Source organism: Pezoporus occidentalis, unplaced genomic scaffold (genome assembly GCF_034315485.1).
Source record: "Pezoporus occidentalis ecotype Australia unplaced genomic scaffold, CSIRO_AGI_Poc_V1 ctg126, whole genome shotgun sequence".
NCBI classification, from domain to species: Eukaryota; Metazoa; Chordata; class Aves; order Psittaciformes; family Psittacidae; genus Pezoporus; species Pezoporus occidentalis.
Genome location: NW_026913060.1, coordinates 1,719,204 through 1,791,292, shown reverse-complemented (window position 1 = coordinate 1,791,292; position 72,089 = coordinate 1,719,204). Strand labels below are relative to the sequence as shown.

The 72,089-nt window shown below is 39.7% G+C and overlaps 1 protein-coding gene across 2 annotated transcripts; it reads left to right on the top strand.

Annotated features, from left to right (window-relative positions):
- The first annotated feature begins 33,132 nt into the window (after window positions 1-33,132).
- GYPC (glycophorin C (Gerbich blood group)) lies at window positions 33,133-63,946 on the top strand. Of its 2 annotated transcripts, none has more exons than XM_062607819.1 (3): window positions 33,133-33,342; window positions 60,349-60,399; window positions 62,793-63,946. In XM_062607819.1, exons 1-3 carry the CDS (start codon window positions 33,309-33,311, stop codon window positions 62,987-62,989), a joined length of 282 nt encoding a protein of 93 aa, XP_062463803.1. In that variant the 5' UTR covers window positions 33,133-33,308; the 3' UTR covers window positions 62,990-63,946. The 2 variants fall into 2 exon arrangements, with proteins under 2 accessions (XP_062463803.1, XP_062463804.1); XM_062607820.1 differs by lacking the exon at window positions 33,133-33,342 and adding an exon at window positions 57,349-57,971.
- Window positions 63,947-72,089: the final 8,143 nt, after the last annotated feature.

Below are 72,089 nucleotides of genomic sequence, written 5' to 3'. Positions count from 1 at the left end.
GAAGGGCTTAAGGAGCTATTCAAATTAAGTGGTAATTTGGGATCATTAATACATTGACATAAGCTTGCCTTGAATAAATTAAAATTGTAAATTAGCATACATTTCCTACCCACTAGGTTAGTAAGATCATAGAGCTGGCTTCCAAGAGTATCAGTAGGTAAACAGTTTTAAGACAGATGCTAATAGATTTCTTAAGGGAATTATATGGCATTGCTGTCTATAATAACATAAACTGAGTTCAATGGCAGAAGATGTCTTTACCAATCACAGGTCTTGTGTTCCAGTGAAAGCAATAACTAGTAGAATTTCTCTACTACTCAGTCACTACAGCATTATTGCTACCAAACATTGCTTGCTGATTGGCACTGCAGAGGTGAATCAAGTAATTCAATGCAGGTGCTTGGCAAACATCTATTAAAAACTGTATGTCACTTTTTGAGCATGGTATCAGTCACAATCAGGAGAGGGACAGGGACTTTCTGGGATGAATTCTTTCCCATTTTTTCCTTTGAGATGTGGTAGCTACTTGCTGTCTTTTTTTCAGAGCATATTCTCAGGCTACATTAGTTCATCTTTTTCAGATGAAGGAAGAAACAAAACAAGCTCCAAAACCAGAAACATTCAAGAAATAAATCTTGCATAATGTGTTTTCCTTCAGAAATACTAATTCATCCAGATAGATTGAAATATTAGGTGGGAATGTATCCATGTTGATAGGAATTTCTTCAAAAAAAACAGCCACCAAAGCAAACAAACCGAACTAAAGTGAAACCCCTCCCAAAACCTGACATACTTAAAATGTTGTGTCAAGCTAAAAATGGGTTTGCAAATATTTAGTTGACCTTGAACTAGTATTTTCATCCCTGATAAACTTCAACATCTGAATCTTGTTTGGAGGAAAATTTAATTTCTAAATCACATAATTTATTGCCACAGTAAAGTTCCAGCTCCCTCATGGCACCAATTAAAATATAAAACACAGTGTACATGAAGTTCAGGTCTTCATGGAAAACTCCTGATCTTCTACAAAGATGTGCAGTCCTGGTTCTCCCATTCCTATTTAGAAAAAAAAATACTTTTTCTTATCAAGAATTGCACATTATAAAGAAGTGATTTACTTCTGATGACTCATAAAGTTTACTTTCCTTCATCGAATGTATAATACAGCTAATTTTTAGTGACTGGATTTTGCAGACCAAAGTTCTGGCAAGATGTGAAGGAGGAAGTCAGGAACACACAGTAAGGACAGAACGTATGTAATACTGCGTGAAGTTTTTCTTAGCTGCTAGAGCTGACAAAGGAAACCCCTGTCATCTTGAAAATAACAAGGACATGTCAGTGTTACAAGGCCATGATTTTCAGTTCTAGCCTATTTTCTCAGGCAAACAATGCTATTAAAGATCATGCAAACATCTGCTTATAAGTACTGGTCTTTGGCAAACAGCCTTTTGAGTAAGAAATATAGTTTGAAGAGCTGTGATGTGTAATAAACACTGGTATTAAACAGTGAAGAGTTTAGTATTGGCCAAAATTTCTAGTCTAAGTACTTCTGTAGTTAATCAACAGGTTCAATCATTACTGCAGGTTGATCAGCCTGGAAGTGGCCACGTTTCTACAGAGGCAAATCTTGGCAATTTTTTGTGACAGAGCTTGAGCCATAAGCCCATGTTTCCAGCAAAGGAGTCATTATTGAGACCTTACAACTGCAGGGAAAAATGGTTTTCAAAGAAAAGATAGAAAAATTTAGCTCAGACATACAGTGGCATAGGACAGCTGTTGCTAGAAGACATTTCAACTGAGATAACCCAGGGTTACTCACATGCTATGCTCTGAAAATTATAAATTCAATCCTGACCTTGTTTGCATGATCAAGATCTTCATGAAGTGGGGGGATGACAAAGAAAGAAGATCTTAGCAGTTTGAATTTCCTTCCTGACTTTGCCAAGTTTTCTTCTGTTACCCAGTAAATTACATAGTTGCTTTGTGCTACTGTTCCTACCTCTGTAAAAATGGGATAACAGCAATTCATATTTTCCATTTCTGCAGCCATTTATGGCATAAATATCTTAAGCCTAGGGCCACCTTTCACCATCTTCTTGAGAAGGCACACAGTACAAAAAGGTTCCCATTGGCTTAGAGTTTCTTGGCACTGGAATCATACAGATTCTATGCTCATCATTTCCTTTTCTTCATTTGGTTCTGAAACAGGTGCTTTGCAAAAAAAAAAAAAAAACAAAAAATTCAAAAAGTGCTTTAAAATATGTTTAGTCATTTACCACAGCAAATGGATTCAGAGCTGTCACTGCCAGTCTACTTTTCCTTGGAACAGGAATGCAAGGAAATCATTATTTCTGCACTTTTTTACTTTTGATCTGATGACGCCACGAAATATATTTGTAATGCAGTACATTTAAACATTTCTGTATTTGCTTGTATTTCATGTGTTTATTAAAAAGAAAAAGGAAAAAAATAGCATAAAGTCAAGCTTCCAGTTAAGCCTGCAATCCTCCCAGCGTTCTGTATTTGTACTTGGCTGTGTCTCCAAAGTAATAGGACTAGCAGTGCTCTTTGTTTTCTCAACTCACATCCAAGTTCTTCATTTCCTATCAGAGACTCCAGCTTCACATGACCTATTCTCAGTGCTTTTTTGTTTGTGATAATCATCTTTGCTGTATACTGATAAAGATATGTGGCCTACCAACACCCTGCACATAATCACATACATTTTTATTTGTGCACCAGCTACCCAAAGAGCTAGGCAGCCTTTTTCTATCGGTTCTTGCATCTATGCATCTTTTAACTACCCATCTCTCATTGCACCATCTTTCTAGTAACTTTGTTTGCCGAGGCAGCACTGAAGGTAATGGTGACAAATTATACAAGAATGCAAGCTGAACAGCCAGCTTGTGTTACAGTCCTGTTGGATATGAAAGTGAAATAATCTGCATGAATGACATTTTAATAGCTGTTTAGTATAATAATCACAGCGAATGAAACCTTTATCAGAGGGACACAATCTTTTAAGGGTCTAACATGATTCTGGTGAAATAAAAGCATTCAACTGTCAAGTGACTTTTACTGAAGTCATCATATAAGGAACTAGAATTGTCTTGGGACAGAGCCATTGTACTGAAAATAGGTAAAATTCTGAATTCTGTTGTAATTGTGTCTTGTCTTTTGGCAACTGATTTCAGCCAGGTAATTCAGTGAATGTAGTTGTATCACTGTCTTCCCACTCCCATTTGCTTGACTATTTTCATATAAGTTTACTAAAAAGTCATATTCAGCAGTTGCTGAAACCACAGATGAATGCAGAGAGTTTAACATATTAGACCAAACAGTCTAGACCCTAACACCTCTTGCCAACTCTTATTCATTGTTAGTACAAGGTGTATAAAGGGATAGAGCCATCATTTTCTTCATTGGAAAGTGATAACTAGCACAACCAAGTGTTTTAACACAACCAAAAACATATACCAAAGGTCTGAGTAGCAAATAAGAGCACAAATCCGATCTAAAGATGTAATGATATGAAACCTTGTAGACTTCTTCTGGTATTGGAATACTAATTTTTCTGGTATTGGATAGAGCAATAGAGACCAGAAGAAAACAGGCACCCTAATGAATCAACAAAGTAGCACATCCTTCAGGAAACAAACACCACAAAACCCCCACCAACAAACAAAAAACCTATTGAGATTCTTCACCCCTAGGATGAACATTCACTGTAAGAAAAGAAATAAGAGAAGTCTTACTGATTCAGTAAAATTCAATGCCAGCAAGTCTAGCCAGAATGCAGCACTGAACCCAAGTGAGTTCCAAAGAGAAAATAACAGCAAGGCAAGAATATATGATACTTGCTCCCTAATACTTCCCTAAACCTCCAATTATTTTAGCTCAGGGTTTTCTGAGTCTATATTGTATGTCCACTTCCCCACAGGTTATGTTTTCCAAACTCTTATTCAGTCTTGTATTCACACAAACTTTTTGCATCTGCAGCACTCTTTAGCAAGAGTATTGGAGGAAATGAATAGCCATTAAGCATAAGACTAGAAAGAAGGGTTAAAAAAAAGAACAAAATGGCATCAATTATGAGATCTGTTCAAGACTTTGAAGAGCTACCTCAAAATATGACCATTTCCAGGACTGTTCCAACAGACATCTGTTGCAATGCTCCAGCCCTTCAGAAGCCAGCCAGTCCAAAGATCGAATTAAAAAAATAACAGTCACATAGACACTTATACCAGTCCAGGACACTGTGATATGCATTTTAGTAATAGTAAAGGCAATAGACTCAAAGAAACACAATATGCTTTACTTTGTAAAGTGGAGGTCTTCCTGAGAGTGACTGATGCTTGCAACATCTCACCAATGACTAGGGCAGATTTGCAATAACTTGCCTTTCGTCAAGGGATGTTATTCATCTAAACAGAACTTAATTCCAAGCATTTCAACAATCTGTGTTGTAGCAGAGGTCACACTACACAATGGGCCTTTCTACAGGCCTGTGACTTTTTCAGATGCAGCCCTTGCATATTTACTGAGAACACAGGCACTCTTTTTTAATTTTAAACAGAACAGGGTGTTGTTCAGTGGGACTGACCTGGCTTAGCAGATTTTAAAGATCCACTATTATAAAAGAAACAATACTTCAAACCAGCTTCTTTTCAGCCAAGCTTTTTTCTGCTTCTGGACAAAATAAATGGGATGAGGAAAGAGCATCTCTCCCTGTGTGTATCGGTCTGTGCCTGAGAAAGGGTTTCCTTTCAGAATGTTAAAGATATTAGTATTTGTCTTTGGGAGTGGGCAGATTTATATTTACTTTTATAACTTCAGTAAAATCTAGCAACAAGCTTGCTATTGTGTAGCACATGCATAAGGTCCTGAAACTTTCAAGAACTTTGCAAATAGAATCATGTAGCATGCATGGCAGTGTCTTTTTTGTTGCCAAGACAGACCAAATGATCACCTACAGGACTAGGTGTTTAGGCAGTAGTGACAACAGTGCTCACCTTCCTTCAAATGCAGAAGGAGCTTTCAGTATACTTCAGTTAAATGACAGAAGGACCTGAACCCTACCTCCTGAGCTGAACACCCTGAGAGCATCGGAGAGGGAAACTGTACTGGAAAGAGTTCACAATTTGCAAATTGATTTATTCCTGCCATCCAGCAACATCACACATTAATCACCCACAATATCAGTGCCCAGGCACACATCATGCTTTGGGTGACAGGCCAAAAAGCCAGACTTATGTAATACTTGATCCAGCTCTACGAACAAGGTACAAGGCAGTGCATCATACCTGTATGCAAAAATGAAACAAAGAGGTTTTACTTTTGTGTTCACATTCTTAGGTCAGTGCTGGCTGGCCCTAAGACATGTTTAAGCCTGTGTCTGAACAGAAATTTGCACCCACACAGTGTAGGTATGTGATAAGTTTGGGGAGACTGGAAGCAGCCAAATAATGTCTACCACCCTGCACAAGAAATGGAGTCAGGAAAAATATAATGAAGGATTCACAAGCAAAGCCACTGTGTGAAGTTCTCCAGGAGCCTGAGTTGTTAAGAGCCTGGAAGATGGAATGAAGAATATATGTATTACATCTCCAGACATTGTCATGCTGGAAGGATCTGGTAGTTCTTCCGAAGTTAAACCTTGGATGTAGGTTGAAGAGAACCTTTTTTTCCTTTTAATCATCGTGTTGTAACACATCTCAGAGAGACATCACTATGATAACTGAACTGCATTGTTGTGTGTGTATACGCGAGGGTCTTTGTCCTCAGCACATAAGGAACACACACAATGAGGACCATGGCGTCTAACATGAAGGAAAGGAGAGGAAAGATTTCAAAAGCCACATTGTTAGACTACCTGTTTGTAAGTTTGACCTTCTAGTCATTAGGTTTAGGCCTGATGAGTGAAGAGGAAACATTTACTTGCCTGCATACACTTTGCAGGAACTTTTGGTTCTGTTTGTTCCTTTTCCTCAACACAGAAAGGCTTTTAACAGTTTTTTAACTGAACCACACTACACTCTGCTGTGACAGTTGTGTAGTCTTGGCTGCTGATGCACAGCCTGGCCATCTCCCAGCTGCACACAATTACAAATCTGATGTGCTTCATTCTCCAGATTCTTCTTGGAGGGCATCTGAACCTAGGCACGAGGGCACCTGTGTAGGCTAGTCTGGATGATCAGAAGACTAGAACTACCCAAGCTGCGGTGTAGATATAGTCGTGGTGCCCCCATAACTGCCCTTTCACATTATCTTGAGTCCTAGCACCACTGAAGCATTACCACATGGCTCTGGGCAAGAAGGCGGTGTGCATCCTTGGCATCCTGAGGCAGCATCTAGTAACATCCATCAGTATGAACATGACCAAAATACCCATGACCTCAGGAGGAAGCTTCTGTGGGCACCATCTTCTCCCTGTGACTTCATACCTCATAGAGGCCACATTATCAAGTCTGAAAACTTTGTTTATGTTGCTTAATGTGGAGTCCAAAAGTTCAGTACTTACCAGGAATGGTCTCAGCAAACAGCTCTCAAGCCTTCACACTGTGTGGACTTTCTGAACTTTCTTCTATATTTCTTTTCATTTTTCTTTGAAGCATAATTTACATCATAGGCAGCAGTGGGAAGCTGAGATTTCACAGATCCCACAGATTTAATGTTAGTTTCCTTGGGAAAAGGGTAGAGCAAAAATTGCCTAAAAACTAAATACGCACTTTCAGATTAATAAATATTAATAGCAGAGCTTTGCACTTACAGAGCAGCTTGCATCTGGAGGTCTTGCCTCGCTTCATAAATATTAACAATCCAGTTCCATCAAAATCTATCAGAATATTTCCACTGGGAGTCTATGAAAATGGGTCTTGGAGTTGGGGTTTTTAGGTGATTATTATTTTTCACTCCTTCTTCTGACTTATAGCAATCTTGTTCCTCCTTGGATCTTGCCAGGCATTGGAACAGTGCTCTGAACAGGCCTCTCTCTGAATATCTTTCCTTAATTTGTGAGCTTAATTAGCCCTGAAGCGATTCTTTTTTCAAGAGATGGTGGCTCCCTATGTGTTTGCTTTTCCTCTCATCTACAAGCACAAGGGAGAGCTAGTCAGAAAAATGTTATCAGCAGGAACAAGCATATGTATCTGCCTACATATCTGGATGTGCAGGCTATTCCTGAAAGCCGGATTCAAAGCCCTTCTTCTCTTATTTCCTGAAACCCCTTATCTCTTAACTATTTCTCTGCTGCCAGCAGTTTTCTGTATTGCAGGAGGACTCTGATCAGTAGCAGCAGTAACATGAACCTGAACAAAATGAGAAGGTAGAAGGTGATGTAACACCTTGAAAGGAATCCTATGTGTCAAAATTGTAGATTATTTGTTGTTGTTTTGCTTGATTTTGCCTGACAGCAGCACTAAAGAGTCAAAACCCTTCACTGCCAATTGGCTGGGTGTGTGCCTTCAGGATAGTTCTTAGGTACCACCAGAGAGGTATTGCTGCTGTGTCCCATGACACAAGGTGACATTTGAGTTGTGAAGTCAGCAGGAGCCCAGAGCTGCCACCTCACATAGAAACCAAACTTGGTCAGTTGAATAACATTTGTTTTCCCATTAGGATACTTTTTTGTTTGCTCATGCAGATTATTTGCTTGTTTTACTCTCTCTTGCCCTTTTTCTTGCTTCCTCAAATCTAAACTAATTGAATAATTTCTCTCAGGGTATCCACACTGCCAAAAGAAAGACTAACATAACTGTGTGGATAGGGATTTTTCTGCAGTCTGTTTTGCTGTTGATGAAGGGATTGCTTTGGTTTCGTTCATGGATATAAACACTGCTCTGGACTGTGGCACACTGCAGGACATTTTCTGGTTTTGCAATTTCCAACAAAAATTAACAGGTTTTAAAATATATTTTTAAAGACTTTTGACATTTTTTATATTAATTTTAAACAACCTGTTCTTTTCATTATAGAAAAATAAATTAAGACCGGATGTTAGCAAGAAAATTGTTTTCTCTTTCTCCACTTCTCTCACCTCTAAGTGAACAAACAAATGGTGAAGTAATGAGTTCATAGGATGACTTGGCATTGATTTTGGAAAAGCAGAAAATAATGAAGAAATGAGTATATTCGTTAACAGAGTCAAACAAATCACGACTCGTGCATTTAGACAGGAATCTAAGATTCAACCTTGGTTTAAAAAATACACACAAAAGATCATTGTGGAGTAGTCTGATTCATCATGCTTTTAAAACAGAAAAAAATTTAATAAAACTCTCTTTAAAAAATAAATTCTTCACCACAAAAGCCAGAGTGCTAATACTTTCCACAAGGTATCCAAACTTGTTTTGTGGATCAGAAACCAATATACTTACTAATAGGGAAAGAGTGGGAGGATCATTTCAGTTGCCTTGCCCTCAGTGCTTTGTATTATGGCTTTGTTCTGAATAAATGTTTTCACAAGTGAGTTGTTGAAGTAAATTGCCTTTAAATAACATAAAAAATGAATTGTAAAGAACAGGACCTTCACAGTTTAAAGGAGAAACATTAGGTTCTCCTTCTTACATCTGAAAGCCCTGAATATGTTGTAGAAAAAACACATACAATATAAACGCTGCAGCATCTTTGTTTGCCTAGAGAATTTGCAGAATGGCTCAGTGTAAAGTCAATCCATCCTCAGTTAATACTCCAGCTGATCCCAAAGGGTGAAATTATCTGTTATTTTTCTACAGTGCCTTCCATGTCTAAGGTTTACCTTAAAAATCTAAGCATTTTACCATCAATCACCTATCAAAAGTGATTCTCATATTTTATGAAGTGGTAGCTAAACCCAGGCCACTCATGGTTACCAGAAGAGTGGCCTACAGCTCTCAATATAAAAAGAGAGGCTAAAGGATCTGTGCTTGTTTAGTCTAGCAAAAAAGGAGGCTAAGATGCTTGCTGACAGTCTGCATTTATTGTGACCTGTGTTGTCTTTTTTGAACTAGAGGAACAGCAGCACAAATATACTGGGACCAGGGGCCTGTCCCTCAGATAAGTGTCAGACATGCAACAAAACTCAGCCTACTTGACCTTATTTGTTCCTTCTGCTGGCTGAAACTGACAACATTAATTCATACCAGAAAGCAGTCACAGCAAACAAGTCATTGCACATAGACAGGCCATCAGCTGCCAGGCACTAACAATGCTTGATTCCTACCTGACCCAACTCATCTCCTAGATATGAAAGACTGCGCTTCACTGACTCTTCAGTAGGCTAGGCAGTCCCGCCTTACAATCCTGCCTAGAAATAGAAATAGCTTCAAAATAACACTTTTTTTTTTTTTTTTAACTGCTGAGGATTTGACCTCTGACAGTGGTAACATGGGAGGAGATGCAGCCTTACATGAAAGTAAAGAGCCTGTGCCTTCTGAAAAGGGAATTCAGTGCTGAAACTTCACTGTTAAATTCATACCAAAACCCCAGTATTATGTACTTCTCTCTGCTCTCAGAAAAACATTCTCCTCACCCTTCCCAGATGCCCTAGGGATTTTCTGGGAATTCCTTCACAGGGGTCACTTTTATTCCTTTTCTTTTTTTTTTTTTTTTCCCCAGAAGAAAGAAAAGAAAACAGCAGCTGAATGGTATTTGGACTCCAGGATCTTGCCTCTAGTCCCCCACTAGGACATTTGTGCTCACGTTCTTCCCTGGACTTCCTTTTTCTGCACCTCTGCAGGTTCATTTTAGCCACAACCACAACCTTCCATCACAAAGTATGGATTTTAGGCCTTCTGGATGAAGCAGAACTAGCATCAGCCACTGGGATTGGTGATATCCCTTCTTCCCAATCAGGGATAGTAAGAGCACAGTACTATGGCCTTGCTTAGTTGTGACAGAAAATGCTGTTAAGCAAGGGAAGAGTGAAAGAGAGGGTGCTAGGATCAGGCCTCTGCTGGAATTCATTTTCCTTCCTGTAACACAATTCCTTGAGACCAGGGATCGTGGATGTGCAATGTATGCTCTCCTCCATTCTAGATGTTGGGGTAGAATATAAATATTATTTCAGTCCCAAATTAAGCCAAGGTAATAAAATGTTTAGAACACAATCTAGGTATTGAATTAGTTGTGGACTAAGGGGCCCTTTCTTCTCCATTAATATTGGGTGGTCTAACACGGGCTCTCACATCACATAGTATTGTTATTATCAAGTGACTATATAGCCCTTTAGACTGGAACTGTGTCTTGGTCCTGTTATTTCTTCTCTTGGCTCTGCAACCACGGAAAACAGGAGCTTTATACATATTTATTTGTATATTTGGGATCATTTCTCCACTCAGGCATCATTTCTTTAGTTCAAGTGCCTTAACCACCATTTTTTCTTCTTCCAATATTTATTTTATCACAGGATATATTTACAGGAGCAGTGATCATTCACACAGTCTCCCCTGAACTCTGTTCAATTGTTTCACATCTTTTCTTAGGTGTAGTGTAGAAAGCTATACATAGTATTTCATCTAAAGCCTTGTCAATAATCAGCTAATTTTCTGTATCTTAGTTGATACACCTGAGTATATGTTTGCTTGTCCCATGACATCATGAACATGTCATGACTTCTTCAACTGTTGCAACTCTTCAGCTGTCTGAAGAATTGCTGCCTATTCCCCATCTTCTGTTTATGCACTTGATTTTTCCTCACTCTGGCGTCTCATGCTTTCTGTCTCTATATTATGTCATCCCAGATTTTTCCCAGCCATGTTGCCAAGATATCAGAATTTGAATTCTTACCTTCTTTTCCAGTGTCTTTGCAAGTCCCTTCCTGGTTACACTCCACAGTTTTAATAAACATGATTTCTATTGCATCAGGAAGGTCATTAATGAAAAAGTTTAAAGATTTGGGCTATAGACCTACAGAATTATATGCAAGATATTATTTTGTTTGAAGATGGAATCACTACTTTTTCTCTCAGCTGAAACCCACTTGATACCAGTTTCATCGTATCAGCCCCTCGACCTCAATTTTCTTTTGCTGTCTCACAAAATCACTGTGTCTCAATGCCTGCCTGCAAGTCTGCCAGACCCAACTTCTCCTGCTTCTTCACTTTGTTGCTAGACTGATACAAAGTGCACAAAGCGTCATCTCATTTTTCATGGGGCATGGGAAAATACATCCTCATATTAAAGAACACAAATAGGTTCCTAGTATTGTCCCATCAATGATGAATCCAGTCATTTCCTTCTTCCTGGATATACAAAAATGTTTGTTCAGCCATGCCAGAATCCCCCTGTCTTGCCATTCAGGGATTATGGGAACATGCTACTTGGGGGAAGAAATAAAACAAAAATCTAGTCCAGATATATTAACAAAATTGAGCAGAATAAAGAACTGAAGTCTAGAAAAAGACACCTAATCTACTAAAATCCTTTTTTTATTGTAATGTGCCCATCACTGTGGTTTTATTGTGCTTTATATATTTGCATATATATGTACTTGCAAATCCTAGCTAATATTTCCAAACCACATTCAGACCACCTACTGCAGCATCTAATGTAGGCTTTGTCTGTATTATTTTATCTACTGCCAAAAAGCAATGAGCAATATAGACACAGATGGTGAGAGTCATGTCACAGATGAGATGCATGTCACCTAACCTGTAAAGTCATCAGGGTCAGCATCCGTATCTAAAGCACGAGGTCTAAACTCCCTTTATGGAAAGTGGACAGAAATAGGAATTTCCCAGTTGCAATTTGTCACAGTTTAATTACATATTTAAAAAAAGATTAGATTAATCGTGGTCTGGAAACACCTAGTGCTTTCCCTTAGCCATAAAAGGAATCAACATGATCAATATATCCATCAATGTTGCACGAATTCAAACTTGGAAAAAAAGAATCTCAGTGGAAAGCTTGGAGCTGACATATTGCAGATAATTCACAAACAGAAACAAAGGTATGTCCAGGTTATTGTCATAGAATCATAGAACTGTTTACATTGTAAAAGACCTTTAAGATCAAGCCTAATGATTAACCTAACACTGCCAAGTCTACCACCGAGCCATGCCTTACAGTACCTCCAGGGGTGGTGACTCAACTACTTCCCCGGGCAGCCTGTTCCAGGGCTTGACAACCCTTTTGGTGAAGAAAGTTTTTCTAATACCCAGTCTAAACCTCCCCTGGCACAACAGGAGGCCATTTCCTCTTGTCCTACCACTTGTTACCTGGGAGAAGAGACCGACCCCCACCTCTCTCCATCATTCTTTCAGGTAGCTGTAGAGAGCGATAAGGTGCCCCTGAGTCTCCTTTTCTCCAGGCTAAACAACCCCAGTTCCCTCAGCTGCTCCTCATAAGACTTGTTCTCTTGACCCTTCACCAATTTCACTGACCTTCTTTGAACACACTCCAGCACCTCAATGAATTTCTTGGGGCCCAAAACACAACACGGGACTTGAGTTATGTGTTTTCCTGATGGGAATTAACATGGCCCCTGGAAGTGCCACCGTTCCTTGGGACCTGTATTAAGCATTCAAACCCCTTTCCTTTGTGCTAAATGGCAGCAAAGGGGAAAGACTCAGCTGGGTAATGTGACTATTCCAACTTTCAAAACTGGGTCACAGAATGCAAAACATTAATTATAAGTTCATATGTCTAACTTTTCTCTAAGAAGCTTTCTGTGTTGCTAACTTAAGTTGAAGTGATGTGTTACCAGAAAAGTGAAGGCATTTATCAGACATGGATTTTTAAGACTACATCATTTGGAAATAATGTAATGCATGGCTTTGAAGGCGTAATAGAGCATCCTTAGAAGTGCAGGGGAGTAGACATGACTTACACGGACTTCATCAGGATATTTAATGCATCACTATGCATAGGCAGCTGGTGAACAAGATCAGTGAAGGCAGTGAAAAAAAAACATGGGCTTAGTATGCAGAATTCCAAAGATGCAACATTTAAGCACTGAAAATACACAGAAATCACTGCCAGTAAACAGCACACGTGAATCTAGAAAAAGCGAGGGGCCTGTTTTTATTTATTCATGCTTTTCTTAGGTTTGATTCTGGATTGGCACAATTAATGGCAGCTCTTTGGGAAAAACAGAATTTGGTCACGATATGCAGGATCAGATGCTGAGTTTGGAGAAGCCAAACCTTAAGTGTATTAGTTGAAATAATTTAAATATCAAATAAATTCAAATGGTATTCACTAGCTAAGGAACAACAAGCTGATGAAGAGACAGGTTTCCAAGATTTCAGAAAGCATACAGCTTACATGAGAAGAAAGAAGAGAAACAAGCCCTCAGTTAAGCAAAACCTCTCAGTTTTTTTAAAGAAACTGGCGAGGCTCTGAGCAAGCAATATAACTACATCCTACTCAGTAACTTTATTTTACATAAATATAGAACCATTATAGCATCAGACATAGAATCATAGAATCATAGAATAGTTAGGGTTGGAAAGGACCTTAAGATCATCTAGTTCCAAACCCCCTGACACGGGCAGGGACACCTCGCACTAAACCATGTCACCCAAGCCTTCGTCCAACCTGGTCTTGAACACTGCCCAGGATGGAGCATTCACAGCCTCCCTGGGCAACCCATTCCAGTGCCTCACCACCTTTACAGGAAAGAATTTCCTCCTTATATCCAATCTAAACTTCCCCTGTTTAAGTTTGAACCCGTTACCCCTTGTCCTATCACTACAGTCCCTAATGAAGAGTCCCTCTCCAGCATCCCTATAGGTCCCCTTCAGGTACCGGAAGGCTGCTATGAGGTCTCCACGCAGCCTTCTCTTCTCCAGGCTGAACAGCCCCAACTTTCTCAGCCTATCTCCATACGGGAGGTGCTCCAGTCCCCTGATCACCCTCGTGGCCCTCCTCTGGACTTGTTCCAACAGTTCCATGTCCTTTTTATGTTGAGGACACCAGAACTGCACACAATACTCCAGCTGAGGTCTCACGAGAGCAGAGTAGAGGGGCAGGATCACCTCCTTTGACCTGCTGGTCACGCTCCTTTTGATGCAGCCCAGGATACAGTTGGCTTTCTGGGCTGCGAGCGCATGCTGTCGGCTCATGTTCATTTTTTTCACACTGAAGCCGGCTCGTGTTAAGTTTCTCATCCAAGTCCTTCTTCGCAGGGCTGCTCTGAATCTCTTCTTTGCCCAACCTGTAGCTGTGGCTGGGATTGCTCCAACTCAGGTGTAGGACCTTGCACTTGGCATGGTTAAACTTCATGAGGTTGGCATCAGTCCACCTCACAAGAGTGTCGAGGTCCCTCTCAATGGCATTCCTTCCCTCCAGTGTATCAACCAAACCACACAGCTTGGTGTCATTGGCAAACATGCTGAGCGTGTACTCAATCCCACTGTCCATGTCAGCGACAAAGATGTTGAACAAGACCGGTCCCAACACCAATCCCTGAGGGATGCCACTTGTTACTGGTCTCCAGCTGGACATTGAGCCATTGACCACAAATCTTTGCGTGCAGCCATCCAGCCAGTTGTTTACCCACTGAGTGGTCCACCTATCAAATTGATGTCTCTCCAATTTAGAGACAAGGATGTCATGTGGGACGGTGTCATCCATTTTCCCCTTCTTGAAAATGGGGGTTATATTTCCCTTTTTCCAGCCATCGGGAACTTCACCTGACTGCCAGGACTTTTCAAATATGATGGGCAGTGGCTTAGAAACTTCATGCACCAGCTCCTTCAGGACCTGAGGATGGATTTCATTAGGTCCCATGTACTTGTGCACGTTCAGGTTCTTAAGATGGTCTCAAACCAGATCCTCTCCTACAGTGGGCCTAGGGTCTTCATTCTCACAGTCCCTGTGTCTGCCTTCCAAGACTTGGGTGGTGCAGTCAGAGCCTTTGCCAGTGAAGACCGAGGCAAAGAAGTCATTCAGAACCTCAGCCTTCTCCAAATCCTGTGTAGCCACTTCTCCCGAGAGCTTCCTGAGGGGGCCTACATTCTCCCTAGTCTGTTTTTTATTTGCTACTTACCTATAGAATCCCTTCCTGTTATCTTTCACATCCCTAGCCAAGTTTAATTCTAACTGGGCCTTAGCTTCCCTAACTTGGTTCCTAGCTTCCCGGACAACATCCCTGTACTCTTCCCAGGCCACCTGTCCTTGCTTCCACTTATTATAAGCCCCTTTTTTCATTTGAATTTTCCTCAGGAGCTCCTTATCCATCCAAGGAGGTCTCCTGGCCCTCCTGCTGCACTTCCTTCTAGTTGGGATGCAACATAGGGCTAGGCCTCAATAACTAACAGACAGATGAATGGATAGAGGAAGACCAGGCTTATAGTCTGTAACAGAGAAAGGCTCCAAAAATCTCAGGAGAATAAACATGTTGAATCTAGAAACTGCTAGATGATTTCACTACCATTTCAGGTATCTTAAGGGAAAGTGCAGCTCTTTAGAATGACCTAGCTGGTTTGTCTCTGGGAATCTACTTACATACTGTCCCTTCCTTTTGTGGATCATCTCAAAAAAAAGTACAGGAAGCAAAGATCAGCTGTTTTCAAAGTTTGCCTACTTCAACAGGAAAAAACAATGTGATGAGATCTCATTTCCAAGTACATCCTGAAAGCACACAGCAAGCGCTCAGCTTACTTCACCAAATGGACAACACATTAGACACTACAGAAGAAACATTAAAAAAAAAGCTTCAGCACTCCTTTTGTTTTGGGACATTTCCTTTGTGTACCTGACCGGATATTTAACATTGTTCTGACCTCAACAGAGCTTCTTCTAGAGAAGGCATCCACCAGCAGCAGTCTGGAAACATAATACCAAGATTCATCATTAATATTGTCAGTTTGAAAGCCTTTCTGTCAAAATGCTCTCAGTGACAGTTCATCTGCTTTGGTCTCCTTCTTTTTCTTTATTGCCTCCCAAGGATATATTCCTCTTCTGGTGAAATACATTTGTACAACACAGACCTTTGAAGCCTACTGGCAAATCATAACCTATGCTATATTATAGAGTTTTCGCAGAGGGTTGCATTTGATTCTAGATTCTGTAGCCCTGTCCTGGGGCACATGGAACCACTTTGATACAAGCACCTTCGAGAAACTAGTAGAATTGCACACCATATAATTCAAACTGAGTGAATTTAGTAACAGGTGCCCTCAGCTTTGAAAAGAAATGCATCATAAATAGTATCCCGATGTTAGCAAACCTGAGGACTCCTGAAGACTTAATGAAGCAAAGAAGGAAACAACAGGCAAAGAAGGAAACATTAATACATGGTTTGGGGGAACATGATGCAAAAAAAAAGAAAGCAGATATTAAAAGCAAACATCAAAAAGCTCTTTTGAATAGTTGCTAGTGTTAGGCACTGGGGAGCTGTAGAATGTCCTCAGCCATCTTTGTTACTATCATTTTCCTATATTGTCACTAATATCCAAGCTAACATAGTAATTTAATTTAACCTTATTGAACTGCTTTTCCAGCCCTTCTAGTGAGATAAACATTTCCGACAGTGTTGAAACTTGACGTGACAACAATTTGCAAGCCAGACCAGACATGGAGTATGAACTGCACAAGTTATATATGAAGAAAAAAAAAAAAAGGGGGGGGGGGGGGAGAAGTATATTTTGCATTTCTTGGAGTCAGACCAGAGAAAAAGGACCCCAGTTCTCACTGCTGAGAGCTATTTGAGAGAGTGGAGAGGTGGCTTCCCACATGACTATCCATGAAGTTGGCTCCAAGACAAAACTGGCTTTCTGATTACTTTGAACAACAGCATAGCTGCTTTTGTGGTTCACATACTTGAATCATGCTCAAGAGGATGACTTTGGACCTCATAGGTGATCTTCTACAGGGGATCTAGAAAATGCCTGCTTTGTACAAGGAAGGTGTGCCATAAAAAGCTAGTTTATTTAGCAGTGACATGTCCAGAAGCACTACAGCTGTGGAAGTACAGGGCTCTGCCAGGGCTGCTTTCCTTTCTAGAAGAGCTGATACCCTGAATGACAGAGACAGACAAACCATCTCATTCAAAGGAAGCTTGGTTTATTTTTTGCACCCTTACTCTGGACAGAATAGTCATTGTCTCTGCTCCTCTTCTGCCTGTTTCTAAAAGAAAGAAGAATTTTTTTCCTGTTCCTTTTTCTGGAGATCTTCTCCATTTCATCTTTGTTCTGCAATATTACCTAATTTCCTATTGCTTAATACAATACCACAATACTTCAAGCACTATTATTTTGTGTCTTGTTACCTTTTGATAAATCATATGATTATCTCTCACTTACTACTTTCATGCACCAAACCATCCTTGACCCCTTTTCCATATATTTTGCCAGCCTAGCATTTGTTGGTAACACCACAACTTTTTGCGAGCATTTTGAGAAAGTAACAAACAGGTTAGTTTTGGTAAAACACGTTTTGTAACACCAGGAAGAAGAGGATACATTGTAAGGACAAACGTTTTATGATTCCCAGGGGCCACCAACCTGTTCAGAAGCTGAAACTGCAGGTGCGTGAGGCCTCACAGCACCGCACTGACGTCTACAGCAGGATAGCTGAGAAAGCCTGCAGTGACCACTCTATAGTGAGAAACTTTGATGACTTGGGCTCATGCTGAGAGAAGCAGTTGTGCTCAAGTCATGGAATAAAGTAGAAAACAATATACAATCTATCCTATAACTCAATTGTTCTCTCTGGGTAGTTTTTAAGTATTCTGAACACCAGGTCAGAAGCTCTTCTGTTTCCAACTGAGCTCCATCATTTTACATCAGCAGAGAACCTTGCTCTTTTGTGCAGGGAAGGGTTATATTAAATTTAACATCTAATATCACCGTCAGTTACATAGTGACAGCGAGATAAAAAATCAGCTGTGCTTTAGGATATTAAGACAAAAAGTAACATTGAATCATAGAATAGTTAGGTTGGAAAGGATCTTAAGATCATCCAGTTCCAACTCCCCTGCTATGGGCAGGGACACCTCACACTAACCCCTATCACCCGAGGCTCTGTCCAACCTGGCCTTTAACACTGCCCAGGATGGAGCATTCACAGCTTCCTTGGATATCCTGCTCTAGTGCCTCACCACCCCTACAGTAAAGAACTTCTTCCTTGTATCTAAGCTGAATTTCCCATTTACGTTTGAACCCATTACCCCTTGTCCTGTCACTATAGTCCCTGATGAAGAGTTGTCCTGTCACTATAGTCCCTAATGAAGAGTCCCTCTCCAGCATCCCTATAGGCCCCCTTCAGATACTGGAAGGCTGCTATGAGGTCTCCACACAGCCTTCTCTTCTCCAGGCTGAACAGCCCCAACTTTCTCAGCCTGTCTTCATACAGGAGGTGCTCCAGTCCCCTGATCATCCTCGTGGCCCTCCTCTGGACTTGTTCCAACAGTTCCATGTCCTTTTTATGTTGAGGACACCAGAACTGCACACAATACTCCAGGTGAGGTCTCACAAGAGCAGAGTAGAGGGGCAGGATCACCTCCTTTGACCTGCTGGTCACGCTCCTTTTGATGCAGCCCAGGATACAGTTGGCTTTCTGGGCTGCAAGCGCACACTGAAACTAGCTCATGTTAAGTTTCTCATCGACCAGCAACCCCCAGGTCCTTCTCCGCAGGGCTGCTCTGAATCTCTTCTTTGCCCAACCTGTAGCTGGATTGCCCTGACCCAGGTGTAGGACCTTGCACTTGGCTGGAGCATCATGAGGTTGGCATCAGCCCACCTCACAAGTGTGTCGAGGTCCCTCTGGATGGCATCCATTCCCTCCAGGGTATCAACCAAACCACATAGCTTAGTGTCATCAGCAAACCTGCTGAGGGTACACTCAATCCCACTGTCCATATCGATGAGAAAGATGTGGAACAGGATCAGTCCCAACACTGACCCCTGAGGGACACCACTCGTTACTGGCCTCCAGCCAGACATTGAGCCATTGACCACAACTCCTTGAGTGCAGCCATCCAGCCAGTTCTTTATCCACCGAGTGGTCCACCTATCAAATTGATGTCTCTAATTTAGAGACAAGGATGTCGTGTGGGACAGTGTCGAACACTTTGCACAAGTCCAGGTAGATGATGTCAACTGCTTTACCCCTGTCCATCAGTTCTGTAGCCCCATCATAGAAGGCCACCAAATTGGTCAGGCAGGATTTCCCCTTAGTGAAGCCATGCTGGCTGTCACCAAGCACCTTGTTTTTCATGTGCCTTAGCATGCCTTCCAGGAGAATCTGCTCCAAGATTTTGCCAGGCCCAGAGGTGAGACTGACTGGTCTGTAATTCCCCGGGTCATCCATTTTCCCCTTCTTGAAAATGGGGGTTATATTTCCCTTTTTCCAGTTGTCAGGAACTTCACCTGACTGCCATGATTTTTCAAATATGATGGGCAGTGGCTTAGGAACTTCATTCTCCAGCTCCTTCAGGACCCACAGATGGATTTCATCAGGTCACATGGACTTCTGCAAGTTCAGGTTCATGAAATGATCTCTAATCTAATCCCTTAAAGTTTTCAGTCTCATAGTCCTTGCACCTGCCTTCCAAGATTTGGGCAGTGTGGTCAGAGCACTTGCCAGTGAAGACTGAGGCAAAGAAGCCATTGAGAACCTCAGCCTTCTCGAAATCGAGTGTAGTCAGTTCTCCCATTAGCTTGCCGACACCTACTGCTCTCAATATCACTAGCACCCACATGGGAACAAGGTAAGCCAGTGGGACTTAACTAGACCAGGCAGCCTCTCAGCAGCATCCCTGATCTGAGCCTCTGGTAGCAACACCCCTCCCTCGAGACTGGGTCAGGCCGACAGATGAGTGCCTCTGTGCCTGTCAGAGTAGTCAACTACTGCCATGACCCACGGCTTTTTCCTGGAGGCACCAGTAGTGATCCTCTTTACTGGTGCATCAGCAGGATGTTCATCTGGTGTGGCATGCGTTTCCTCCTTAGCTCCCTGCAGAGCTGCAAAGCTGTTCTGGGTGAGGATGATGGATTTTGGAAGAAGCCACTTGCTCTTAATTGTCCTCTTCCTTTTTTTTTTTTTTTTTTTTGTGTGTTGTGTGTGTGCGGTTTTTTGTTGGTTTTGTGTTTTTTTTTTTGTTTTTTTTTTTTTTTTTTTTTTTGTTTGGTTTGGTTTTGGTTTGGTTTACATTACTAGCTCCCAGCTCCCTAGGTTACTGCCCTCTTCCTTTTCTGCGTGCGCTATGGTGGACGCTTGTGGCCCCTGCACGGTTTTGGCCTGGAGCAAGCAGTCCAGCTCCCTGCCAGCTCCCTGACATCTTTCAGCTACTGACAGCGTCCCTCAGCTCAGCCCCTGCTGCAGCGGGACCTCCACCAGGGCGCACCGAGCGCAGCCCTGCCCAGGGCGCACCCTCGCCTCACCAGCCCAGTGCAGGCACTCTCTGCACCCCGAGCTCTGACCTGCAGCCTCCTCTCTCATCGGCTCTGTCTGGTGCCGACGCTGTCACCGCCGCGGCAGCCAGAGCAGAGCTCACAGACCGGGGCCTGCCGCGGAGGCGAGCGCTCGCTCCCTCGATTTTCCCCGCTCAGGGCGGGGCCGTCCCTCCTGGCACCGCCCCCTGTGAGCCCCTGCTCGCCTCAGCGGAGCTGCGGCTCCTGGGCAAGGCTTGGCGAGGACTCGAGGTTCCTCTCGCTGCTTTCTCAGCTCAGACCTGAGGCTCCTGGGCGAGGGGTTTCCCCTCTCTCCGGGGTTGAAGGAGCTCTCTCGAGCTGCTCGCCTCGGCAAATCGGTAAAAGAAGTAACCTTGGAAATAAATTATTGGGGTTGTACAAATACAAGAAAAAAAAAAAAATCTCCATAGGCATTAAGACTCTGCCTGGAATTACAGTCTTTGTTTTCTTCTCCTGGTAGAACCTGTCCCAGATCTGATATGCCAGCTGCTGTCTGACATCTGCCTCCTGCTTCTCCATATGCTTCATGTATGTGCTTGCATATCACTCTAGTCAGCTTTAAAATGTCACAGATAGCTTGCTTGGTGACACTCCCCACACTGTTCTCATGACTTAATTTGTAGGTCAAGTCTACTTAAATACTCGTAAAGTCTACTTAAATACTCGTAAAGGCAGAACCAAGGATGTGGTTTACAGTGAATTTCTTAGGCGGTGCTAAAACAGCGAACTCTGGAGTCAGCTATTACAAATGGTTTCATCAGCTTCTGGCCTGTAGGGACAGAAGAAACATCACCATCATGTCGTCGGATACTCTGCCCTTTACATGCCATAGATTTTCATTGGCTGATCCACAGATTAATATCTTCAAGGCCACTCAGGCCATAGAATGATATTGAACTAATAACTTCTGTTTGACTCATAAATCTCCCAAGAAGGTACCTGTACGATTTCAAGAAATAAATAAAAAAAAAAAAATCATACTTTTTCTCAGTACTTTGTTCCAAATCTCTACTGTTAAAAATTGTGTATTTTTTTCTCATTTGCTTTATTACAGAAAAAAATGCATAATCATTAACTCTTTAAACTTCACTCCACTAGATTCAAACCCCTTTCTGGTACCTGTTTTTTTCTTTCCATGGGAATACTTGCTAGCAGTAATCATACTACCTCTTGATCTTCTTTCTGGTAAGCTAATCAGATGTATTTCTGAAGAAAGGCCTTGGCCTTTTATGAATCATAAGCCAAATATGCTTAAAGATCTTCCATGCTTTCAGAATGGAAAAGAAAAAGCTTCTCCACGATACTTCTTGTTTTCCAAAATATTGACAAGCCACCACAGTTTCCAGAAGAGGTGAGGACAGCCACTGGTTGTTCATCTCAGACTTTTTACAAAGATCTGCAGCTGATGAGCTATTTCAGAAGCAAATTGCCTTTCCAGGGGATTCAGTCTATGGAAGGGGGCAAAAGTCCCCTTATAGTCAATGGAGGAAAATTAAGTGACACCAAAGGCAAGTTAGCATGCCTAACAGAGATATTCCTCCTTCTCTGCTTCAACAGGTAACCTCCATTTCTCCACTGAGTGTTTAGACCCTCTCACCCCAGTGGGTTCCCACATGGATCTCACATTGCAGAAGCAGTGGGGCACAGCAGAAGTCCAAACATGACCCCAGATAAACCTGCATAGCAAATTTTCTGCATTCACAGCAACAAATAGACTATTCAAAACAGATGCCTGATACTGAAAAGGCAAGGAAGAACCAAAATCATTTAGTGGCCAGAGTGCCTACCCAAAAACCCACAGTGCTCCTAGGGGCTTTTCACCCTGGGAGCATGAAATCAGTGATCTCAGTCGTCTACAAAGAGCTCTAAACACTGTGCTATGCTATGACCTTCATGAAAGATAACAGAGTCAAGAGGTAAAAGAATTTGAGAGTTATCAATGTCTATCTGTGGCAGATACACCAGTTAAGAGTAAAGTGGACATGCAGTGGCGACATATTGTGCTTGTGTATATTTTGCAAGGAGGATTATGTTGATACAATTTTTAGTCTGACATATTTTAACTTTCAGAATGTAAATGACACAAGATTTTTACCTGATTTATGTTAAACTAATGTGACTGCTGAATGGAGAAAAGCCCTTCATATCTCAACATTATAAGTGTGTTTTTTTCTAGATAATACTTGCAGTGCAAGATGCTTTAAATTATTTTTTTCCCCCAGTGATCAAAACCCTCAGCATATCCAACCTTTTCTGTCAGTATGTTGTAGATGATCTTCTGTTCCTCTAAGGAATCCAAATAACTTTTAGCGTTCTGCCAGCAAACAACAATTTTGCAATATTAGCTCACTAGCACAGTATGAATTGCTAGAAATATTCAGCCTTCCTTCTGCTATTAAGATAAACCTATGAATAGAATTACTGAATCTCTCCACATAGCTTCCAAAACCTGAAAGACACTGACCTGACACTATTAAAAAGCTATTGTTTGTTTCTTGACACTATTGTTTGTTTCTTTGGTTTGGTTTGGTTTTCGGTTTTTGTTTGTTTGTTTTGGGGGGTTTGCTTTGTTTTTTTTTTCCCCTGGTGTGTGTGGAATTAATACCTAGGTGTTGTTCATGGCCATTCAGTTTGTTGTTGCACTGACTACTAAGTCAATACTGACTACTAAGTCAATACTGACTTTAGTGAACAATACAAAAATTTTAGCTGATATGATAAAAACAGAGCTATATTGCTCATACATATATCCACAGCTAATTTGCTACAAGGTACAGCTAACTGGATGTTGCTGTTAAGATACTCTATGTCTGGGCTAGACTGACAGCAGGGCAGTTTTAGCACTGGTTTATGAGAAGTTAGAAGGGATGATTAACAAGTCACCAGCAGGAGGACATGGCAGGATGAGATAAAAAACAGTGTTATTTGGTAGAGGTGTTTCAGATCTATTTTTTTTTTTCCAAGTGAATTGCACATTTTCAATACCTTAGGAGGACAAAACGTCATTAAACCACTGTGAACCACAATGGATTTATACAGACAATATCTGGGTAGTCTCTTCAGTGAGATCAGATATCAGCAAAACACTACCATTTTATTTTTAATTTCATATTTTAGATGTGATACTCTAAGCGAAATAATTTATATGGAACTGGGTTCAAACCACCTAGATATATTTAAGCTCCTCTTTCTCTCCTTTATTTCTGCACCTACAAAAAGTACACAGCAATATCTGTACAAATATCAAAATTGTGATATTATAGCCCAAAGATCAATTACGTTTCTATGTACAGCAAAATTCCAAAACTTTGAAGGTAACTACAGGGAAAAAAAAATAAATAAATGGTATGATTTAATGGCATCTATTGAAATTCATTTTTCTAGGGGATATTCCCAATTCTAAGTTTAAAATAAGATGGGCTTCAAGCCAATATATGATAAACAGAGAAATAACTTCTTAAATATTTGCAATTACACATCTTTAGTACAAAATAACTGCTCCCTGTGAAAAAATCTACTCTTATTAGAACCATTTTGCCATCAAAGACTGTATCTAAACTTGTATTCTAAGTATCTAGCAACACAGCACTAATACAGTGTTGATAAGCAAATTTCTGAATGTTCTAAAACTGAGAGTAGATGGCCGAGCCCATCAACAACTGGGGTAGTGCCTCTGGGATAACGCAGTTAAGAAGGAGGAAAACGCACAACAGCAATTGCAGTTAGAAGCAGGAGTGATAACGTGATGAAAACAACTCTGCAATCACTAGGCCAGTGAAGGAAGAGAGGAGGTGCTCTAGGCGCCGCAGCAGCGCCCCTACAGCCCGTAGTGCAGACCCGAGACCTGAAACCATAAATTATGTAGTGAAAGACAAGCGAGGTGTGATAGTTGCAACACCCTGACAGGGGTGATGGTCTGCTGATGGCGGTGGTTAGGCTATCTATAGAGTGTGAGGAGTCCTCCCCTGTGGGGAGGGAGTGGTAGATGATGAACTGGTCACAATTCTCATTCTCCGTGCTCCTGTGCTGATGATGGGGTGGAAGTAGAGAATTCGGGAGTAAAGTTAAGCCCGGGAAGAAGGGAGGTGGGGGGGGAAGGTGTTTTAGAATTTGATTATATTTTTTCTTTATACTACTCTGATTAGATTGGCAATAAACAAAATTAATTTCCCCAAATCGAGTCTGTTTTACCCTTGATGGTAATTGGTGAATGATCTTTCCCTGTCCTTATCTCGACCTAGGAGCCTTTGTTCCATTTAATCTCCCCTGTCCAGCTGAAGAGGGACGTGATAGAGCCGCTTTGGTGGGCACCTGACATCCTGCCAGGGTCAACCACAACAACAAGACATTTCAAATGCTACCTGAGAATTATTCTTTTAATTTAAAAAAGGAAAAAGAAAAATTATGGCAGGTGAAATTTCAAATGATGGAACATCAATAGACTTAATTAATACAGAGAGGTTTGTTCATGCTACATGGTGCCTATAGTCAGTTACACTTTCTAAACAAGGATTTGATTCTGCCATTCCAAAGTATACCAATGCTTTTATATGGTAAACGCAGATCCTTCATCCATTTCTATTTGGTAAATACAAATGGGATGGCCTGTGACGAGTATGGTTCCAGCATAGAAGTAAGAAATTTAAATATTCCTACATTTGCTTTAATAATCGTCTCTGTGTGGAGTTCAGCAAAGAAGGGTTCTGGATTTTTCCTTGGTAGGGGGGAGGGAATTATTGGAGGTGATGTACTTCATTGCACCTAATTTTAGCCACAGGACGAATCACCTTCTGGAAACCTCTGTCTCCTCCTTTGACTCTGGAGGGAAGGCTGAACACTAGAATAGATTATGTGACTAATGTATCAATCACTGAAGTTACATAAAATGACACCCCTTAGCTTTAAAAAGTTTCTTCAATAGATTGCTTCACTGTAGAGTCTAATTAGGAAATTTAATTTGGTAGAGGAAGTGTCCATACATGAATATTTATAGGAAGCCTTCAGTAATCAGGAAAATCTTTAAGCATGCTTTCAGCTTGGAAGGAGACCTAAGTATGTGCTTAATTTTAAGAGCATGCTTTGTGTTGTCTTAAATCAAGGTAGCCATAAGGGCATTCTTCAGTGCTTTGCTAATATGGGTTTGAGCTCCCAGAGACAAATCAGCAGTGTAGCGCTGATGCTGTACAGAATTGTTCCAGATGTTATTTCAGCATGTGAAAAACCTGACAAGACCCAGTGATCCTAGAGTTTACTGAACTAAGGTCTCTCCCAAATCTTCCTAGTCTAAACCAGTTATGTTCCTGAGCTCTGTTATGTCTTTTCAGTCTGACTTTGCAAGCCAAAATTCGTATTAGTCTACCTGATAGAGAAAAAATATGTTTAGATTACTCAGATATTTTTCCTGTAGTTATGTTTATTATACTGGTTTATAACTTCCTGGGAAGCTTTTTGATTTAATAAGGAAGAAAACTCTTTACAAATAAAGCATTGCATATTTCATAGTGAAGTATTCATGTATCAGTAGAGTTTGCTTGCAGCTCGCTATAAGAAAAGAGTAAACTACATACTCTCAGCATTCCACCTTGTCCTTGCAATGTAATGCCTGCCATATCGAACAGGAACACAAGGACAGTAAAAAGTAGATCTGTGGGAGTGCTGCAGAATTGGCAGCTGAAATTGTCAACCACATGCATACATGTAATTTAAATAAGATTCAAGAAAGCCTGTGATATTGTATCCCGAGTGAAATATTTGGACTCTGCATTAAAACAAAACAAAACTTGTTGTATAATTTAGTCAGCAAAAGCATTCATTGTGTGTCCCAATGCCTAATTAGTTGTGTGTGGGTCTGGAAAGCTGTTGCATTTGGGCTTGTGGCCATTCCAGCATGTGCAGTTTCAGAGGGTTTTTTTGCTTTGTTTTGTTTTGGGGTTTTTTTGCAGCTCTGTATTCTTCTCCTGCTGAGTGTCAAAAAATTTTGAAGTAGTGCCAATCAGATACAGCTGAGTTGCCTTTGCTGCAGTAGAAAAATGATCAGCATGCAATCTATTATTAGAGTACACCATTCTAAATTTTTACTCCCATCACAGCAGACAGCTATATCCATTTTGTATAAAAACTTACTGAGCACAAATAAAATGAACAGCAGATAAGCTAGTTTGAAGACCATATCCTGGCTTAGCTGGACTCAGTGGGGAGTGGGCCTCAAGGATAGCAAACAACCAGTGCATTTAGTTTCACTTAGGGAACTCTTTCTCTCCCACTTCCTGTACAAAGCTTGTAAAACAAATTTATTATCAGTGGCTTAGGAAACCCACTTCAGTGAGATGAATATTTTACTATTTGAGAGAATTCAAAGTACTCATTAAGCAGGGGTGGGTGAATTTTCTTTAAAATTAAAAGGAAAAATAAGTCACCCATTTGTGTCTCACTAAAGGACAGTGGGGAATCCCATGTCTGATGCTTGGTTTTGTCTTTAAGAGTCCTGACTGGATCTCTGGTTTTACAGTCACTTTCTCATTTGCTTAATTCCGTGCATAGTATTTTGAAAGCAATAGGAGGAACTGTCTGCAGGATGTTGTAAAATCCAGCCACGTTACTACATTGGGAAGACACATGTGTTCATATGGCAGGGGTCAAAAAAACATGTTTTTTCCTTAGAGTACATCAGTGAGCAGATAAGGAAAAATTATTTCTACCGTAGCTATAAGTTTAAACCAGGATTTTAGTCAGGGCTCCCTGGACCCTGTGCCTGTTTATTTAGGAATTGTTTATGGTAAGATTTTAAACAAAACAATCCCCCCAAAAAAGAAAAAAAAACATAAACACAAAACAAACAAACAAACAAACCAAACCCAGAAAAAAAAACCAAACAACCAAACAAAAAAAACGCAACACCCGCCTTCCACCAAACACAAAAAAACGGACCAAGCCCAAAACAAAGACTACCAGCATTGAAGTATTCATTGCTCTGGGAGCTCCCAGTCTTCATCTCTGTGGTCCTAAGGGATGTCCTGCTTGCAAGATATGGTGACCAACTACCACCTTGGTAATGATCTCCAAGATCCTATTTGCAAACATCACAGCCAGGGATCAGAACACACTCTGAGGAGCTTGGGAGGACACAGATCTGTGCTAACTGCTTGTAAGCCCTTCTTTCTGGCTGCAGTTCTAAGGAGCTCATTAGAATTGCTGACTACATCTTCTAGTTATTTAATTAATCACTGAACAAAGGGAGCGACTAAGTCAGTAAACACAAACATCTTCATAATTGTCTAGAAAAGTTGCAGGATGAAACTATTGCAGTTTTAAAATAAAACCAACTAAAATCACCACATGCATGAAAAATGAAGTTCAAGCTTCTCTTGTGTTAGGAATTTTGTGGAGTTATTTTTAAAGCAGTGATAAGCAGCAGTGCTAAGCAACAGGGTCTCGGGGTCATCACACGTGTCCTTACAGTGCCTGAGTTTCACTGAATGTAACTGTGCCTTTATCACATGCCAGTTTTTGCTCAGATAGTGGCTTGAAACACTAAGGTCTGCACTGAAGTATCTCTGATTTTATAATCGACTCAAGGCTATGAAAAGCAGTCTGATAACCAAAGTGAAGACAACAATATGATGAGGAAAAAAGCACAGTTTTTATAAAGTGTCCTTGTAAAAATTAACCAGGACAGCATTAATTTGGTAGAATAAGTACCTTTGAGTAAATTTAGTCTGCAGTCCTGCATAGAGACCGACAGTTATGGATTGACCAGAGGTACAGAACTTAAGAGAAGCAAGAGGTTTTTCCTTTTGCACTTCTAGAATAAAATAGGCTTTCCTCTGATGCCTTTTTCTCCAGAGAGGATAGTACATGCCAGCTAAAAATGAAAGCAAATACCTCAGTGTTATTATATTTCAGGAAATATCATCTGTCAATATGACTGTGTCTGTTAGGCTCTGTGTTGCTGCAACGTGGGAAATAAGACTCAGGGATGACACACACACACTTATTCAGCACCTTTGTTGGACATACCCCAGCTACTGCTTTGACTAAAGCATTCACACTGTAATATGAAAGATCTCAGCTTTGGATGTGTCCCATCCGTGTCTGATCCATCCAGACTAGAAAGTGTTGAAAAGAGGCTGAAGGTCTTCCTAAGTACCTTAGCTTCCATTATGTAAACAAGAATGACAGTTTTCAGTCAGACTGAAGGTCTAACTGCACCAGATACCCCAGGAACAATGACTTCCAGTGTTTAATTCTGGTCTATGTGAGCAAGTCTTCCCCATTGTTTTAAAATTCAGCATGATTATTTTATTTATCTTTCATTTCTTTTGTTATGAGAAATGCATGTACCAAAGTCTACTCTCAGATTTCTTGACCTCAGCAAGAGTGGATAGTGTGATTCACCCTGTCCACTTCTACCCATCTTATGTTACCGCTGTCTCAAATGTGCACTATCAAACAGCATATCAACATCCTGTTGACTGGTCTAGAGTATAAGCAGTGGTTTTCAGTGGTGTCTGGTATTAGACTGGAGAGGAAGCAGGAATCAGTGGCTCTAAAGGCATTTTATCTGATCTTTGGCTATGACAACATTATAGATAGTCACAGAGAATCTGCAATACTTCCGAGCTCTTGAACTTACCATATTTCCTTTACGGTGTCATTAAATGAACTACAGTTCATAGAAAGCCAAGCACAGATCTGCAGAGAAAATGTAGTCTCCTTATATTTCCATTTCACAGAGTGATGGCATATTTTGGGAAGGATTTGCACTGTAGTGATACTGGAGGTTCCCCTAAGAACACAGATCATTTAAAGACACAAATGGAAAAGAACTTACCCCAAATAAACTAACAGACTAAGGGAGGATGCCTTAAACACAAACAGGCACACAACATCCTTTAACTGTAAATAGTTGTGAGATAAGGCAAAGCAGGGGGTATGCTAGGTTTCATATATATAAATATATCTCAAAGGTTCAAGTAGAAGTCAGAGGGGTGGTAAAAATAGAGATATGATTTGTACTGGCATCACAGTCCATCCTGGGTAATAAGTCTACTTTGGTCCCTTTTGCATGGGCACAAAGGTTTCATTCTGCATGACCTGAGTTAATCTCCACCATTTTAGCACAAAAATAAATGGGAAACAGGAAGGAAACAAGGGGACTAAATTCGGGGGGGGGGGGGGGGGGGGAAGAGGGTGGGAGATCCTGCTGCACAAGGTAACAAATAAATAGACTGTTATTCCTTCCAGAGCTGGAGAGGAAGGTAATCAGTAGAAAATGGTATTTCACAGAGTGTCCAGAGCCAACCGCTTTCCTGAAGAATCTCTCATATAAAAGTATCCCTCCTTCAAGATTCAGCCTAGCTTCTGATGCACCATAGTTATACCTCTACTTGACCTGCAGAAAGTCTTCAAAGTTTGGGATCCATCCCAACCACACATAGCTCACCAACCTGGCATGTTTAAGACAGCTCGAAGCACGTAGCCAGCAGAGGAAAGAAGAGAGCCAACACCACCTCTCATGCCAGCTGGCTAGGTGACGGTGGCACATGGCCTGGTGGGATACACCACTAGCTCACACAAATATGTCCATCAGCGTGGGCATGAGGCCCATCTTGAACTTGCAACTAGGCAAGAGTTGCTTCAGACAGTGCTACATCCTCTCCTCAAATGTCCAGGTGGTGGGTCCAAACACCCTCTCTGAGGCTGAGAGGCTGTGCAGGGTGGACAACAAGAGTTATTACTCTGTTTTCCACTAAGCCTCTTTCAATCCTGCCACAGTTTTTACAGGCTGAGATTACAGATTTTGCATTAAGTTTCGTCATGGAAATCCAGTGAAGACAGGGGTTTCTAGTGTGTTGTCCTGTTGTTGTCAGGCATAGCTTCCTGAAGATATACTTTTTCCTTTGGCTTATTTATTTATTTAGCTTTGAGTGCAGTTTAACACGCACACACACACACACACACACACACACACACCCCTTTCCTGTTGAGAACAACAGCTGCAGCACATGGCATTGGCTTGCCAAGCCTGAATGACTGAAATATCATTTATCTTGGAGTGAGATATCAAAGAGAACAACCGTGTGGGCCTGACTATGAATTCATTACATAGCTCTTCTTAGGAGTAGGATAAGTTGCAGTATCAGAGGCAAAAGAGGTCCCCCTTCTGAACAAGCACTCTTGGACCCGAAAGGACTGACACATCTAAAAACACCACTGAGATAAAAAGGGACATTTGATTTCCTTGCTTAGAAAAGCACTCTTGAGCTGGACATACAAAAGTATTCACCAGGGCAGGATCCAATACTTTTTCTGTGGGTTGACGGAAGTATGGTGGCCCCAGAAGATAGGTAATTGGCTGATGAAAGCCACACACTTCCCAGCATACCTTTGTTATTCCACAGATCTGGTGGATCCTTTCTGAGTGCCATAGCCATTAGATATAAAATGCTTTCAGCTACCCTTGTGTTATCTTCACTGTTTTGCCTTTGGAGGAGGGGCTTTTTTTTGCTAGAAGCAGCTGCTGTATTTAAGGTTTAGGAGAGAGTCAGACAAGCAGGACATTAACGATTAATCACTTATTTTCCACACCACCACTCCACTCCCATCTTTTGCTCTGGGTTCCTTTGATGCCTCCTGGTCCCCCAGGGGCAGTCTGCTGAGGGTCAGGGCAGGCAGAGAGCACTGGGGTGCTCTTTGTTTTGTGCCCCGGTCTCAAGCTCCTCCGGAAGCATGCTGGGCTGCATGGAGCTGTTGTGCTCACTTCCCTTTCAACCTCACATATTTCCCATTAACGATGAGTGGGAAAGGTCAGGGAGAATCTCCTTAATGGCCTACTTGAGAGCAAGCAACAGCATTGGGAAATTGCTCTCTGATTTCTTGGGAATCCCAATAAGCAAAGAAAGTCCTAAGAAGATGAAGATATCAGTGTGTTAAAGGGGATTTCCCCTTGTGGAAAATGCTTCTGGTAGAATCGTCTCATGTAAAGTTGGGTATAACTCTCTCAGTGATTTGGATGGTAGGACAGTAGCCTTTATAGGAACAAAGAAGACAGATGCAGGACATGTTGCACAGATGCAGAGGGGTCAAGCAGTAGGAGCTAACCAGGCTCAGTTTAGTGCGGCCCACTTGGGTGCCTGTATGACATTTGGCATACAGAAAATTCCCAGGAAGGGTCTAGTCCACTGGCACTAACATAATGAAGGCATCAATACCTTCATCCTTCAGTTCATCTGTGGAGGCCAAGAAGTCTTCTCTTGACAGTTCCAAAATTTCTCAGAGATCAAGATGATGAAAGATTTAAATGTATTAACATTGCCTGATGATAATTCTTTTGGCCCAGGACAGAAAGCTCCATTTTCACCTGTGCACACTGTGCTTCAAATATAGAAGAAGAGGAAGTAATAGATAACATTCCCATCACCGTTTTCATAGAGAAGCTATCTGGTGTAAATCAGTGTTGTGCTATAGAGTTGAAGCCAATGAGCAATGTCAGGTTTTGCTCTGTCTATCACTAAATATTCCAGGGCTCTCTACCACAGAGTGTGCAAAATGTTGATCGATGTCCTTTACTGTATCCTTGCTCACAAACAAGCTCTTATTTGTCATTAGCATGTAAATAAGTCACTCTTCTATCCATCCTATAGTTGTTAAATAAATATTGTGAACCAAGTTTTCAGCATTCATTTCTTGTAGGAGGTCACTGAGGTGATTTTACAGAAATATCCTGTGACAGTTTTGCAAAACAGGATGAGTCTCAGCCTGAATTTCATGACTCTGGTTTTTTCCACTTCCATTCTGATGGTTACTGTGTTTTTGCTGTCGTGGGCAGGTGGTTAATTCATCCTGACTCACAGAGACCAGGAAAATGGAAACTTTGTCCCCTTTTCTTAGTGTCTAAGACATATGCATTATAAATTGCTTGTATTTTGGTATGACCTAGAATTCCTAGTCCATGTGAACTGCAGGCTGACTGTGTATACACAGTGAAAACTACTACATGCTGCTGATTGCGGTATAGCATGCAGATAGCCAAACGGATAGCTTTAAATGCTAGCAGTATAAATGAGGGAGCTAGTAGCTTAGTCCAGGTTGAAAAGCTTGCTGCAGAGTATGAGTAAATTAACCTGTGCAGACCAATAAATATATCCTATTTATAAACAATTCCTGCCCTCAGATTAAAATACAGAAACCAAGACTGGAAGGAAAACAGTTGTATCATCTTTATTCTACAGATGGTAAACTGAGGCAGAGATTAAATGGTTTGCCCAAGGTATCACTGGAAACCTGTGTCAGAGCCAGGACTGGAGCCACCTGTGCTTCAGCCTCTGACACAGCCACCAGCTCCTCCTTGTTCTCAGCACAGTGTAGAGTTGTGCTATATGCTGGCATAACTACTCTAACCCAGTAAATGTCAGTAAATGTCATTCTCAATTTTCACCCATTAAAAGGACAGAATTAGTTAGACTGGGAGTGTTAAGGATGCTGCTGGGCAAGGAAAATTGAAAGCTCTACTTCCAGTCTCACCCACTGATGACAGGGAGTTTGGGAAGGGAGTCAGCAGCAAGTTTTGCACTTAAATAATATCAACAGTGGTGGGCAGGGGTTTGGGAAGCAAATCTAATAGGTGCGTCTAGATTTGGCTAAGAATGAAAAGTGCACTTTCTTTCTACTGGCTGCTGGCTATTAAAAGCAAAGGGGTGGAATACATCCGACTTGCAAAACTTGAATACAGTTACTGCTATCTGCAAATGGGTGCCCCTCCCCGCTCATGTGAGCTACACAGGCTAAAAGAGAATGACACATGTGCTGTTTCCTTTTCCAGTTGTAAAGGGGTCAGGAGCCAGGCAAGGAGAGCCCGAACAAGAGGAGCATTTTCTCGGGCTCTTCCAGCTGTTCTGTTCAATCCCGCCGTCGGTTCTGAGCAGGGAAGAGAGACTGTCAACACAAATAAGGCATTTTTCAAAGGCATAAATTATGAGTAACCAAAACAATGCGACATCTCAACCACGTGAGTACCCTTATCCCCCTCTCCTTACAATAGCAGTGGATTTATCAGTCTGCTGCTTAAGGAAAAGACTGTCTAACGATTCATATATAAAAAAAAAAAAAAAAAAAAAGAAAAAAAACAATGCCTGAGACTAATACTGAAGAAAAAAGTTTTGATAAAACTCTTTTCCATTTTTATTCTTTGTGTTCGTGTGCGCGCGCGTGTCTGTGAAGAACCGAAACAAACTGCAAACTCTGGCTCCTGAATGGGACCGAGCAAAGTTAGTAACATTTCCGCCTAAACCCTGACTTAGAAAAGTTTCATTTGAATGTTTTTCCATCCCCCCCGCCTTCAGGAATGAAAATATGGAACATTTCGAAAGCATACTGATGCTTTTCTAAGTTATTAATGGTGCTGCCCAGCTTGTGTTTAGAGTCTCAAGCTGTCTGTGTGTAATATGAGATGCAAGGCACAAACTGACAGTCTCTATTTAAAGCCACAATGCTCCTGGAAATTTAGAAACGTGGGCTTTAGGACAAGCAAATTAGTTTCTCAGCAAGAGAGAATACAGGAGGGTGAGTCCTCTGCTGGCGTAGCACTGCATATTTCAGTAAATTTTAAAAGAAAGAATTTGTCCCAAACAGTCAAATGAGCAGAAGCTCAGCTGCAGCATGGCAGCATTCATTTTGGTACAGTATTAAAAAAAACAGTGGAGGGGAAGGCATTGGATTCTGATTTGATAACCGAGAAAAGTCAGTGGGAAAACTCCTGATGCTTCAATACCTCCATAGCTCTTTGATGGCTTTAGTATAATCTTTCCTGGTTTAGTTCAAGAGAGTATTTTTGTATTATTTTTAATAAACTGCAAATAGCAGAATTGTTTATGATTCTGTGGTATCAGTAATAAAGGCAGAAAGTACAGGCATCACTGTGGGAGCTGCCTGCAGTTCAGGATTTGATCCAGAGACTGGTGTAAGAATATTTGTTCTTTATGGATGTTGACACTGACAATGTTTCCCAAGCTCTGAATAAGGCAGGCTGATCCAGCAGAAATGGCACAATGAGCAGCATCTCTGGAATCCTGATCAGCAATTTCTATTTACTCTTTAGTCCTCTTTGCAAGTTCTAACCAACAACAAAGATTAGATGCTAGCTTTGTATTATATTTTATTCTTGTTTTATTCTGCAGTTCATAATACTATACCTTGCTTTCTATCGTTTCCATTACAACTTTTTTTCTACTATTGATAGGAAAAAATGTGCATGCTAATTCAGGTTCCTGAGAGTTTGGGTTTGAAAAAGCTTGAGTAAATTACTGCTGTTGGTGCTAACCAAGCGCGTTCAAGAGGGTGGTCATCACTCATTGTGGAGCATTTTGCTCATTATTCAATATCAACAAGTGTCCAGATCCAGTCTTGTATCTTTAGTGACAGGCTTGGCCTGGTGGCAAGACCAGGACCAGATCTACAGTGCTGAATACATTACAAATCACTTCCCTGACAGACCTAGGTTGTCAGCAGACCCCACAGAAGGACTTAGAGTGGATCTGGATGAGGAGTCAGCACCCCATGGTGCCTTTTGCCTGTTCATAATGAAAAAGGCTGATGCATCAGGTTCTCTTGTTCTTTCCAAAATCCAGACAGGAATTCTCAGCTTGAATCACTTTAGAATCATATGATTGCCAGAGAAAATAACTGTCTTACAGTCTTGCTAGAGGAAGTATTCTGACTGAAAAATAGTGACTATCTATTCTTTATTTGCTGTCATATTTTCCATTATTGAGTCAGACAGAATGTTCCTGTACTCTTGTATTTTGTTTCAACCTGTCTCTGGTTGGGTGTTGGTTTTGTTTTTTTACTTTTTTTCAAATGACATCGATTGAATTTGCAGATTAAAAATTAAATTAAATTAGAAGAAAATCTGATAGCACTATATTCCTGTACAATGCAAGTTTGGTGCATTTTTTTTTTTTTTATAATGGTTGAGGTTTTGGAGGTATGTCTTGGGGAAAGAGTGTTATTTCTTTGTAAAATTCAATCAGTTTTTGCAAGAAACAAGATACTGAAAGATCAGTGTGTTGACAGGCACTGCACAGCATGAAGAGCAGATGTTTGCCAGAGAGGAAGAGTAATTGGGAAAACAACTTTGCTTCATAACCATAGTGAAAATATTGAAATGTGTGTGAAAAAACATAAAGGAACAGCAAAAATCTTTGACTGTACTGAACGTATTAATTCATTGCTGAGTACCTGCAGGTGAGTCCATAGAGCACCTGTGTGCTGATGTAAACTGAACAGTGTTAAGTTATCTAATTGCTCATGTTCTTTGCTTATCTCCTTGTATTCACTCAGGACGACAAGGAATTTTTATTCATTCTATAAATACAGTATGATCCTGGCAATCCAGGTGGGAGCAGACTACTGTTTCAGATTTAAAATATTCAGCTCTGTGAACCCTGAAAATGTATTCTGCCTTTACACAGGGATATCTCACCACCTAATCTCGTGTACTTCCCATGTCCTGTTCAGATATCCCGTTGCTCTGAGTGGGCTGCCTGTGCACTCAACAGGGAGGCGAGGGAGCTAGTAATTCAGCCTACTGATGTTAGGCAGTGTGTGTATATTTACTTCATCATTCATTGTTAATGACATTTTTAAATGTGGCTGGAATAAAATAGAATTTTTAAGTAAAGATGTCTGCTACCAAACCCATACTGGAGTTGGGCTTGAATTTTGTTGGCTCTAATTCAATATAATATCTTGCTGTTTATCTGCAGTTGTTTTTTTTTTCTTCTGATGTAAGAGACGTAGCCTGACTGAAGGAATGTGAACGTCCTGATGTTTAAGTGCATTGCCAGAATGATTTGCTTCCTCCCACCTCTGCAAAGATGTACAGGCAGTATCTGCCTGACTTATTAACAAATAAGACTGACAAAACCTGAGGAATTACCCAGGTTTGCCAACCTCTGTCCAGACTGCAGCTTTTGTCCTCTTTTAGATTTCAGTGACCCAGTTCTGAGGCAATGGGACAGCTCAAATGAGGTGAAGAGCTCATGCAAATAAACATCACCTTGTTGAATGTTCAGTCTGGGGAAGCAAAGCCATCTTTGCAAAGCCATCTTTGGGGGTCAAAGGTGTTCCTCCACTTGGAGATCTGCACCTTACAGGCTTTAATCTGTACTTGGCATGCTGGGAATGTTTTATCTGGGGCCTTCTATACTTCAAATGCCAGCTGTCATGGAATTAGTGGTTAAGGAAAGCAGTTTGTGGAGGCTTCTCTTCCTCATCAGCTTCCAGCAGATAAGGTTTTCCTTCTTGGTGGGTAGAGAAGCAGCATGGTTTGTGCTATGTAGAACAATTGGCCCAAAAGGAGATCAGGAGGTAAGACTGGATCTCGGGCTATGTCCCAGCTGCAGAGAGAGGAAGAGGGTCAGAAACAGTGTGAAGCAAAGCAAGCCTTATGATCTGTATGCTTTTCCATCTGTGCTGCCAGCTGCAGTTCAGCCATAGCCCAGAGGCAAGCCCTGTGCTTGCTTGGGGGAGCAGATGCTGGTGCTGCCTCTGACCCATGAGCAGGTTTTGACTCCATCATGCCCAGCTTCTCCCCTGTGGCAGTGACAGCTAAGGCTTCTGGAAAAAGATTCAAGTATGTGTAGGCTGTCCCCCCAAAAGAAGCTGAGATCTTGGCAAAAATGGCCCCCAACTCATGGTCTTTTAAATGTTCCTGGAGCAATACCATTTACCTGCACGCAGGGTCTGTGAAAAGCCACAACTGATTCCTGTAGACTTTTAATTGTGTTATTCACTGCCTTGGCAATAGATCTGATTTCATTGCCCTTAATCAACAGAAGCACTTGTCTGTGACAGTAACTAATAAACAAAATTGGAGGCTATTGATTGTGAAAATTTTGGTCTTCACAGATAAACCTGTAAGCATTTATAAACAAGGAAACATATAGATTATAATAACCTCTCATTTTTAGCACAGAAGTCTCAAAATATGTCCCAGAAACGTTTATGTAAATTGAATGCTTCTGCTTGTATATTTGTTTCCCACCACATATGAATTGCATGTGCATTTGAATTGTAAAATCTGGCTTTATACCGCAGGCTCTTCCTGACACCCTCATTGCCTGAGATGTTAGGAAAATCTGCAAATTGAAAGGCTCAAAATGCACCTGAAATTTCAGTAATTAACAGCAGAAATGTTGACAAACCACTAAGCTGGAGGGAATAGACGGGAGGGAGTCCACCCAAATAGGAGTCTACTTTTTTAAAATGCACAGCTCTCAGCATTTCTGGGCACTGCTTTTCACACACACACAAATAGTAAAAACCAACCAAACAGGTTATGGCTGGTTATGTGCTTAAGCCTATTAGTATTACAGAATTGTGTAGTATCTGCATCTTGTTGCTGATATTGCTGCACCTTTCTTTCTAGGCTCTTGTGGAATATACCCTGTATCCACTGTTGTTCAAATGACTGAGTCCAATCAGCAAAGCCTTTTGTAAAACAGGCTTTTGGGACTGCATTCTCTAATGAAAGTCCATTTGTGTGTCTGGTCTGTGGAGTGCCTGTCTCTATTGTTGGGAAGGGATTAGTATTCCTATGGTACAGAGAAATTCAAGGCAACAGAGGGATCTGATTGTGCTAGGTTCTGTACAGGCACCCTTTCTTCAAAAGACTGGTAGACCGCATAGAGAGGACAGATTACAGGTAGGCGAGAAATTACTGTTTTCCAGAGACACTCCTGGAGAGGCAGCTTTTGCTTATGGGAAAGCATTTTATAGCAGCCAGTAGGTAGAAGTTAGTATTGATTACAGTAGATCCACTGGGGCAACAGTTCTTTGCTTCCCACTTCTCTAATTCTGTAATGCATGCCTGAGAAAAAGACAGAAGTCATTTAGCAACTGGCCTATTTGTTTCCCACAGAAAGATCAGAAAACATTTAAACACGGTGTTTGGCACTGGTAGGATATTTATTTACATGGTAGGAGGGTTTGTTTGTTTGTTGGTGGTGGTTTGGTTTGGTGATTTTTGGTTTGTTTGGAGGTTTTTTGTGGGTTGTTTGTTTTTTCCCTTCACATCCAAGTTGTGATAGGAAACGCATGAAAAACTGGGGGACACCCAGATGCCATAGTGAAGGAATATATAAGCACCTTCAGTGGGCAAGTATTTGAACAGCAGAGTGTGTTTTATTTACTTCTGAAAGACTACTTTACTTCTGAAAGACTTAAGTTCCAAAGTGAAATGAATTTGACACTGTTAGCCTAGTAATAAGTTGATGAAAAATTCACCAGTTGCTAAGCATTCTGAAAAACTATTTGGTGAATGAAGAAAATTGGCACTTGGAGAAATCAGGTTTGATTTCCCAAAAATTTATGAACACAAATGGAGAAAAGGACTGTCTTCTCTGGATAATTTATTTGTAACCCATAACTTAACTACATCAAGTAATGATACTACAACATTATAACAACAGACATGCTGCTTATAATTTTTAGCTGAAATAAGATCTGTACTCCTCTGTTTCTCCAAGAGTCAGCATGATCTAATTCACACCAGATTTCTTTCTCTTCCATGTTAGCACGGAAGTAAAATGCACTGTCTGTGCTATGCTGCTCCCTTATTGCAGATGTACCTTGCACGTGTGGTTTCACCAATGAGACACCTGGCCAAGTGATTTTCCTCTTAATTAATCTTCTCATCTGCAAAGGAGTCCAGTTTCTTATATCTTCTTTTTCTCTGACATATGTTTCACCACAGGGTTCTTCCCGATGAAGCAGAAAACTTCATTTAAAATCTCAATGGTTTAAACTTGTTTTACTGCATTGAAGTTTTAAAGTGATTTCCAACACACACACACACACACACACACACACGCCATCCACCTTCCCTTTCCCTCTCTTTTTCTTCGTAGAAGAAAACCCAACAAATTCAGTTATTTCATGAGGGTCTACTTCTTTCTTCTTCCGATAAGCCTGAAATAGAGTTAAGCTTTTTATCAGTAAGTTGCAGGGGGGCTTTTGAACACACCCTGAGACAGCTCCATGTTATCTTGTGTGATAAAGGTTACTGAATGTTTTAAATGTCTAGTTTTACGAGGTGGTCCACATTATAAAGAGCACGTATGACAAGGTCACAACAATGCAGAAGCAGACATCAAGTCCTTACATATGTGTAGGGGTTTAGATTTGCAAACAGACTATTTTGGTAACATCAAATCTAGAAGATAGATTTAAGCTCTTTATATATGTACCTTGTACCTATATATACACACAGAGTGTATGTAGATATACTGCAAATCTGTATGCACACATATACACAGAGAGACATATATATATACACATATATATATACACACACACACACACACCACCCTTTCAATACTTATATAGCTTTTCACTGGTCAGATATCTTGGTTTGGAGAGTTTTCTTTACCCAAACACACCTCTATTCACAGACCAATACTCACAAGCTCATGCTTCCATTTTTATATGGTAGATAACCTTCAGAAGTAGCAGAAAAAATTATTAGATTTTTTAAGGCATCACAGAGGCATAAACTCAGTAACAAGAAAGCAAGCGAAAAGATGACTTGGACTATATACAAAAAGTTGGAAAACATTACAAAATATCTTTTTATATGATATTGTAAAACATTAGCAAAACGGCCTTATGCAAATTATCCCTTGCAGATGCCAGATTCAGGTGTCTCTTCGCTGACTGTACTTTCAGAGTCTAGCAGCTCATGATGGTATAGACACTGAATCACTCCATGGTTTGAATTTTAGCATCTACAATATTTGCCTGGATTCATCTTGAATACTATTACAATGCCCATGTCCACATAAGCAAAGATCCAGATAAAAATAATGATGGTGACTCAGGAAACAAGGAGAAAGTAGATGTCCCTTATGGATCAAGCTATTTAAAAGGGGAGAATCCAGAACAGGAAAGGAAAAGTCTGCACTCTTCTTCAGCCAGGGAATGGTGCAAGATTAAACCTCAAGCAGACAGAAAATTTGGCCAGGTTTCTGTTCCTCTAGTAATACATCTGTGGTGTTTCTAGAAAACTCATAATTTTAGCATACTTATGCTGAAATAAAAGTTATTCTTTAAAGAATAACTACTCTCCTTTGGAAAGAGAATACTTATTCAAGAATTAATTCAATCATATTATCCACCTCAAACAGTTCTAGAAAAATTGATTTATACTGGAATAGGTTTTACAGAATTGCTACTCCAGGTTAACTTGATCCTTTTGTGTAGGCAAATTTATTCTCTGTACACAAGGGAAATAAGCTTGTTTTCTTTGAAAAGGTATTGTTACTATCACAAAAGCAAGATGTTTCTCATCTGCTAATTGGATGTTTCAAAAATTTCAGTCATTTAATAAGAGATGAAAAAGCAGCTCTTGATGACCAAATTTAGCTAAACCAAATAATCCTTAGGTAAAGCAAATAGCCCACAAATCGCGTACTTAACCACCAGTGATTAATATGTTATATGTATGAATGAGTACAAGGAAAAATATTTCTAGTGAATTGAGAAGAGTTACCATAAAAATGGGGTCATACAAGAATTCAGAAAACTTGTGTATGTTTTCAGAAATTCTGAAGTGTGTTTCAAATGGCACTCTGGATTTTTTATATTTTATTTCTGTCTTCTGGGATCTATATGGGTATATTGTTGAATTCTGTTTTCAAGGTTTTCTTAGCATGTATTAGAGCTAGAAATTTACCAATTTATTATGAAATTTCATTTTCTGTAAAGTCTGTTATTTCCTGAGGCTTTAATAACCAGTATTTATGAGCTAGCAAAGGTTTTTCTTTTAACTATTGATGGTTCATTTAAATCTCATGAGCACAGTCCCTGTCCTATTCAATACAGAGAGCAGAAAACTAAATTCTTAATGTATCTGTGATGCAAGGATGCTCTCAGAGAGCAGAGCAGTCTCTATCAGCCCCTCTCCTTTACACTTGCCCTCTCAAGTTGCCCACTGTAGATATCTGCATCTCCCAGTCCTTCCTGTCTCTCCCTTTCTCAGCCCACAGGTAAGTGCTCATATCTCAACATAGGAGAGACACACATGTCCCAGCTGTTAAATGTCATTTCCTCCCTTCTTTCAAGGACCTTCCACAGTCCTGGCAGTGGGAAGGAATAAAAGCACATGCAAGGAAGACATAAATCTTCCCCTGTCATCCTCTGGGGTGAGGCCTTTTTTCCTTTGGAGTTGCCCTCCCTTCCATCTCCCTTTTCTCCATTGGTTTCTCTTTGCTCTGTCATCTTGACAGCCAGCTATGAAACAACACCTCCTCCCTTCAGATATTTCCTGTCATAACATAGGAATTTTTATTTACAACCCGAGACATGTTTTTATATCCTGGATTACACTATTGGGAGAGTTTATCATTGTCTGTCTCTCTTGAATTTCCATACTTTGGAAAATCCTGACAGTAGACTTTGATTTTTGGATTCTGTTGCATGGAAATCCAATTTTACCCTTACTGGGGACTTTTTGAAAGAAGCCTATACTACTAGTTACTAATGGCAATTTAGTAACAGAAACAGGTGGGTATACACAGGATTATGCTTCATATTTACAGAAAACCCTGCATAAGGTGTTGAGTAGAGAAGATCAGGAAATAAAACTGCAGTTGAACACCGTACTTCCTTTCCAGCTTCCCCTTTGCTTTCAGACAAAAAGAAGTCATGGTTCTCTATGGTTCTTTCAATCTTTTTTCAAAACCACTGAGTGTGCTCTGCACACCCTGTCGCTTTTCTTATTACTGATCCTCTTCTTGATCCAGTCATGAGCTGGAGCAGTCATGCTCCAGTCAATGGCTTCTACTAACATCAGCATAGCCAAGAAGAACTGCAGTAAGTCAAGGAGGAGAAAGGTACTTTGTAGGGCCTTCTTGTGCAGGCTGGGTCCTCTTAATGGGAAGGGATCAATTCTGAAAACTTTTTGATTGCCTGTGACAATCTCCCATCTCCCACTGAGAAGTGTGTTCTCCATCACTAAAGCTCAAGTATGGTTAATGTCAGGATGCCTAATTATTCTTAAAACAAGGAAAACTCACAGAATCATAGAATAGTTAGGGTTGGAAAGGACATTAAGATCATCTAGTTCCAAACCCCCTGCTATGGACAGGGACGCCTCACCCTAGACCTAGACCCTGTGATTCTGTGATATTGCCCAAGGCTCTGTCCAACCTGACCTTGAACACTGCCAGGGATGAAGCATTTACCACTTCTTTGGGCAGCCTGTTCCAGTGCCTCACCACCCTCACAGTAAAGAACTTCTTCCTTATATTCAATCTGAACTTCCTCTTATAACATTACCCTTTATCCTATCACTCAGTCCCTGATGAAGGGATCACCTTCTGTCTCACCTTCTGTATGAGCTCTCATGCTCTTACTTAGTCACCCATCTCTACATATCTCCCCAGTTTATGCTCCCTTCTTCTCAAGTTAACCATCCCACATCCTGACCCAAGAACCCAGCTTCCATTTCTAACTACTTACTGTACAGGGGACAATTTGAGATTGCCTCAAGTACAAGCCATTACCACAAAGGCATGCATGATGACTTCGTGTGGTGACAGATGGAAAAAACGGTGTTGTACAGTCCCAGAAAGAAGCTGGTTTGCTCATAGCCTGAGTTAGCCAAGTTTTCTCTTCCATTTCGAGCTCTCCAGTCAACATTTCTTTCCTACTCATGGTTATTAGCAAGCTCTTACTATCTTTCCTCTCACAGCCTTTCTATTCCTCCTTAACAAAATATATTGTCTATTGCATAAATGCATAAATGTATACTTTTTGTTTTGTTCATTCTGTAAATTCTTCAGTATAGAAATCATCTCCCCTTCATCTCCATCTTCTTTCTAAATTAAAATCACAAAAAAATTATTTGCCACTTCAGTGCTCACGATAAGGGCACTGACAGCATCCATCTTCCTAACTTACCTGATCAAGTTGCTCATTCTAGGCAGAGATTTAGGCCTTCTGAAGCATAAAGATAAAAGCAGAAAACAACTTTAGGTATGATGTTAACTGGCAAAGCATATAAAGTTGGAAGGACTTTAGGGTTTTCTCCTTGCAAATATTTTTCCCCTAAACATATTTCTTTGTATTCTCCGAGATAGTCTCTAGACTGTGGAGATCAAAGCAAGCTGGAAATCCAGCAGAGTTTTTAAGTGCATTAAAGGTAGCGTGTTTCAAAGCTACATGCCTGGACATTTAAGCACTATGGAAAAAATGAAGTAGCAGGTGTCAATACATGTAAAACTGATTTTTCTAATCTGAATACTTTTCAACTTGTTAAAGCCTAACTCTGTGACAAAAAAATTGACAAAAAGCAAAAACAAAGGATGCTACATGCAGGCACAGGCACACAGGACAGTATAAAACCCAAGGCACCAGCCAGATCAGGGCTTTCTCTTTCAGCCACATTTCTGATTTTGTAAGTCATTTACAGCAGTAAGATTGTGGATTTACCAGACTTATGTGGAGCGTGGAAAATCTGAGCATGACGTGAATGCTCCTTGTGAGATTTGAATACAAAAATGTAGTTCTCTGCTGCACATTTTTTTGCTAAAGAGTATAAAATGCCATCCACTACATATTAGTGACACTTTGTAAGTGTCTGCATATTGTGAATAGATATAACCAGTCTTTAATGCTCCTCACTTAGCAACTGAAACACTGTGGAAATATTTTCATGTGGTTTCAGAAACAAAATAAGACTTTTTATGACTCCTAAGGAAATGAGAACATAATACCAAGAGGTGCCCACCAGATCTAACCCCTCTCCTACCATAACTTTTGGCACATTAATTCTGATTATCTATAGCTGCAAAGAGAGAGCTTCATAACCTTTGGTTCTGGCATGTAAACAAATAGTTGACCATTTCTACCTCCTTCGCATTTTGGCAGAGCTTCTCAGGAAATGCCTTACTCACTGCAAGTCAACATTGCATTACTGAGGTCAGTGGTGTTGAGATACTTGTACCCTGGAACTTCAGATTGCTTATATTGATTTTATTGAACTTTGGATCAGAATTTGTTAATTTCAGATCTTCACTTTTTAATATTAGTCTGCTTTAAATGCATTGATGAGCTCATGACAGCCTCATCTTCTAATATCACCACAGATTTTAACAAAGGTAAAGTGATTTATCAGCGGTAACTAGACCTCTTGTGTGAACCATTATTAAAGGCAAGGGTAGTGAGGAGCAAAAAAGATAAACTGATCCTGTATGCTTCCCAACAAGACTACGTCCTGTTGTTTCAAGATTCTTGCACATTAAGAAACAATGTCTTTGGCTCCTGAGCTCATTCTCCCTGTGGATTAATGATCCATAAGGGACTCCTTGTTCCAAAGAGGAGTAAATCACCCCTTCCAGTTTTGGAAGGTAGGAATGCAACTGGGGAGATAAATGCCTTTGTATTTCTCTGAACTTTGCAGTTGCTCCTTGGTAAAATATTTCCCCTTCTGGAATCCATTAAGAGTTGTGAATCTCAGACAAAGACTTTTCTTCCTCCTCCCACATTCTGTGTGAGACACCTAATCTCTTGCATCCTGAGGACATAACCATTTGTGAGCTGGAAACAGAGCATCAGACAAACCCTTCTCTTCTTGGGGGATCTCCTCTGATTTCCTTTGCTTGTGATGAATGAAACCTTTCATTTCAAATTCATCTGACTTATGTCAGAAGGGTCATAACTGAATGGAACAGCAGTGGGGTGGCAGAGATGGCTAAAATTGTTTAAAATGCATCATTGCTAAATAAGAATCAGCTTTAAACAGGGAGGGGGAAAGCAACAGGAGGTACAACTGCATGGCACTGTTTTTAAGATAAAATGCAATGTGGAGTTTTTCCCTGACTCCATGACTTCCACTTCCTTTAAAGAAAAGGTCGTGCCTTCTGTCACAGGCAGCTACATGCCTTCCCCAGACAGGAAGTGTATCCTGTGTTCTGTTTTCTTCAGAGACTGGTAGCAGTGCAGATGACAGCTTGACTTCCACATGACTCCTTCCAAGCTGTTGCTTTTAAGTGACCTGAGTACCAACTTGCTGGGTAAATCTCCCTCCCTTTCAAATTTGGTGCAGCCCAGCTCCAGAATCTTGCAAAGTCTGGCAGCTGCTGGAGGTGACCTGAAGGGAAAATACAAGCTACTCCCTTTGGAGGTCTGAATGCCTATTTCTGTCAGATATGAAATTGCAACAGTCACTGGGGAGGGAGAGGGAAAGCACATGTCCTGCAATTAAAAACTGTCTGTCATTCCAGAGAGAGGGATGCATTTTTATCACCGAATAAGAAAAATAGGCTTGGAAACCAGAACATCTAGCCCATGCTGTTTTCCAGCTAAATGGTATCCTACACAGCTCACACCTGAGAAGAGGCTATCAAAACTTAAGAGATCAATCCCTGCCTGGCACCTACCCCCTCCCCCCCCCCGCCAAGTCATGCCCTGCTGCCTGCAGCACACAGCAAGATCTAGGACTTGTGGGTGGCTGAGGGAAGCCTGCCAGGGAGTTACTGATATATGTGGGTGTCCAGCTTTGCAGATGATTTTGTTTGCCACTATTTGGCAGATTAAGGTAACAGCTTGTTGTCTGTGGGCATGAGCACCCATATTCTTAAAAGGGTACTTCTCCCCCACACTGAACATAATCCTGGAAGAGGGGAGATATAGCAAGAAATGCAAAAGCAGTCATTTAACAGGCACAAAGCTGTGGCATGACAGCTGTGGCTGAGGGATGTACCACCTTTGCAGATTCCCAGGGAACACGTCTGTCTTTCCCATTCTCCATCTTCGCTGGGATACTTCTGATCCATCTTCTAGCTAATGGGACTTGGTACTGATTTTTCTCATCCGTTTTTTCACTGCCATTGCACAACAAAGTGGTGTTGTGGCTTCTCCAGTGCTGTCTGTGTGTTTCCCTCGGCCCTCACCAGCTGACTGTTAGGGAAACTGCCTCCTCTTCCCATCTGCTACAGTATCCATGACAACTGATTACCAATGTAGGTTTGATCCTGATGGTGCTAGGTATTCCTGCCTAAGCAGGACTTACATACTTTTTCAGCTCTGCCCATGAAAGTGCTGTAATGAGCATGGATCTGATGGTCGTGTCTTGCCTGTTAGAGCCAGTAGCAGATGCCTAATGGAGAGTTAAAGCACAGGGCAACCATCTAGAGGTCTGAGGCATGGGAAATTCTTGAGCCAGAGTTAGTATTTTAGTGTATAAAGGGTTGCCTTGGGGTGAAAAAGCTTTTGCAGTTACTAAAGTTTCTCACATGAAATACTTTCAACTCTTGCACACATCCAGACTCAGCCCTTGGCAGGACTGAGCCTTAACTCCCCCTCTTCCCTCTTCTTGAATGAGCTCTTTTAATTTGTAGTTGAAGGAATTCAACCTTAAGAGCTCAGCCTTACTGAATGCACAGCTCATGTCAGGGAGCAAGGCACTCCTCTGCGTGCTCCTCCAGGTAAGCACAGTGCCTCCAGGAGCCACACAGAAATGCATGTGGCCTTGACCTTATCCTTTTGTCACCTCTAACAGCCAGCCGTGCAGCAGGAGCTGGCCCCAGCAAGGATAAAGGCTGCTGCCTGAAGCTATCCATGCAACACAGCACAGAACAAGGATGCCAAGTTGCCTAGCAGCTGCCTGGGAATGCAAGTGGGATAGGGAAAGTCTCTGCCTCTCCTTCCCTCCTCATTTAGCAGAGCTCCTACTTGTCAGAAAAAAATGTTCAGTGGAAGGCTTTAAGGGAGTAAAGCCAGACTTCTGTTTATGTCCCTTGTTTATAAAGCATGTGCATATCCAAGGCAACACTTCCTGCTGTCTCCTAATGGGACTCCTAAGAGCAAAGAAGCTAGGAAGACAAGACTTAAAGCTTCTCCCTGTGTGTTTCACTGTCATGAGGTGGCAGGGGCATGGGGAAGGGCTACCATGTCTCATGAAAGTACCTTAGTTGATTTAGAAACATAGGCATTCAGGTCCTGCTGGAGAAGGAATTAAATTTGACAGGTAAGCCCTGTAAAAGTGTGGCCTGTTTCATCCGCTTCCTTCAGTTTTCTATTCCATGCAGATGGAATTAAAAAACAGAAAAAGGATGTGGGCTTTACCCTTCTCTGACTTGTAACAGATACATACTTGTGTCCAAGCCTCACCCTGACATGAAGTGCAGCACAGCTACCCCTGAAATAAACCGCAGCTCACACATATCTCAGGGTGGAACTTGGCTCTTTAACAAAGTTTAATGGGAGTCTGCTCTGGCTGAACTCTACTTATGACTTCACATTTTCCAGGGCTGTGCTAGTGCTATTGGTTTGTTCATTTTTCTTTTTTTTTTCCCTTTCCTTTTTTTTTTTTTTTCATTCTCTTTATACTAATAGGTGTTTCAGTGGGATAACTTGACCTTATGATACTGTTCCAAAGCAGACTTCTCTGGAGGCAACAGTAAATAGTTTGGGTATGTTATGAAAGGGCTTTGAGAAATTTTCAGGCTTGCTCATGACTGCTTGAGAAGGCAGATGTTTGCAGCCTGTTAGGCAGCATCAAGTGGTGAATTAAGCTGGGAAGGTGGAAGACAGAGAGGATGGACAGAGGCTAGATATGATGATCTTGATGATGAATCCTCGTTTCTATCATGTTTCTATATCATAAAATAAAGTTTTTAAAAGCTTTCACCATTTCCCTAACTGAACAGTTGAAATGTGTGGGATATCTGCCACAAACTTCAAAGGAAGCAGAAGCAGTTTAACAGAGAGCTTTTGCAAATTCCACCCAGTATGTGTACCATTTGGTATTTTATTTTGCGTGTTGGAACAGTGCCCTACTTTGATATGAGTGTAAATAGGACAGCGGTGACTGCTGCTGGGCTGCAGAGTGTGATTGCTGCTGATTCAGCTGTGGAAAAGCAGCATCCCTGAAGGCAGGGAGGGAAGAAGAGGGTAATAGTTTTAAGATCCCTATTTTGACAGCTGAGGGGCCTTTCTTCTTAGTGCATTACAAATATTCTTACACAGGGCATACCAAGGCCAGCTTTTTCCACGGCCTTCTAGAACTGCTGTATTTCGAAGGAGTCACTTGGCTGTGAAAATCTGGAGGTTTCTGTTCTGTTCATAGCAATTTAGCAAGGAGATCTCCAGCTTTATCCAGCTGTTTTTCTCCTTATGCTTCTCTTCTTCTTTTCTTCACCCCCCCCCTTTTTTTTTTTCTGAGTGCAGGTCTGTATTGTATTTCATCCATCCAAAAGAGCATTCCTGCCTTTGGTCTTTCTATTCTTTCTATTTGCACATAGCAAACCCCTCCCTGTTAACAGATTGACAGTCAGTCAGACTACATGGTGATGTGGATTACTTATTTTACCGATAAGTAAATACCCCCCACTTCATTCCTTTTGGTGGACTGTTTTTCAGCTGGATCAGCTTGAAAAGGAAAGGGTTAGGAACAAGAATGCCTTTTTCTTCTGGAATGTGCCAGCCAGCTCAAATCACAACAATTTACTCTCAGTTTTCCTGCATGATATTTCGTACATTTTGGAAAAGACCAGTCCAAAGGGTTTACTGTAAGTGAAAAATATGTTGATCAGAGAAATTCCGTAGTAAGTATTTGTTGCTATTGAAAAATACTAGGCCATATTTCTTTGCTTAATGACACGCATTAATCCTCCATTGAAATTGCCAGGGCTGTCCAAGCTAAATCAGGCTTTAAAGGTTTAAAATATAGTCCAGACTATAAAAATGTAGCATTCTGGCCAAAAAAATGAGCTGAAAATAATCTCAGCAATGTCCTTTTGTTTTTTCCTTTGCTACTAAGGGCATCATCTACAAGCTTTGAAATGGTCCCAAAATTATGGCATTTTTAAAATTGGTGACCAAAATATTAATATTATCCGAGTGCCCACTGCTACTTCTGTTTTCAGTCCAGTTTCCTAATGAAATTAGTCTTATGTGTTCCTGCCGTCTATCTGTCTGCTTAATCGTCTGTTCATCCTTCACTTCCCATCAATAACTTTTGGATCCACTGACCAGTTTCAACCAGATTTGAAAGAGTCAGAAGCCTGAGAAATTATTATCATTCTCCAAGTTGTATGAAAGTTGTCATGTGTCTGCAGAGACATTCAAGTGAGCAGTACCACAAAAAGGACTGCTTATTAGGAAAAGAACCTAAACAGTAATGCCTGGGGTTTATTTTCCCTAATTATAACTCCAGAAAGCTAGGCTTCTAATCTAAGATGGTATTCTAGGTTTGCTTCTTCATTGAACAGAAGAGAAATTCCCATCCTATCCACCAGGATTCATCACATCTCTGTTCAAGCTGAATGGATCTTATTGAAGGAGGCATGCCAGAACAGAACAGAATATTTAATAGAGTATCAAATAGAATATTGAGTAGAATATCAAGTAGAATATCAAATAGTATATAGAATAGTTGGAAAGGACCTACAACAATCATTTAGGCTAACTGCCAACTACTGTCCTCTCTGCAGCACCTATGGAGACAGACAGATCACACAGACTCCTTTCCACCAGTTAAATATCTCACCAGGCTGGTTATTACCTTTCCACCTGTGTGGAAACATTCACATTTTGTTACGAGAGAGGAACATTAGTAATGAGTTGTTAATGAATCTCACAACAATAAAAGCCCCGTAATGAAAAACAGTTAGTATATGGCATCAATGAAGGTTTTCATGCTTAGCTCTGTTAATGTGTTCAATATGCTATTTGTCAAATAATGCCAGAAAATAATAGGCAAGCAAGACTTTTTTCTTTTTCTTCCTCCTCCTTTTGACAACTATTGCACAATCTGTCTCAAATTGCTCCAATTAATGATAGATGGCAAAGACGTTTTGCTAAAATTGCTCAACTGAATTCAGACAGCTTGGAGTTGATACCTAAATGCGTTTCAGATAATAAAATGGGCTTTGTCTTTTTAAATGGAGCAAATAAGCAAAAGAAATCTGCATATTTATTGCAGAATCCTTGAAAAATGAGAAATATTGTTGCCCTGAGCTACTATTTGCCTTGCAAGTTTCTAAGGTGTTTCAATATGGTTTATTTTCCTTGTTTAATATGCTCAATATTTAAAGCATTTGCAAGATTGTTTCCACTACAGATATCTCCATTAATAATATTAACCTCATCAGTGCTTCAGGAAAGATCTCTCTGTCCCTGAAGAGCATATGCTAAACATCCTGACATTTCCACTTGCATTGCTTAGTAGACAGTGCCTTAGGCAAGTGCTGGTGTATGAGCTGGATGTAGCTGGATACAATTCATATCAAACGAGCTGGGGGATGAGCAAAGAGAGCTCCTGTTTGCACGAGCTGTCACCTGTCAGACTGCTTTGCTACAACATACTGGTGGTAGGAATGAGACATAAAGAAGCCTGCCCATGATTATACTTTCTAAGGTTAGCAGTCTGGCATTACATTCTTTGAATTGTAAGGATATCTTTGTGCCTAACTGCAGGCTTTTGTTAGGTTCCAGGTGATTTCTAGATGACATCATCTGTAGTTTGATCATATCAGCAGTGATTTAGGCACAAGGTCAAGCTTCTACATCTCAAAACAAGAAACAGACATCTATTAGCTTTAATGGAGTAATTGCTGTTTCTTCCCTTGTGTGTCACTGATCATTAAAACAAGCTTTCTGCAAGCAACAGAACCAGTGAAACACTCTTGCTTTTGGATTTATGCCTCTTCTGCTTCAATCCCACTGCCAGCATGTACTGGCTCCCTCCCACAGCAGCTCCCCATGGGTAGGGGAAGCATCTTCCTGCAGCTCCTTGGGATCTATATCCATCATGACTGAACAGCATGTGGTGACTGGAGAACCCGCTGCTGTTAAACAGAGCTCAGAATTGCTGAGGCCTCACTGCCTTTCCTCCACTGCTGAGCTGCTCTAGTTTCCCTTTTCTCTCCAGCCTACTTTTTTTTCATGAAAATTGAGGCAAAGTGCTTATCTTTGCCTGCTCTTCCTTTAAATACAGTTGGAGTTGAATAATAGAGTCAAAACTTGCAAAGGTTACAAAGACAGTCAGGCACACAGTAGGAACAGTGAAAATCAGTGCAAAATTGCTGATGAATTTATTTGGTGGAAATATTTCAAATACTAACAGTTCAGTATGTCTTAGTTATGGGAATTGATTTTAACTAATCTTGAATGGTTGCACATCCACATAAAGGGTATGTTTTAAATGTAATCTAAACCCTAGTCTTAAGAAGCTATTAAGTTCATAAAATCAAGCACAGCAACATTAAGAAACACAAAGATCACCTTATCATGTGATGATAGGCCTGAGTCAGAACTGAGGCCGGTAGACCTGTTAGGTACAAATGAAAAGCATGTCTTGGTAAATAATTTCATGAAGTTTAGCAGTTAAATTGCCTTACTACATCATATAACTATTTATACAAGGGGTTGGGAAAGAATTGTCATGTCCTTCAAGACCTCTTGGCTTCTGGCTTTCCAGTGAAAGGTTCTGGCTCAAATTTTTATGCTTATGTTTCCAATTTGTGAAGTTTAAATCAGTAAGGTGCACTTCTTTCATGCACTGTTTCTCAAGAATAACAAAGTATCTTTTACAGGTTGTCAAGCGGGCTTTTACTGTGTATGTAGTTAGGTCCTTTGATTACCTACGATCATTTGCAACATTTGCGGTAGTTAATAATTAAGCACCTGATCATTTCCATTCAGCTTTGATCTCAGTGACTGAGCAAATGACTGATTTGTTCCCATTTTGATTCAGCAAAAAATGACTAGAGCTTGAAATTGTTGACTTTGGAGAAAAGTCAGGCAGAAATTATTTGGCAGATTCCCTGGATATTTAGTGTTTCTTTCAAACCTTCACAATTAAAAATCTCTTAAAGAAGTACTGTGTTCTGATGAAGCAGTGGAAGGTGGGAGGAGGAGGGGCATATGCTCGAAAACCTCCTGATCATGCACTGTAGCTTATGAACTGATTCATACCCCATTTGTCACTCCTTCTTTAATGAAGCAATATCAGGTCAATTTATTTTCCCCAGCAAGATGTTGAACATTTGTAGCATGAGCAGACTTTGATGGTTGTGGAGCAAAAATGTAAATGATGACCTGGTTACATTAGCATATTTACATGGAAAAGTAAGAAACTTTTCCCAGCGATATGATTATAAACATGAGGTAGACAAAACAGGTCACAACTTTAAAGTTGCCACATGCAGCATTTTTTGAAAGAAATTAGACCTTCTTCTGGGTCCACAAACTTCATGCACCTTTTTACCATAAGAAGGCGGCATTTGCTCTTCAGACACCAAGCAGCTTTCCCATAGGAGCACAATAAAACCCAGACACTCTACATGAGCAGCAAGACCACCACTGGGTGGAACTTGATGGTTCCCACATCCCATCTCTAAAACCAAGATTTCTGCAGCATCCTGCTTGCTCAGGAACAGTGTCAGGGAAGCAGCTCCTTTCTCTAATTTCTCCTCTGCTCTAGGTTTCCTCTGCTGGCCTTGAAATATTCTCCTCCTTCTTGATGCTGTAAGCATCCCCCTGAATTTGTCAATTTTTCACTGCATATATACATCAGTGTGAATACATGTGACACATTAAATATCTGTTACCAGTGGAAAGATGGGCCTACAATAAGCTCTCTTTCAAGTTCTGTGCTGAACGGGAGCTTTAAGGTTGTAGCTTTACAGTACTTCTAAGGGGGAATTGCTACTTTAGTGCTCTTGCTGAATGCACTTTGCTTAATTGCCATCAGAATCAGTGGCTGATATGCAGCTACCCTGAGCAAAGAAACTAAAGTACTTTAATGCATGTCTCTAATACGTGAAAATAATGATAATTAAAAAAGTACATGGTTCATCAAACTTGAAAGGGTAATTTGGGGAGTGTTGGTTCTTTGGAGGAGAAAGAGAAAAGTTTGATTTGACTAAAAACCTGTGGGGGTTTTAGATTATGTAACCCTTTAAAACATAATTTCCGTCGATTTTTAAAGGTTTGGTTTTTTTGTTTGTTTTTTTTTTCATTGTGAAATATAGTATATCTGATCAGTTTGGAAAGATCCCTATTATTTTTCACCTAAAATAATTTCCCAAATTTCATGAACATTTTCTCATTTTCTCTCTTACTATTAAGGGATAGCATATGTTTACTTTTTTACAAGTTGACTTGTCTCTCTGTCTCTGATTTTGCACAAGACCCAAGTGTAATTAGGTATCACAAAAGAAGGAGGAACTGTGTTAGCAAAGCCATTACTCCCTCAAACATTGTAAAACATGATTTCTCTGATTTGCTTTGTAACATTAAAATGGTACCAAAATACATTGCTGACAATGTATACCAGAACCAAATGACAACTGCTGAAATTATTTGGCAACTCTGATCTAATTAATCTAATTTGATAATGCCTTTTTACCCTCACTGTATTACAAAGTGTGAGAAAACTTGAATAGACCTTTATTTTCATTGAATGTAACTGGATTTTTTCTTCTCAGAATTAACAACAAAGTACTTGGTAGCTAGAATAGCAAGAGGATTGGGCTCAATGCTTTTTAATTTTTGTAGATACTTTTAATCTGCATGATTTACCTTACATTTAGAGCACAGTCCATTTACTTACCCAAAAGATCATGTGCTTGTTGTTGTTGAATGTCACCATTGTTGTCTTTATAATAACTTAGTATATAAATGGAAGCCAAATTATTCTTTCTGTTTTCCAGATTGACAGATGAGAAACTACTCAATTGTGAAAAAAACAGCCTTGGTGTGTTTCATTATGTAATGGGAGATGGTGATGGCTTTTTCAGCAGAATGTATCAAATTGATGGCTCAGGCTGGTGACCCTTTGGGTTAAGATATGCCAGCTCTGGCAGGGCACTGGACACTTACTGGCAAACATTAAAATAGGTAATGACTTCCTTCTTTTAATCCAGAAAGACCTCAGTGAGATTCATCTGATGTCGTAACAGTGTCCAGAGAGCAGCTTGAGAGATTAACATGTTTTTGATATGAAGTTTTCAGAAGTTGGCTCAACTAATTTTTACACATGCTGCTGCAGTGAACCAGTTCTAACTGTAGCTTGTAAATTAAATCAGTGTGTTAAGGTTAATAGATTCATGATTTGCTCATGAATGCAGTGTGTTGGCAAGGCACAAACATAAACCAAAGGGTAAGGAGGACATACCGCAGTTGGATAAACAGTGGAGATTTTAAGACTTCATTAGTTCTTGCATACTAAATGTGTTGTAAGAAAAGTCTTGTATCAGTGGTGAAAAACAGGGACACATCAAGACAGTTGAGAGGAACGGTTACTGCAGAAATGCATACAAAGAACAAAAAGAGCCCCTGACAAAGGAATGGTTATAATAAAAACATTTTTTATATACATAATATTAAGAAATAAAAATTGCAAGTATTGTAGTAAAGCTTTTCAACAATTGCAAAAGCTTCCTGGAAGACTCTGTGTATTCCTCAATACCTTCAGAAGTTTATAATGATTTACTGAAACCAAATACCCTACTATCATCTTTAGTGGAAGCAAATGGATCAGTGATAAGTATTTTGAAACTCCACCCATTTTTTTTTTACAACGACAGGAAATCTCCCTTTAAAAGTACAGCTTTTTTAAAATGAGGCAAAATTAATATGGTATGTTGTGTTAGGTCAGTTGATACAAAACAAAATCAGACAATAATTTACTAGACTCAGTATTACTGAGTAAATTGTATCTCATTAGTTTCCAGTTATACTTAAAGGTCTCTTTTAAATGTGTGAATGTATGAAAGAATGATCAATACAGAGGCAAAATACTCTGGATTCCATTTATATCTGGCCTGAATTGTGAACTAGATGTTACTCAGTTCGAACATTTCCCTTCTTTTCTGGAAATGCACAGATAAATAGTACTAATATATAAGACAAAGGCGTTAAATATTTAATAGTTGAATTCTAAAGACACATTTCAGTTTACAGACTGCTTACACACCAGTTCCTGCAACAACATGCTCAATATGTGAGGTGGTTCTGCAGAATATCCATGGATACTAATATAAGGTTGGGTTGTTCTTCACCTGGAAATGTCCCCCTTAGTAGCAGTGTTTTTCATAAGGTGGTTTAGGTGAGCTGATTAAAGACGAAAGCTTACATTGTGCTTCTTAGTCTGCACTCCTGGGAAAGCCCTAAGAAGGGAATAACTGCCCTAAGGAGTTCAGTTCATCATTCACAGAGATTGAATGAATTTCAAGTACTTCTTACGCAATGAACAGGCACTTGAAGAGAGAAAATGGATTGCCCAAGAAAGCGCTTAGAGACCTACTTGAGTACAATTTAGCAGCCAAGGCTTCATCTAGATTGTAACCACAAGCAGGCAGCAATGGAGTAGCGTGGTGAGAATTGGCTTAGGTTGCCAAGAATCAAAAGCATAAGCTTATGGGGAAGAAAATCCTGAAAGGCAGGAGGAGTGTTGCCTGACTGATGTTGAGTAGCTTTGAGAACTGTGCTGTAAAAGCTGTTTGTCATACACAGATATCTGTATACTCACTCAGTTAGATTCACTGACACCCAATCAAAAAAGCAGTATCACCCACAGCTGCAATGCAATTGTGACAAGGTGAGTTGTAATCTCAGGCTTTTCCTTCTATATCCAACGCTACTTAGCAGTAAACACTTGTCCAGCTCTAGTTTGGAGCTTTATCTTAGGAAATGAAAGAGACATGGACAAGTTTGGAGTAAGGTCTATGTTATCCCATCAAATTGCCCTCACGGATTAATTATACAGCAGAGATGTGGTAGTTCATACCAGTAGATTAGATCTATACTGTAGGATGATTCCCATGCATTCATATCAAATGTGCCAAATGGTGATCCCTTTGCAGGTAAAGTTTTTCTTTTATGCCTTTTCTATGTGTAAATCCATAACAAGCAAACATGTAGGTACTTAAATTGCTAACTACAGTGCTGACTGTAAAACTGCAAAGATGCAACTACCAGACTTTTTTCAGGAAACTCCTGTAGCAGGTGAAAACAATGACTGAAAAATGAGAAAGCTTGAACCTCTCTGCAAGTTTATCCTATGTCACTGACAGTAGCAACAGAAGCAGATAAAGGTATTGCTTTCTTCAAGTAGCAGGATCTAAAACCCATGCTTTCTATGCTGGATGGGCTAAAGTATTCTGGGAACAGATATGCTCCTTCCCATCACCATGTAAGTTGAATGGCTTGTCAGTTTGGATGTCTTAACATGGTTATACTTCTAAAGTAGTTCACCGATGTGTCTTGCATCTTTACTAGGAGTCTCATAATACTTAATGTTTTCCTTGAAGACCTGTTTTCTGGTGTCACAACATCATGCCAAAATCTCAGTTTTATCTGCAAAGTGGATTTTGTCTTTGGTGGTGTAGAAAAGGGCTGGAAAATAAGACTTGAATGAAGCTCAGATGTGAAAGAAAGAGCAAATAAAAAAAGTTTTATTTTAAAGCCAGAGTCATAATTTTGGAGCAGAAAGTGACTTATGGCTTTTAGTGGCTCCAAAATAAATCATTACAAGTGCCCGGAGAAGTCCATAGCAAAACAAGGAGAGTGCTGAACCTCAGACAAACAATTTCACTGCTGGACCTGCCACTTTTGAACAAGTGCCTCCCAGCCAAATTGAATGGAGTCAGTTTAAATTAAGCAAAGATCCGACCAAAATTAATAAAAGTCAAGTCTTATTGCAAAATTGAACTTGGACAATGTGGTTTAACAAATTTACCAATAAATTTAGCGGGAAAACTCACCACTGGCTACGTTAACATAAAAGCTAGTTGTGCTGGCTTTTCAACTTTGAAGCGCAAAGCCAGTATTTAAGTCAGGGATACTCCTGGGGCTTTCAGAGGCTGCTGTCTTCTCAGCATGATTTGATTGATGAGAATGAGACAGGTAGCAACTGTGTTCTATTGAAAAATTCCTTATCTGTAAGTTTATGGGCAGAACTGGAATTTGATGAATTTCAGGTCATGGCACAAAGGCATTTCTTTCCCTTCATTTTTGGCTTTTAGAAATGTACTTTCCAACAACAGGCAATTTGATTTGTATGTTCTACTCTTGATTTAGCCAACTCATTCTGATGGCCAGAGATTTTAAGAAAAACAAGTTTTCCCACAATCTTCCAATTTCTGCATGTCACGGTAACCAATGGCACTAAATAACAACACTGTCTAAACACTTTCGAGACCAGATTGTAGCTATGGACAAGGGCCAGTATAACCGTGAAAGGAAGTTTTGCAAGGGCAATTTAGCAACAGATAGTATGAAAAGGTATCCTTGAAACAAAGTAAAATAACAGGTACAACAGCAGTTACTGAAACAGACCTCTGAGTGCTCTGCATCAAAAAAACGAAATAAAGAAGGTACAGCCATTGCTCAGCTAAAAATTCCTCTGGTATGTGAATATCTTTTCTGCCTCAGAAAGTGAAGATTCAGTTCTATAGTAGTAATGAAGTATATTCTCACACAGAGCTGAATTTTAAAGAGACCAGGCTGAGGTTCCTGGCCAAGCATGGATTCCCGTCTGGATAAGGAGATGTCTCCCTCCTGATCTGCATGATGGCTTCATTTCATGAACACATGCCTTGAATTTTCCTCAGTCATGTTTCATGAAGGGTAATACTAATTGAATCTTGAATCTTGAATGACACTGATACTTTCACCCACTACCTAGCAATATCGTGATATTGCCATGAATTACATAGCTGGTTTTGGACAAAGTGTAATTTCAGAGACCATGAGAAAGGCAGTGAGGGTCCCTCTCTCCTCTCCATTGTGACTGCTCCAAAACTGCTCTGGGGAACACACCCTGGAAACTTCTGGTCATTGGTGGTAGCTGCAGTGTTCTGGCATTCCGGATGATGCAGCAAAAGGCCATATGGGAGGACAGTGAGCCTGTTCCATGGTCAAAAGTTGATACACAAAGAAGTCATACTCTCATGTTTGCAGTAAAATGGAAACAGTGTTAGATGGTTGCTGAATGGCATTGCATCATCAGCTTAACAGATCAGTGCCAACTACGTGATGGCTCTAGATGGGTCTAGCTTTCTTCTGAAAACTTAGAAAGAGCAGTATGGAAATAAAAACTTTCCTGCAAGTGATGATACTGGAATACATTATCAAAAAGCATTGTGGTGGCAAGTAGTAGAGATAAGGCACCTGCTTTTTGTTATCTGAATCTGAGAGGCACCTGGGAACAACAGGAAAGACCAGAGAGTTACTTGTATACATTTTATAATTAAAGGGATAATGATGTGATCTGGAATTAATGTTTGGAAGTTATGTGGCTAGGGAATTCACACCTTTGAGTATTTGATTGCTGTAGAGGAGCCTGTTTTTCTGGCATGCCACATATACTTGGTGTATGAAGAAATACAGAACAGTTTGACCTTGAAGCAATTAATCTCTTCTGAGGCACATGGGTTTTGAATGGATGTAGACATAATTAGAATTTTTAAATTACACAAGGCATGCTCAATCTTTCCATCAATGCATAGCAGGAACAAAACAGGAAGGATCTCAGTGGGAGAAAAAAGTACTCCTACTTTCTACAAAAGACATCTCCCATGTTTGGGAAGAGGGAATTCTTTGAATCTCAGCTTTCCTTAGTTACTGCAATTTGATACAAGAGACTGTACATGAGTAAGGAGAAAACTGCTGATAGTATCTTATCCTTGCATCATATGTCACAGATTTAGCAAAAGGAGAGCCAGGTATCAGTCATAGTACCACTGATGAATTTATAGAAAGTTTTGGAATTAATTTTTTTACCTTTTCTAGAGAAAAATGCTAATTCCAAATATGTCTATAAATTTCCACTGTGTTTACCAAAAGAAAAAAAAAATAAAATTCACATAAAGCTTTTCATTTGTTTGAAAACCAATATTGTGTACAATTGTATAAATAACACAATAATAAATTACAAAAAGAGTATACTGTCATAAAGCTAGCATGGAAAGACTCCAAGAATTCATCACCTTAGACATCCCCATAAATCAGGACTGTGTGGGCTGGTATCAACAGCATGAAATAAAAAAACAAAAACAAGATCAGAATTGTACTCTTATCAAGCAAAGGGAAGCTAGTGAAGACATGTGTCCATATGAATTTACTTTCACTTAAGGTCTATATCAAATAATATGGAAAGAAAAATCGTCACTGGTTTTTAGAATTTTTTTCCACTCCTCTTCAAAACACTCTGGCTATTCATTATTGGTTTGGATATTCTTAGTAAGTGCTTCAACTAAGGTCAAATGTAATTCAAATTCTAGCTGTTCTTTCAGAAACTTATAACTTTTCAGACCAAATTCTTCTTGAAAAAAACACATTCAAGTACTTCTATTTTGCATTTAAATTGCAAAGTTGTATTTTTTTTTTTTTTTTAATTTAGCAGCAGCAAATTCAGACTTACTCTAAATGGGGACCCTGTTTTATACCACGCACATAACAGGCTGGTCTTGATTCCAAACGTAAGTTTAAAAGAAAACAAATGCTAAGATTAAAACCAGGATATTGCAGATAAATAAAATAATAACTGAAATCAATAGAGCCAGATTAATTTGCATCAAATCAAGATCCAGACTATACTCTGAAGAGCCACAAATGGGAAAATAAATAGGCACCAACATTTTTTCCCCAAAACTACCTTTCTGAGAGTAATCGCAGTACCTAAACGCTCTTAATTTAATCATTCACTGGAGGATGTTACAGGTAAGTGCTCATAATAAACAGTAGGTGTTTCCCTGAGGGCCACGATAGTTTGCATAATGTGCTAGCTATTTATTTTCCAGTGTTATGGTGACAGTAAACTGTTACAGTACAGCTAACTCTAAGGAGAAGTTTCATAAATGTCTTTTGCTAATAAGAGATCTTGTTTAAATTCTGAGTTTCAGAGGTTAAAATAATTCAGCACCACCAGTACAGTCACTGCTGTTACATATGATACAATTCCTCTTTCTTTAATTAACTTTTATATGTTCTAATCTATTTATAGATGAAGACTTTGAGAGCCCCACAGCTGGAGCAGATGTGGCTGTTATTGGAGGTAAGTAGCAGACCGTACTAAGCATTACCATTAGAATTAAAACAGCGGGTTGGTTGATTTCTTGCATTTTGCAAAACCCCTACTTTGCTGACAAGACAACAGGAGCAGCACAATTAGAGTTATAGGCCAGTGGGAAATCTGCTCCCAGAAGGGGCTATTGGCAAGATAACGAGATGAGATAATGAGCATAAACCATATATTGAGCAGTAGGACCCCATCCATTCCTAATTTTAGGACAAAATGCTTTGCAGTCCAGCAGCAAAGTCAGACTCTGATATTCTTCATTATTCACTGGGCCAAAATTGTCATTTAACACAGGACTGGTATAGCACTTTTGATTTGAGCCATGCTAGCTCATTCCAGTTGACCCTTTATTGAAGCAGAACATACTACAGTGAATTTTCTGGTGTTCCATTAAAGCTCTCTCATGCATTTAAACTAAATACAGTTGTCAGAATAAATGAACAAAGCCATGTTTATGGAGAGAACCTTTTTATTTTTATTGTGTTTGTTCATTTCCATGCTAACACACTAATTTCAGTCATTCACGAGGGGGTACACCATTCATTAGTGCAAATTGGTGAGGTTCTGCTATATTTCCCTCAGGTCCCATCTTCTGTAACTTTAATTTTAGCTTTCTATGAACAAGTAGCAGGTAAATTGATTTGTACTTAGTCCCTAAGGCTTATTAATATTGTGCTACATCCAAAGCCTATTAAAGCCTCTAGTGTCAAGGGATACCAGTGAGGTCCTAAAAACTGGTGAAGCCCCCACTGCAACTAAGATATTATTCTAAACCTAAAGTTCTTTGTATTAGCAATTTCATTTCTGCCAGCAGTAACTTCACTTTCCAGAACCAAGAACCTGAAAATCTGTGGTATAACATTGCAGGCATATTTTTTTTGAGAGAGAGTTAATCATTTTTATTTACTCCATTAATATTCTGTCCATTCCTATGTTTTGATGCCAATAGGGTATTCCCACTCAGTTTACTGATGCTGATAAATCTAAAGATTTAGAGATACCCACTCCTGCCACAAATCTTGAACACAGGGGACAGCAGAGAGATACTGTCTGCATAACCCTCATTGTCTCTGCACAATAGTAAACGTTTCTGGGGGGCAATTTGTCTGATCAAGCATAAGAATTCAATTCTAGAAGAGGAATCACCCTGCACACACACACACACCATCCACTGACAGCTGGGGAAGCCCAAGGTAACTCAGGTGAAGCTTCCTGAACTGTAGATGCCTACAGTAAGTCAAATGAATTCCTACCTATTGCATTGTCATACCAGCTTCATACTCCACAAATGGGATTTTCCTAGGAATGTCCTTTTCTGGTGTGTTTTACCAAGTATTTCATTAATGTATGGTTTACTTCTGGAGTCATGTGAATATAGAATCAGTTCAGTATCATGTAGTTGTACAGAGTCACAGCTAAAGTGTTTATAAGTACATCCCAGTTGTACGCAGTGTTAAAAAAAAATGAAAACCACACAAATTGAATAAACTTCAAAATATTTCATTTATTTTCGGGATCCTTAACTGAACAAGGAAGGGGGTATAGCTTGTAATTTTTTAGACTTGTCAGGGTGCCACTCTTTTATGGACACCTTTCACAGTAGAACAGGAAAAAAGGAAAGGACTCTGGAAAGCAAGGACACACAATGTTCTCTGCACAGCCACTCCTGGAACTTGAATTTACTTCACTAGGAGCGCTTCCATTCACTATTTAGGCCTATGCACATATGAGTTACCTATGGAAATTTTTGGCCAGTCAACACATTGCTAGTATTTAGCCTTGGTCCAGGAGATAGGAAGGATCTACCCAGAATCCCTTCCTCCTCCCAGGCGTCACTTCCACATTCATTACTATCAGACTTTCTTAATTAGAACACAGCATGAAATGGCAGCTTGCAAATACAGAACAGTACTGAAGTCACCTGGCTCCTGCTGTTCGTTGAATGTCTCCTAAGAAATACATAATACCCTGTACCTCCCCTGAAATTGAGTACACCTGTGGAGGCAGGGTTGGGTTGCCTGCAAACTCTGCTGGGTATATGTTACAGAAGGTTGAAAGAAATCTATTGTGTTTTCTTTATGTTCTCTTATTTCTCCTCATTTTGTAATGAATTTTTTAGTGAGTTCAACCAAAGCAAGCCATTGATTTGAAGAAAGCTAGCAAGAATTTGATTTGCATTCCTTCAGTATCTATATCCCATTTTGTTTTTTCAGTGTCAGACTCTGTTCTGACTTTGGCCACTGCAACATGCAGATGTTTATGATACATAGGCTTTTCCTTATCAAGTAATTCAAGTTGTGATGTCTCTCTCTGAGATGCTGCTCGTATTTTATTACTGGGAATATAGTTAACTAGTCTCCCTCTTCTAGGTGTGATTGCTGCAGTAGTATTTGTCCTCATCTGCCTGCTGGTAGTGATGGTCCGGTACATGTATAGACATAAGGGCACCTATCACACCAATGAGGCAAAAGGAACTGAGTTTGCTGAATGTGCAGATGCTGCTTTGAAAAATGACCCCACTCTTCAGGAAGCAGTGGATGAAAGCAAAAAGGAATATTTCATCTGAGAGGCAAGGATTTCCATGAAGACTTCCGCAAGTGAATCAGTCAGAAATGCTACATCAACAGAAGTGCTAAGAAATGGATAATATGAGGATACAGGCAAGCATCCTAGTTGAAAAGTATCTCTACTTTTTGTTGTCACTGGGTTGTTTCTTTTCCTCTACCAGTGAAGAACTAAAAGCCAGATACTTGCCTGTAGATTTTGTTAGCAGCACAGCTTGTCACAGTTGAAATCAATATCAGATAAGAAGAAACAATATCTCAGTATGAATGATACACCGAAACCAGATAAAGATAGCAAATGTCAAGCCTTGCAAGTTAATGATGCATCCTATGCTGATATGATACTACCTGAAATTGAATTTCAAATGGTCACAGAACAAACATTAAACTAGATAAAGTTGATGTAGCTGGAATAAAAATAGCTTTGTAGACTAAATATCATATTCCTCCCCTTAAATATGCAGTTTTATTGGCACAGGGGAGTCTGTTTTGTTTGTTTGAGGATTTAGATTGGGATTTTTTTTTTATTTTTTGAATTTTACATGTGTAACAATCAAAGACACTTCAAAGAAATAAAACTGTTGGAAAACATGGAAAAGGTAATAATGAAGGATTTATTTCTTGCAGCTTGAGAACTGCAAAACGTTGGAATTTTCAATGTAGTATGTAATATTCATTAGACTTACAAATATGATTCCAATTAGTTGGTAGGGTCCCTGCATGTGTGCATAAATAGGTAGATATTAAAATGTAAAACATCCTGGTTTGAGCAGGCCTTTTGAGACGATGAAGCTCAGCTAGATATTTTCATGTAAGATATTTTTGCTTGAGTATTTATTTATTTATTTTGCATTGGAAAATTCTCTTGAATGCCCGCCAGCAGGATTTTTGATTTTTGCAGGGAGAGGAATTCAGTTCTGGTGCAGATACTGATAAATCTGTCACAAATGCAACCATAACTGCAAAGAAGCTTGTTCATCTGCATCCCACTGGCTTGTATTGATGTCTCCCTCTGTATGGCTTCTGTATATCCTTTACATTCTGCTAGATAAGTCAATTACACTGACTATCAATTCTTTATTATAAATAAACAGATTAGTCTATCACACAAAAAGATTATATTCCTCGTCTAAGAATCAACAGTGATGAGTTTCTTTACCCCATTAAGTTGGCTTCCTAATTGAAGACCACAGTTAGCTCCGGAAATAGGATAATTGTTCTCTGCACCTGCTCATCCCCAGCTGTGATGGTGCCCTGAACTACTGAAAATAGAGGTGGAGAAATACAAGATAACAGATAAGACACTGGTGAGCTCTGCTCAACTCAGTATGCTTTTTCTCATGTTTTGCTTTCTATATGGGTATGTATAAAGTCATCTACAGCTGTGCTTTTGAGACTGATGATCATTTGTACTCGCTTCTCTGCACTAAAGCTGGGAAAGCTTCTGGACTCCACTATTGATTATGGACACTGGCCACAAGAATGCTGTAAGAAAAGACAGATATGAACAAGAAAAGTGAAGAAATGGGATATTTTTGTCTTTCAATCACAATCTCAGTCTTTTCTCAGGACCCAAAGGATATGTAATCTGAATTATTCTTAGAATCTTAAATCCCTGCATTTGCATTTTTACCAAAGAATACCAATATTGTGCCAAATCTACTAAATGCTTAAGATATGTTTTATAAGAACCATTGTACAACCACATTATATTCTGTGACTAGTGCAGTATAAAATGTACAAAACCCAGCACTTGCAGAGCTCAAATATTTTGCTGTTATGTACCTGTTTCCTTCTAAGATATATTAATATTTTACTCTTTTTACTATTTTTGAAAAAGGAATCTGGCTTTATCTTTCTAGCACAAGCATTAGAGAAATTCAGTAATCTTAGCTGTAAGACTGAGTTTTTAAAACTGAAAACCCCTGAACCACCAGTTCAATAAAAATGTAAATATTTCCTCTGAGAGAAGGTGAATGGGGTGAATTGATTTCTGCTGCATCTCCGACAGAAGTCATGGGAACACCAAAAATCTTTCCTCCAGTGATAGCAGGACCTATAGAGTGCTATCAGCCTTTTGCCCCCTTTCATATACTCAGAACCATGTAACGATATTTTGGCTGTTAAAGAAAATTGACTTCAGAGGAATTCCTGCCTCTCTCTCCAGTCATAAAATTCTGGTTTTCACAGCTTGAGATTGCTGATTATAATTAAACAACTGTGTCATACCTGAAACAAAGGAGAACCAGAATTAGTGTCGCTTTTGGAGTGTGTGGGAATTTTTTAATTGTGAGGTGAACTCAGACAGACTAGCTGTCCACATTGTAACTATAGAGGCCAGATTTTCTAGTGGTACAATGTGAGTTCAGTGGAGCTCAGCCAATCCTTACTAGTTCAGTCAAAACCAAGCTTTGTGTCATCGCTTCCCCTAAATCCAAAGTGAATGCAACTACTGGTCTTTGACTATATCCCTTCTTAATAGCTTAATTAAATCTCTTTATCCCATTTTCCCTATTCATCTAGGCTGACAAACAGTCCAAGCATATAGCAACAGTTTCCATATTGGTAATGAGCCACTTCGAATGTTTGTAGAGCAGTGACTCTGGCAAGAGCTATAGTTTCAATTACATTTTGGTTGTTTTTTCCTTTTTAAAGTGTCCTTTTGAGTTCCAGGGGTTTGAATATTTAGAAATAACTCAAGAGCACTGAACAGAGAGAAGAGATGGTACGTGGAGATTTTCCGTTTGTTTGGTTTTTTTTCAGGACAAATTTTGTTTTGAAATGGAGAAAGCTCATGACATCGGATGACTGGCAAATTCTAATGGCCTCATCTTGCTATTTTTTACTCATACAGTAACTCTACTGTCTTGAGTCATTCAATTTTAATTGTAAAAAGAGTGAAGTACAAACTTCCTATAACTTTCAGGACTAATCCTTCTGCAAGCAACATGCTGTGCTAAAACAAACATTGTGTACAATGCCAAGACATCTCGGCAGCCATAACTTTTCATCACTAGTGATTAAATAAGTTTTACAATTTGCTTCCTGAATAAGAGAATTAAGGAAACAGTTTGTTTCCCCCCACCCCATACTTTTATCCAAGGTCTCTCCACTGCAATGGCCTGTTGGCCTGCCACTTGCTGGTGCTCCGTTTCCTCAACCGTGACTACCATTTTTGCTTGCAGTGCCTCAGGCTCCCATCTGGATCCCTATTGCCTTTGCTATGGCAAAGGATTGGCCATCTACCTATGTATTTATCTATCTGTTTTTATCAATAAAGTTACTCTGTTGCCTTAACGTTTGGAACTCAATTTCTTCTAATTTTTGGGGCATACCTGCACAGTCTTCTTCTGCACAGAAAGGAGTGCTTGACAGTCTCAGTCCCTGTAGCAGCTTTAACTGTTCATCAGAGTAATTCTGCCCAAAAGCAGTCAGTCCCAAATGTGTATCTGGCCACACATTACTGGATCTGGTACACATTTTTTTCTGGTGCTTGGCCTCTATCATTCCAGGTTTTCCTGAGGTCCAATATGCCATTGCACATTAATTCAGTCCTAAGGAGGATTTATTCATCTACTAGTCAAGGTAACTATATATATTTTATTTTCTGTTTTACAACAGCAAGACCAAATTGCCTTGAGGGACTACTAAAAATAGCACCATAAGATCCCTCAGAACATCAACATAGATTTTTCTCTGAAATAAAATCTAGGGATCACTGGGGGAATACCAGGACAGGAAAATATAAAGGATTGTTCCTTTTCAACAAGGAAACTAGATAAGGTGCTGAAACATTTATAGTTGCAAAATAAGTAGGATAGCACCACTAGCTACAGCCTGCAAGGGTTCCTCACAGAATACAGGAAACACTAAGACAAGATTTAAATCAGTAAAAAGATAGAGATACAGAGTAGGAGAAGGTAGTTAGATGCCAATAGAGATGAAAGCAGTTTTTGATCAAACAAAATAGATATTGCTGTTTGGAGAAATCAAAGCATATTTGCTGAAGGTAACTGCTGACAACAAATTTCTTTGAATTATATGAGGTGTTTGAATTCCTTGCATGTGAAAGCCCAATCAAAAAATGCTGGTAAATACCGACCAGAGGAGTACCCACAGTATTAAGATCTGTTTATTGCATTTTCTAAAATCTCTCTGTTTTTCACATACAAAAGCTTTGTATGTTTAGAAAATGCAAAAGCTTCGCAGTGGCAGTTAATATAAAACAGAAAACTAAGGAGCCCTTGAGCAAGCAATAAACACACATCTAATGTCTGGAAACTCAGGTAGTTAAAAAAGGAAGCTAATGATATAAAAGAAAAACATATATGGTGAGTAAATATTCCAACCATCTTACGAACAAATTAAATGTTTGTAGTAGTAGAGGTCCTTCGCTAGTTCAAGATGGTAATATTGTCAGTGACTGGAAATAAGGAATCCTTATTCTACACAACTGTTCCTTGTGTGGTTGGGATAAAATTGATTCAGCTGGACAAGAATTCTACTGACTATATATATATCCTTCCTGAAAAAAATTGTATTCCCACCCACTTCAGAAAGAAGCACACTATATTAATAAAGTAGAAATCTTTATAAGTGCTGATCTTTCAGCATAATCTCTTACCTTCATAACATTTTTCTGTTGTTTCAAGCTTATGTATGATAGAGAGTATCTGATATGTTGTATTAAAGTCTATTTGAATTGTAGCATTGCTATGACAAAAAATAGAGAATACAAATGTTCAAAGCTTACTGCTGATTGTATGTTAAAACTGACTATAATGTTTGTATTTACCAAAGCTATTAATATACTGATGGTGTAAATCTACTATATTTTGAATTGAGAAAAAGCTAAAATATGAAGAAAAAAAAACTTTATAATTAAAGTTGTCATTTTCAGCATTTAGAAGATTGTTCTCATATTTTTGTTCTCTTTTAAAATACCATGAACTTTCAGAATTGCCAGTTAATAGAGCAGTTAATATTTTCTTAATAGAGCATGCAAACCCTAAAAGATATACTGGTGCTTTTTGCATTAAAAAAGCAAGAGAAGCTTTTGATAGATCTAAGGAGTCATGCTTCAAATAAGAAATCAAACAATAATTCTCTCTGAAGGAACATCACTCTGTGGATGCCAGTGTGGACCTGTACACAGGTATCACAGGTATTATCTATACACAGTATCTATATACTATCTAATACACAGGTATTATCTAAGGCAAGGTGTTCTTAAAAATTCTAGCCAGGTTTATAAACATCTAATGAGTATTTATTGATGGATGGCCTGCTTTCTACCCAACTGCTACCAAATATGAACACTTCTGCTTTGTTCTTAAGGCTTTCCATACAATTTCTCTTTTACTTAATATTCAGAAGATATGCCTAGTATAATATGTATTGTAATAGAATCATAGAATCATTTAAGTTGGAAAAGACTTTTAAGATCATTGAGTCCAACCATTAACAACGTTGTCCCTTTTTTCAAAATTGTTGCTGTCAGTGAGAAAAAAAAAAAGTAGGTCTTTAAGTTATATGCTATTGGGTCAAAATGATGTCTCAAAATGGTGAAAACCTGGAGGGTACCAGAAGAACAGTGAATAATCTAAGTTTTAATATCCAGCAGAGAAGCTGTTGGCAAGAACAGCTCTTCCAAAGAGCCTTTTATGTGTCATAGAACTGATGCATAGGACTGTTTGCAGGTCAGAAGTAATGGTTCATTAGCAATGTTCTTGTTGGGAAGACAAGCAGAGAGATAAGACTTTGCAGTGGATCCTCCATTATTAGCCAGCACATTCAGAAATTTGACCTTGACTTCATACAACATCTGACAATGTGATTCATTGTTATTGGAGGTGCTTCAGCAGCTGGAAACTGTGATGACTTTTACTGTTACCAGTGCCACTGCATGACATGTAATTCCACGTTTGCTGTGAGATAATGAAACATGTTGGGACCAAATTAATCCTTTACTGATGACCAGTAACTGAAAGGCTTATAGCAGGAACAAAGATCTGAGTAAAGGAAAAGATACCAAATAAAAGAAGGTATGTGAAAATAAGAGTTTTCAGCAAAAGCACCATCACATAGAAACACTTTACATATACATATGATTTGCTCCACACCTCTTCTATCATCAGTGTTGAACCTGAAGCCTCAGTACTGCCTCAATATCTAAAGCCCTTTGACTGCACTGAGAAAGGGTCCAGACCTTGCAGTAATGAACCTGCTTCTCAGCAAAGATTTTGATTAACGTTTTTATTTCAGCTTAAAAAAAAAAAAAAAAGATATAAAACCTAAACCTTTTGCCAGTCTTGCTATGGCAACATGTAGAGAGGTTTCCGTATTTCTGATGTTTGGTTAATGACCAGACAGACCTGAGTGGGCACTCAATTTCCAGTACCTTGGAAAGAAAGTATTTAATCTCCCTGAGGGATTACTAGAAGATTCACTTGGAAGCCCTTTTCAATGTGACATATGGATATGCTAATATAATGCAACTCAACACCACATTCTTGGTTGCTGGGAACAATCATCTTTATTCATTCCAGCACCTAATGGATTGATCAATGGTGTTTTAATAAAACCTGCTGTAAGTAATATTTAACTCAAATAAGATTTTGTATTTTATTTCGATTAAATTACACTTTCTGATGTGCTTTACTGTCAATTTCTGCTTTGCTCTTCATTCATACATTTTTGTTTCATAAATGCATGTGTGACCCTCAGGGCTCTCCATACCTTTTCTAATATTCCCGTAATGTTACTCAGAAATACAGCCTCGTGCTCAGAAATTCTACAGAGCTGAAATATTTCCATTCCCTTCTGTTCAGCAGCAGCACAACTTACCTACCAGAACAGAAATTGAAGAATCAGAGAGATTATTACATCTCCCAGTTTTCTGGTAAAAGATAAAGACTGTGGTTCCATGAAGGGAGCTCAGGACTCTCTCAGTCTTTCTTCTTGCATGACATGAATGATGCTTCTGACACCAGGAGTAGAATGAAGAATGAAAAGCACAGTGCAGAATCAAGAACAAGATGATTTCTCTGAACAGCCAAGTGCTGAACACTTGCCAAAAGTTAAGCCACAAGAATTAGTTATAGAGACTTGTGCCCAGACCCCAAAGTAGTATTTTTCTTACTCATCACATTCCTCTCTCCCTTTCTTCACCCCAGAAAATACGTGGCAGCTGTGTTTAAGTTTAACCAGAACTCTCACCTCTGCAGCTTCACTAACTGCAATGAAAAATGAATTACAGGCCGAAGGAGAAGAGCAAGTAGTTCAGGATCAGATTACTTTAAACCTTACCTGACCTTCCAAGTCAGCTTACTCAGTGTCCCACACGGAGGTATAAGTTACATGGACTTTGCAAGCTTGTCCCAGTTTTTTCACTTTTGACCCAGGCCTTCAGTCCTGTTTTTGTCCTTTCTTGCCGTAGAATCGTGAAGTTTCTTATTTGATTCTGGCTGACATTTTCAAAGATCCAAGTCTTCACAGGAGTCAGGGGATTGTTGTTGGTTTGGTTCTGTTGGGGGTTTTTTTCTTGCAAAAATCCTTAGAACTTGATAAAAGATTTTTGTCAAAAACCATTCAGTAAGGAATTTTGATAAGGAAGTTAATGAAGGTCATGTTCCCAAAGAATGTCAGCCTTCCTATGCAAAGCAGGGGGACACTGAAGATTTAAAAGAAAGCACTATTTGAATGTTGTTCTCATATGGACCAAAAATATACCTTTCCTATAAACCAATTTCTTGGCCAAAGTTTAATTGGTTTTGAATTAAAAAATTCACCTCTTAACTCCTTATAATTGTCTCCTCTCTGCAATAAAGAAGAAATAAATAACCAGTCTGAGCAAAAATCATCTTTAATCAAACAGATGAATAAGAGGTCATTATTTACTAAAACTATTTTTTCCCAGTGGTTCTGCGCTGTACAGTAAAATTTGTTAACATTGCACAAAGACAAAGTAACACTTTTTTTCATCTTGCTTCTGCAGTAACATTCATGGAATGTGCTTGTATCATTTTATCTAATAAATATTTTTCCCTTGCAGGGCCTTCCCAGGTCTTGCCCCCTCTATGTTCATTGGGTTAAGGCAGAGCTGGAAAATATGTATAATCATTCACTGCCTCTTTCTGAGTCCAGGCAGCAGTTCATATCTTCCAAGGGCTCTGGAATTGGTTTATTAGTACTTTTATGGAAAATTTACCCCCTGAGAAAATGCTGTACAGTTTCTTAAAATTGTATATTTAACACATATCTCTGTAGTCATGATCTAGGCTATCTGCAAGAACATATCCTTGGTTTTTATTTAGTAACAATCTTACAACATTTTCCAACATTGTCTTCTTCATGTTCTTGCTGTGAGTGCAAGTTTCAGACTATTTCTTCAGTCTTAACTCTCAGCCAATGTTCTTCCAGAAAGCCTGAGAAAATTACAGCATCATCTATCAGTACAAGGTTGCAGAAGGATGTAGCTGGGTCAGGGTAGTAGCAGGTGGTATGTGAGATGTCCATTTCATTTTAGTTGGCATAGTCAAAGCTGACTTTGGCTTTCCTACCTTAAATTGGTTCTGAACTAAAGCAGAAAACTCTTTGGATTCTGTAAGTAAACAAAAAATATCTCCTATATCTCAGGCAAAGCTCAATTATTCCTAACAGTAACAAGTCTGGTGCTTTATTGTCTTCCACAAAGGTGAAGACTTTTCCTGTGGTTATACAGGCTGGTACTTTAAAAACCACCAGTCATAAAGAGAACTGAAATTGTGACTGTTAACAGTTAAAAGCAGAAGCTTCTTCAGATTTGGCAAAGCAAATAAAAGCTTTCAGCTGAGACTGGTGCCTCTCTCACATCCTTAGTTGGTCAGGAACATCTAATAAAAAAGAGGTGTATGGGTATAAGCATGCAGTGGGATAGCTTAGAAAAAATAGAAGTGACTTTTGCGCTTCTTTGTCCTCTAGATCATAATATATGCTCAGCAAGTATCCCTTTTCAATAAAACACAAATTTTAGTTCTCTCTGCCCCAGCAACAAGTTGGCATGAATATTCTGCCCCATTGCCACTAGAAAAAAAGGGTTTTAAGAGCTGCACAATATCTTAT

Excerpts from the sequence above, each read along its gene's own strand:
- GYPC (XM_062607819.1), top strand. The coding sequence starts at position 33,309 with ATGAGTAACCAAAACAATGCGACATCTCAACCAC. Across the intron at positions 33,343-60,348 it reads CAATGCGACATCTCAACCAC|ATGAAGACTTTGAGAGCCCC; the intron begins GTGAGTACCCTT and ends ATCTATTTATAG. Across the intron at positions 60,400-62,792 it reads AGATGTGGCTGTTATTGGAG|GTGTGATTGCTGCAGTAGTA; the intron begins GTAAGTAGCAGA and ends TCCCTCTTCTAG.